General features: G+C 44.4%; 2 protein-coding genes across 14 annotated transcripts in view; both read left to right on the top strand.

The window, feature by feature from the left end:
• The first annotated feature begins 257 nt into the window (after window positions 1-257).
• On the top strand, window positions 258-32,806 carry Parp6 (poly(ADP-ribose) polymerase family member 6). Of its 8 annotated transcripts, none has more exons than XM_037207459.1 (24): window positions 259-368; window positions 1,450-1,698; window positions 5,101-5,295; window positions 5,870-5,947; window positions 6,810-6,904; window positions 7,275-7,335; window positions 7,566-7,656; window positions 8,279-8,345; window positions 11,335-11,484; window positions 12,734-12,944; window positions 13,481-13,534; window positions 15,245-15,340; window positions 15,896-15,988; window positions 17,209-17,334; window positions 19,156-19,221; window positions 20,114-20,181; window positions 22,188-22,236; window positions 22,489-22,601; window positions 23,496-23,568; window positions 24,235-24,304; window positions 31,346-31,425; window positions 31,806-31,869; window positions 32,041-32,125; window positions 32,451-32,806. In XM_037207459.1, the coding sequence occupies exons 3-24, from the start codon at window positions 5,293-5,295 to the stop codon at window positions 32,551-32,553; spliced, it is 1,896 nt and encodes a 631-aa protein (XP_037063354.1). In that variant the 5' UTR covers window positions 259-368; window positions 1,450-1,698; window positions 5,101-5,292; the 3' UTR covers window positions 32,554-32,806. The 8 variants fall into 8 exon arrangements, 7 of the variants coding, with proteins under 7 accessions (XP_037063354.1, XP_028748321.1, XP_037063353.1 ...); XM_028892488.2 differs by having other exon boundaries at window positions 1,447-1,698; window positions 12,734-12,884; XM_037207458.1 differs by having other exon boundaries at window positions 1,447-1,698.
• Window positions 32,807-40,628: 7,822 nt separating this feature from the next.
• Pkm (pyruvate kinase M1/2) overlaps window positions 40,629-60,948 on the top strand; it is a 24,113-nt gene continuing 3,793 nt past the window's right edge. Inside the window, exons 1-10 of one of the 6 annotated variants that reach the window (XM_028892470.2) lie at window positions 42,479-42,663; window positions 48,071-48,187; window positions 50,459-50,625; window positions 51,129-51,220; window positions 54,316-54,447; window positions 55,074-55,260; window positions 56,495-56,765; window positions 57,421-57,571; window positions 57,754-57,906; window positions 60,852-60,948. The exon at window positions 60,852-60,948 is cut by the window's right edge and continues 70 nt beyond it. In XM_028892470.2, coding sequence (XP_028748303.2) covers window positions 42,614-42,663; window positions 48,071-48,187; window positions 50,459-50,625; window positions 51,129-51,220; window positions 54,316-54,447; window positions 55,074-55,260; window positions 56,495-56,765; window positions 57,421-57,571; window positions 57,754-57,906; window positions 60,852-60,948 — 1,417 coding nt within the window. In that variant the 5' untranslated portion in view covers window positions 42,479-42,613. Of the gene's footprint in view, window positions 40,712-42,478; window positions 42,664-48,070; window positions 48,188-50,458; window positions 50,626-51,128; window positions 51,221-54,315; window positions 54,448-55,073; window positions 55,261-56,494; window positions 56,766-57,420; window positions 57,572-57,753; window positions 57,907-60,851 lie in introns of those variants that run through there. The other 5 variants (XM_037207457.1, XM_037207455.1, XM_028892472.2 and 2 more) reach the window with 5 other exon arrangements.

The following is a 60,948-nucleotide window of genomic DNA, read 5'->3' as shown; positions in this document are numbered from 1 at the left end:
GAACCCGGAGCGCCTCTTTCTCACTAGCCCTCTGGGACCCAAGGCACAGGCGCCACCCACTCGCTCCTTCACGCCCTCATCTATCCGTCACTGCGCACGCGCGCCCAGGCCGGCGTCCCGGGGCGGGGACACGCCCAGGTTCAGCTTGCACGGCGGTTGGTCGGAAGCCAGGCACGTGACCGCAGCGTCTTTCCCCCCGAGCATGCGCAGAGGGGCCCAGCGTGCCCGGGACGGCACGCCGAGGCGTGGGTGCGCGACCTCGCCCGCCCGCCTCGGTCCCCGCCCCTTGGCCTCTGCCGCTCCGCCCCCGCGGGGCGTCCCGGGCCGCTCGTCCCCTCCGCGGCGGCCGCGCGCGGCCCGGGGTCGCTGTGAGTACTCTGTAGGCTGGCGGGTGGGGAGGTTTGCGCGGGATGGGGCGGGCTGGCCGGGCGGCGGGCGGGGTCCGCCCTGCTCGAGGGACCGAGTGAGGGGCGAGATGACAGGCTTCGCTCGCCCGGGCGGCTGGCGGCGGTGAGCCGCAGACGGCTTCTTAACGGGGAAGGCCGGGGCTGGGGGCCTACGGGGGACGTCTGGAGCAGAGGCCTCAGGCGCAGCCCTCCCAGCGCAGGTGTCCTCGCGAGCATCCCAGCCCTCTGGCTCCGCGGGTGCCCGGGTTAGCGCTGGCCCCCGGGAAGCGCCCCTCCGCGCCCCTCCGCGCCCGGCTTCGCCCTTTTGTTCAGTAGCTTAGTCCTTCTGTCACTCGTGTTGGAGTTTTCCTCTCCTAGCACACAGAGCTGGGAGTCGAGCCCAGCGTGTAGACGTTGAGATCAGAGGCTTCTCTGCCTTGGTAGATGTCAAATGGTCACTCTGAAAAATGCCTGTGGACCTAGAGAAAAAGACCTTTTGTGAGTCGTCCTGAGGATGGATTATTCACCTTTGGCAGAATCTAGTAGAAATAGATCAAGCGTGTGCGCAGGCTGCCATCACCCAGAATAAACAAACACTGAGCGTAACAGCACTCTTCTCTGGTGACTCTGATAGTCTCTCTTTGGCCCAGCTCCTCTTGAAAGGTTCCAGCTCTTTTTTCTTCTCTTAGTGCATTAACCCCTGCATTAGTTACTGCCTCATCACATGAAAAATGGATATATTTAGGGCCTATCAAATGTTCGAGTTCCCTGTGCAAGTTATGTGACTTCCCTAGGTTGGAGTATTAAATATATAACATGAAAACTTTGAACTAGGTCATCTTTTGGCCCCCTCTTCTTTAGTGTCTGTGAATTCCATGACCCACCACCTGCCTCTTTCCACTCTCCAGCTTTTAAATCTGCTCTCCATCCCTAAGGGCAGAGTATTTAGAGTCGAGGGTTCAAGTCTCTTTCACTAAAACATCCTGGTTTGAAAAGTTGGTCATTTCATAACCGTCTTTTCCTTGGAAAAACTGATTTTTTTTCCCTCTCCTTTTAATAGCAGAAGCCAAGCAGCAAACGTTGAAAAGATGCTCACTTTTTCTTGACTTCTTCGGTGAAAGACCTTTGAAAAAGTTGGCACTTGTAGCCTAAGCTGCTCACCCCTGGACAGTAGTGCTTCCTTCCCTCTGTGTTCCTCCATGGTCGTCCATATCAGCACTTGACTGTTTATTTTCAAATCTCAAAAAAAAAAAAAAAAAAAAAACCTCCAGTCCCCAGAACTTCATAATTTGCTTCTCGGCTGCTCTTGAAGGTGAAGGACGTCTTGACTTTTAAAAAGCATTTTGTGGTGGTTGTTGATGTATAGAAGCAATGTTTAAGTTCTTATGTTTATCTCCTATTTAGCTTGGGTACATAGCTGAGGGATCATTCACTAATTCAGTAAATGTGTTGTAGAGGCTGAGAACAGTGAAAACAGTAAAAATCTTTGCTTATAGAGCTTTTAGTCTGGCAAGAGACAAATGTATGTTAGAGTAGTCAGAGTGTGGGGAAGGAAATAATTGGAGAGGGATAGGGAATGCTGATATATGTATTATTATTATTATTATTATTATTATTATTACTGTAACTAATTTTTTAGTGGATTTGTTTGTTTTTCCCCTAGACAGGGTTTCTGCATGTTGTTTTGGAGCCTGTCCTGAATCTTGCTCTGTAGCCCAGGCTGGCCTCGAACTCACAGAGATCTGCTTAGCTCTGCCTCCCAAGTGCTGGGATCAAAGGCGTGTGCCACTGCCGCCTGTTAGTGCAGGTATTTTTTATAGGGTATTTAAGGTGACCTTTGACCAGCGTGTGGATATCTAAAATGGGATCCTAAAAGGGAAGAACAGTAAAAACAAGGCTGTGTAGTGGGACTATGCTTGCTGTGTTTGAAGAACAGCAGGGAGACGAGGGGAATCTTCCTGTTAATGTGTAGAGTTGACTTTCTAGGGAGAGCCTTTGATTTTAAATTGCAGTTTTCCAACTGTATACCAAAAACCAAGAAGTATAAGAAACCCTTGTGTGGTGTTACTTTGTTTGTGCTTTAACAAATAAAGCTTGCCTGAAAAGATCAGAGGGCAGAGCTAGCCACTAGATAACCATCTCCGCCAGGCAGTGGTGGCATATACCTTTAATCCCAGCATTCCTCAGCATCATCAGTTACCAACTTTTTTTTTTTTTTTTTTTTTTTTTTTTTTTTTTTTTTTTGAGACATAGCACCAGACTGGCTGAGAACTCAAAGAGATCCACTTGCCTCTGGAATGCTGGGATTAAAGACATGTCTGACTCAAAGTTATCAACAATTTGCAAAATTTATTTCATCTGTTTTCCCACTTATTTTATTTGGAACTGGGGTAGTACTTAATTTCTAAAATTAAAAATAAAACTCTAGTCGACCTACAAAACATTGAGTTTTTCATACATATAATTGTATTCTGCTCATACTCATCCCCGCAGTAGATTTCAAAGCACTTACCAGATACCAGGTTATCTGGTCTCTAAGAACTTCAGTTGTAATTGACTTTTGCATATTGTTTTTTGATCAGTGAGGTAGTACTGTCAGCTCAAGGACTGCTATGTAGAGTTTGCTTTGGTGTTGTGTTTTATAGCCACACACTGGACCAATTACTGGGTTTAACTTGGTATCTGAGAAGAAATGACAGACCCTTGAAAGATGCAGTGACCTAGTTCTCAAATTTTATCATGCAGCATAATAACTTTAGGGCTTGTTAAAACATCACTGAGTTCCAGCCCTGGTTTTTCTACTTCACTAAATCTCAGGGTGAGGGTTAAGAATTGGCATTTTAAGGCCGGGCGGTGGTGGCGCACGCCTTTAATCCCAGCACTCGGGAGGCAGAGGCAGGCGATCTTTGTGAGTTCGAGCCAGCTGGCTACCAAGTGAGTTCAGAAAGCGCAAAGCTACACAGAGAAACCCTGTCTCAAAAAAAACCAAAAAAAAAAAAGAATTGGCATTTTAACAAGTTCCCAGGTAGTACTGATGCTGTAGGCACACCAGCCTACAATGATGTAGAAAAGTAAGGTTTGGAATCATAATAAGGACCAAGAACACCCCTGAGTAGTGTAGAGTGGGTTAGATTGAGGTGTATGTGGAGCTAGGAAGGACTAGAATAGTGATTCCTAGTTTTGGCTTAGTAGTAGAGAGTATTTAACTGATTTAACTTTTATGATTAATTCCTATGAAACTGTACGAGTTGGTTATGGGATAGGGCTGTGTGTGTGTGTGTGTGTGTGTGTGTGTGTGTGTGTGTGTGTGTGGTCTAAGCTGAAAGCTCCCCAGGCGATTGGAATGTATAGGTAATGTTTGTGACCTACTGATCTAGAGAGCAGTAGAAAGCTTTAAAAGCCTACTATTATAGTAGCTTTGACATCCTTTACCATTCAAGCCTTCATAATTTCATAGCTGAGTGTTTTTTCCTGATATGTTGCAAGTGAAGGCTTCAGTGGGGCTAAAAATAACCTGTTACAGGATGAAGGTCTTCTAGGATTAGAAGTGGGGGAGGAGCTTAGTGCTTTTCTGAGTGCCTGTTTGATTATTACTATAACTGTGTGGAGGTTAGGTTCCAAGACAACCCTATTAACTCAGACAGTGTTTACCAGAGCATCGTCAGTGTTACTGAGAACTCCGTACATTAGATGGTTGTCATAGAATGGCTTCTAGTAATACTGCTTTTATTTTTCAAAGATTTACTTTTGATTTTTTGAATATGTGTGTTCAATCCCCTGGAGCTAGAGTTATGGGCAGTTATGAGCTGCCTGGTGTGAGTGCTGGAAACCCAACTCAGGGCCTTTGTAAGAGTACTCTTAACCACTAAGCCATCTCTCCAGCCCCCTTGAATTAATTTATTTTTGAGACAGAGTCCTCAATGTAGCCCAAGCTGACCTCAAACATGTTATCTTCCTGACCCTAGATCCCCCTCCTTATTGCTGGGACTATGGATGTGCACTACCAAGCTTAACTAAAGCTGATGTTTTAAAAGCAATAATGAGGGATTAGGGATATGGCTTGTTGGTTAAAATGCCTGCCATGCAAGTGTGAGGACTAGAGTTTAGATCCCCAGAACTTATATAAATGTCAGGTGGGCACAGTGGCTATGTTCCAGCTTTGGGAATGTGGGGATAGGATCTCAGCAAGCCTGCTAGCTAGACTTAGATCTTGTCTCAGTCAGGCAGAAAATGAAGGAGAAAGACTCCAAGAGTCAGCCATGGGAGCCAACTTGCATATACATTTGCCTGCATACAATACACCTGCAAAGAAATAAAAAGTGATGATGGCTCATTATGAGAAAATAGGAACAAAGTCTAAAAAGAATCTGGTTCTGGTTCATAAGGCTGGTGAGGATTGGTATTGTGAAAGCTGTCCATAAATGAACTTATTGGACACAGAAGCATAAGCGATTGGTCCTGCCACTGTTACTTTTCGCCTTAATCTTGTAAACTAGAGCAGATACTTACTCCAGTCCCAACTTTCAACTTTCAGTGGATTAGACAAATGTATATTCGACTTGTAGTGCTTTCAGCTTGGATAAGAACTACCAAAGTATGTGTGTTTGCATGCATTATGCCTCTTTACATGTGACTATATATGGATAAAATATACCTGTATATATACTACCCAGCTAATAAATGGTGAACCCAATTGTTAATCTCCTTTCCACAGGACAGTGACTTATTACCACAACAGCAGAGCCTGCCATACCCAGCAGATCGACAGTACCTATGACATCATCACCTCCTTTTTCTCATCCTGTGATCTCCTAAATGCTCATCTTGTTGGCCTGGGTTCAGTTGGTGGTATGGAGGGGTACTGCCTAGCACAGACCTGAGAGTGTGTGTGAGACCCACTGACCCAATGGTGAGGACTGACTCCTCATGTCTCCTAACTAATCATCTAAGGGGCAGATAAGACAAAAAGCTGACTTCACCTTTTCCTGGTATTTCCCTTCTCTTGCCCTTTTGGAAATATCTATTTGAAGTTAAAGGAAGGAGTAGTGTGGAAACAGTGTTACTTGAACTGTGTAGGCCTGTTCTCTTCAAAAGGAAAGGGAGAGGTAAACACTTGGAGATAGAAGAGTAGGAGTGAGCTTTGGCTGTGGTGGCTTGTACCTGTAATCCCAGCACTTGGGAAGCTGAGGGAGGTGAATTGTTGCAAGGTCCGGGCTAGTCAGGGCTACATAGTGAGACCCTGCCTCAAAGACAAAACATTAAGCGAGAGAGATGAGGAAGTGATGATGGAGAGCTTAGGTATGTTTTCCTCTGTCCCACTGAGTCAGAGCTAGACTATAGATAATATTGGACCCAGTAAGAGTGAAGTGAAAGGTGTAAGAGGATTAAGTTATTAAGGCTTCAGTTATTCTATCACAAGAAATGTGATGGTCTGTTTCCCATCCTGTTACCCTACACTAGTCCATGTTGTTGTTTATCTCCAGGACATCAAAGGCCAGTTCTGGAATGATGATGATTCAGAAGGAGATAATGAATCAGAGGAGTTCCTATATGGAGTTCAGGTGAGGTTGTATTCCCTCAAACTCATGTTGGATGATTTAGACTTTATATGCTGGGTACATCAAGAAGGAAAGAAGGTCTGCTGAACAGAGATGAAGTAAGAGAAAATATTAGTGGGATCTGATCTGACGGAAATCTTTGAGAACTGATGTGTTGTCCTTGCTCATGCCTAGGACTTGTCATTGTCCCCTAGTAAACTACATCCTCTACATGAAATTATCATTTTCTTCTCATTTCGTCATTAGGATCAAATCTTAAATGGCTCCTAGAGAATGCTCATTATCATTGCTAGGTAGAAAAATGCAATTGCTACCAATTGCAATCCTAAGCCAAACTGTTCAGACTCTCAGGACACTCTTCAGATAGAACTCATCTGAATTTTCATAAAAGGCAAAATTTGGGAGGGAAAGCTAGAGCTTGAGAATATGAACTCTTTAAGAAAGCCTGCTTGGAGCTGGGCAGTGGTGGCACATGCCTTTGATCCCAGCACTCAAGAAGCAGAGGCAGGTGAATCTCTGTGAGTTCGAGGCCAGCCTGGGCTACAAAGTGAGTTCCAGGAAAGGCGCAAAGCTACACAGAGAAACCCTGTCTCGAAAAACCAAAAAGAAAGAAGGAAGGAAGAAAAAAAAAGAAAGAAAGAAAGAAAGAAAGAAAGAAAGAAAGCCTGCTTGTTGGCCTACTGAAACCTTCTTAGACTGCGGTAGAGAGACTTGTTCCATGGAATTTGTACTAGGGTTACAACCAAGAGCCTATGTGCTGGCACTTTGGTTTTTCCTGTTCCTGGTGTATCTTCATATTCTTTTTACTTTCTTACTTCCCCTTTGTTTATCTCTTTCTACCTCACTATTTTCACTGCTGCACCAGGGGAGCTGTGCTGCTGACCTGTATAGACACCCACAGCTTGATGCAGACATTGAAGCAGTGAAGGAGATCTACAGTGAGAACTCTGTATCTATCAGGTGGGACTCCACTTCAGGATGACAAGGTTCTTTAAAAGGCTAGAGTTTCCTTTTGATGGTGTGATGGACTGATAAATTTATGAGTTTAGCAATAGAAGGTTGCTCAGAGTATTTAAACATGGTTGACTATAGGGTATAGGAGTTAAAACTACTTTTCTTAGCTATTCCCTCTCATTCTAAATAACCTCTAGGCCACTAGTTCCCTTTGATGTAAGAAGGGCTATGGTCATAAGTGATCTGATACACAGCTAAGATCTTAAGTATGGAGCTCCCTTCCACCCTTCTCCTGTTTCCAGGGTTAGTTCTTCTTTACCTCTCTATTCCCTCCTCTCTTAATGAGTCTCACCTGTGGTTGCCTGTGTCCCTGTAGAGAATATGGAACTATCGATGATGTGGACATTGACCTCCATATCAACATCAGCTTCCTCGATGTAAGTAGTGCCAACAGCATGTGTAGCTTGCCTTACGGATTTTTTCATGTAGGCTTTGTGTCTTGTTCTTGAGTGCTATATTTGGAGCATATATTCTTCATCTCTGTCTTTCCTAGACCATCAACAGACACTGGTGTGTACTGTTATGTGCATGTGTGTGTCATATAGTGGAAACTTGTAGTCTGTTCCTCTCTGTGGTAAACCAAAAGCTATTTCTCTTACTCTCTTAGGAGGAAGTATCTACAGCTTGGAAGGTCCTTCGAACGGAACCTATTGTGTTGAGGCTACGGTTTTCTCTCTCCCAGTACCTTGATGGACCAGGTAAAGGCAGTGACTTTGGGCAAGTGGATAATCTATGTGTGGTCTGATCCAAAGTCCTAAGTTAACTGAAGTAGAAATAAAATTGGAAATAAGACCTTTGTGCTCACCCTTTGTTTTCCATTTCTTGTCATTAGTGTCCTCGTCCTCAGTCATCTGATAGCCTTCTTCTTGACTAGTGAAATTGTTTTCTCTGATTTGAAGATATTTATTCTTATCCAAACCTCTCAACTTGCCACTGAAAATATTTGAAATTTATCAAATAGCTTCTAGAGTCTGCTGTTGTCTCAGGTTTTCTTCCTCCACTATACAGGCATGTCCAACTTGTTGACATTCCAACACATTGTCCTCTTCAAAATCCACACTCAAGAACTGAGCAATTGGTATACCAAAAATAAATAAGTACATAAATACATAAATAAAATTTACAAAATTCTCATGTTTTAAGTAAGTTACAATTTTGTATTCAGCCACATTCATAGCTATCCTTAACTACAAGTTGGATATGCCTGAGAGTATGTAACAACTGTGTCTAGAGTCTGAGGAAGCTATCCTGCTAAACTATGACTTGAACTTTGTGGAGATGAGAGGTATGCACATATTGGAAACTCTCTTTTCTTTGCAGAACCATCAATTGAAGTTTTCCAGCCATCAAATAAAGAAGGGTTTGGGCTAGGTCTTCAGTTAAAAAAGTAAGAACTTTTTTTTGTTCATGGACATATGAGGGAAAAGGATTGAGATGTATGTATCTTAGCCAGCTTTCCATTTCTGTTACAAAATAACTGAACTATTCAACTTAGAAGATAGAACATTTTATTTTAGCTCACAATTTAGAGATTTCAGCCCACAGTAGCTTGACCCTATGCATATCTGACAGCACAGTACATCATTGTGGAAGCATGTGGTAGAAGGGGTCTGTTCAACTTACAGTGTGGTTGGCAAACACAGACAGACAAAGACAGACACACATATACATAAGGGATCAGGGTACCAATATCCCCTGCAAGGATATGTCCCCAATGACTTTCTTCCACCAAGTCCTACCTCTTAAATATTCCACCACTTCCCAATAGTGTCACAGGTTGGGGGCCAAGCCTTCAGCAGGTTAACCTTTTAGGGACAGTCACAATCCAGACTATAACAGCAAATGTGTCAAAGCCTTGAACGTCATATTTTCTTCCAAAAATGTCCTTCTCAAATATTCCTAGGAAAAGTTAAAATAAATTTGGGAATCCCCATCTACAGAGCAAGTTCCAGGACAGCCAGGGTACACAGAGAAACCCTGTCTTGAAAAACCACCACCAACAACAATATGAATTTAGGAAGCCAGATTTGTGGTGGTGGATGGGAAGCCTATTTTTTTGGGTGTCTGACATGACACTTCCTGGAAATTCAGAGAAGGCTCATTATTACCTAGCATTTAAAGAAAAGTGGAATCAAAAGCCTAGAATCAGAGCTACACTATTCTTATTTTTTCTTATGTTTTCCTCAGAAGGGTTCCGGAGGCTTAGACAAATTTAGGGTATTGAATGTATTAAGATGTTTGTGCTGAAGTTTTGAAATTTGAGTGTTTGATACACAAAGAAAGCTGAAGCACATTTTCTATGTCAGATATGTTCACTGTCAGAGTTCAATCAGGTTTAACAGTTTAGAAAGGACCTAGAGGAAGGAGTGACTCAGTCTGTGGGCAGGGGAGGGCCGTGAGTGAAAGAATGAAAGGAGGATGATAATGGGTTTGAAGTGTGGCTAAGAATTATCCACATAGACAAACTCAGAGTAGATAACACTTGCAGGGACATAGTCAAACAAAGTAGCCTGTGTGTAGGGAGATGGTAAAGCCCAAGCAATGAAAGCAAGAAATCCAGAAAAGAAAGCTTCAAATCCAGGAAGATGCTGAGCTTTTGGCTCAGGCAGTGGGGACACTAAAATGTAGTTTGTTGGTTTGTTTTGCTTTATTTTTTTATTTTTATTTTTGTTGTTGTTTTTGAGACAGGGTTTCTCTGTGTAGCTTTGTGCCTTTCGTGGAACCTGCTCTGTAGCCCAGACTGGCCTCGAACTCACAGAGATCCACCTGCCTCTGCCTCCCAAGTGCTGGGATCAAAGGCATGCGCCACCAACGCCTGGTGCTTTTTTTATATTTAACATAATTTCTTTATTGAATATTTGGGAATTTCACATCATGCACCCCAATTCTGCTCACCTCCAAGTTCCTTCATATCCTCTCCTCTCCACTGCAGCAGCCCCCCAAATGAAAATTAAAAAAAAAAAAATCATACCAAACCAAAACAATCAGAAACAAAAAAGAAACCAAAAAACAAAACAAAAAAACTTCTTCCCTCCTCCATCTTTCCTGCTTCTCCAACACCTCGTTATCCTGGTGGCATTGGGAGCCTCAGTACCTCACACAGTCTACCCTTTTGTCCAGTCTGCTTTATGTGCAAATGTTCATTGCAATGAGTCATTGGTCTGGTTCAAGGCCTCTGGTTTCTGGTACATGCTTGTTTGTTTTTTGAAGTTATTTATTTTGTGGGCATGTTTGTGTCATGGTGCATGTGTCACAGTGTGTGTATGGAGATCAGAGGAGAATTTGTGGGAGTTGGTTCTCTTTTTCCACCATGTGGGTCCCTGGAATCAAACTCACTCAAGTCTTTATTTACTAAGCCATTTTGTTGGCTTCTATTGAAAGGCTTTTTTTTTTTTAAGATTTATTTATTTTTATTTTATATGTCTTAGTGTCTATATGTATATAAATGTGGTAGTGCCCATGGAGGCCAGAAGATGTTGCTGGATCCCCTGGAATTGGCATTAAGAGTAGTTGTAAACTTCCATGAGGATTCTAGAAATTGAACCCTGATCCTTGGGAAGAGCAGCCGTCACTCAAAACCATGGAGCCGTCTCTAGCCCTCATAAAAGGTTTTTAGCAAAGAAAGGACATGGTCTGATTTACTTTTAGAAAACTACTCTGGTAGCATGCCAAATACTAGAATTTTTTTTTTATTGCCAGGCAGTGGTGGTACACACCATTAATCCCAGCACTCAGGGACAGAAGCAGGTGGATCTCTGAGTTAAGGCCAGCTTTGTCTACAGAATGAGTTCCAGGACAGCCAGAGCTACACAGAGAAACCCTGTCTCGAAAAAAACAAACATTGAGTTACTCATATTACATGGGAATGTTTTCCCTACATATATGTAGACAAAAGATTTATATGTTATAAACTTAGTAATATTTGACTGATTTGGATATATTGAATGTTCTAAGAATCCAGAAATATTGGAAAATTACTCTTGGGTTTCTAGCCCGAATATCTGGGTAATCTTATACTACCAAAAAGAACGTAAGAGGAACAAGTTTGTAGGATAAGAATTTTAAATATGCTGTTTAAAGGCAAATTTGGAATATGCAAGGTGTTCGATGTACAGTATATCAATTTGTACAGGAGAGGTTAGGGTTGGAGAAATGTTCTGGCCCATTGGTGAGGTAATGAGAGTGAATGTTTATTCCTAGGATGAAGACGGTGCTTTAGGACAGATGGTATTTCCATATGCCAGTGTCATATCAAGGGAGGGTTTAGGCATACATTATTCTATCGTAACTAGCTTTATAGTGTATGAGTCTGTAGATTAGTTTGCCTTTCTTTGTCCTTTTCTGCCTGATCTTGCCTCTTGATCTTGATCTCCTAGGATCCTGGGTATGTTTACATCCCAACAATGGAAACATCTGAGTAATGATTTCCTGAAGACCCAGCAGGAGAAGAGGCACAGTTGGTTCAAAGCAAGTGGTACCATCAAGAAGTTCCGAGCTGGCCTCAGCATCTTCTCACCCATTCCCAAGTAAATATTTCCCTAAGAGTTGATCACTTCCAAATAGCTGTCTTTTCACCTTCTTAAATGCCTAAGTTGATTTCTTCTGTCTTTAATACGAGTCTGCTAAATTCTGTACCTTTTACTACTAATAATAGCACATGGTCCTGGTCTCCTTTGTATCCTTACCTTTCTACTCTGATTCTATTTATTCATTCATTTATTTGTTTGTTTGTTTGTCTGTCTGTCTGTCTATCTATCTATCTATTTATTTAGTGTGTATGCAGTGTTCTGCCTTCAGGCCAGAAGAGGGCACCAGCAACCATGTGGTTGCTCGGAATTGAACTCAGGACCTCTGGAAGAGCAGCCAGATGCTCTTAACTACCAAGTCATCTCTCCAGTCCCTTGAGTCAATATCTGTAACTAATTCCTTATGTAAAACACAATACCTAGCTTTTGAAGGCATGTGTATTATTTTCCGTCGTTTTAGAAAATTATTTTTATGTTTATAGGTGTTTTGCTTGCAGTATGTGTGTGCCTGGTGCCCTCAGAGGCCAGAGGAGGGTGTTGAATCCCTGGAACTGGAGTTACAGATGGCTGTAAGCTGCCATGTGGGTCCTGGGAATCAAACCCAGGTCCTCTGCAAGAACTCCTTGACTTTTACACCCCTATATCTTTCCATCTTTCTTCAGCTCTCATCCTTATTTCTTGTCCTAAAGAAGCAGAGTAATGGACACTAACTTCTTGCTCTTATGTAGGATGTACTGATACCTAGGCTCTATAAATAAATATTGCTCCATTCTTTGACACTGGTTCTACATTTCTACACTTTGGTGTCTTCTGATTCTCCAAAGATGGACCCAAAGCTATATTTGTAGTGTCCTACAGACCACCTTTGATGGTTAAATAGTTGACATTAGGCAAGCTTTAGGATCAACTACTTGCCTAGCAGAGTGTTAAATGCTTAGTCCTTTTCTCTCACAACATAGAATAATCATATTATCTTTAAGGAGTGTACTTAGTTATACTTGGTCTTAATGACATGGTGACCTAGGCTCTGCCTCTGCCTTTTCTGTGCCACAACCTGAAGAACATACAGATAATGATAGCAGAAGTCAAATTTGTGATTCATTATTCTCGTTTGACATTATTTAAGATAACAATAGACTATCCCCTTGAATTTATGATCATCGCTGGCCTACGATGTTCTTTTCTCTAATTCTCTTCTAGAACTCAATGAATTCCCAGTTTTATTACTTTTTCTGTTCTTTCTCTGCAGATCTCCCAGTTTTCCTATCATACAAGACTCCATGCTAAAAGGCAAACTGGGTGTACCAGAGCTTCGAGTTGGGCGCCTTATGAATCGTTCCATTTCTTGTACCATGAAGAACCCCAAAGTAGAGGTGTTTGGCTATCCCCCCAGCCCCCAGGCAGGTCTCCTGTGCCCCCAGCACGTGGGCCTCCCTCCCCCAGCACGGACTTCTCCTTTGGTACATGGGCTGGGGATGGTGTGATGTGGGCATCAGGAGGGTGGGGGTGGAAATGTAGGGGAATATCTTTTCAAAGGGGTGAGGGGTAGAGCTGTCCAGCCAAGTCCAGACATAATATCATGAATGTATAGAATGGAATAGTTTTTAATTATTAAAAGCTTGTATCTAAATATATATAATTAAATAATGATTTAATTATTAAGTGCTTGTATCATGTCTGACTGGCCTGTCTGATAGTAGTTTATAAAGCAGAGTCTGGAGAAGTCATGTATAATATAGTTAGGTTATGGTTACAACTTGGTAATCAGCTGCTGTGCAACCTATTCTAACTTTGAAGGGGGTTAAAGACAGGTGAACCTTTCCAGAACCTTTAACAAAAACTTCTAAAGGTCTCTCCAGTTTTGTGATTACTTAGGCTGATCTGAGCTAAGGTTTAGCTATTTTAGGAGAATCATGGATGAGGGTGTGAATGAGGGTGTGTGTGTTGGGCCCCACTCTATAGGAGACTCATAGGATCTGTCTTGAACTCTTACTAGGTCAGTGGTCACTGCAAAAACATCCCCACTCTGGAGTATGGATTCCTTGTGCAGGTAATCAAGTCCAGAGCTTTTTTCCAAAGCTCTTCCCTGTTGCTTGCCCATCTAACTGCCTAACCCACAGCTCTTGAGTTAGTTACATCCTGAGTTGATTTGTTCGCAGAACTATATTGAGTGGACAAAAGGAAAGAAGGCATAGATTCCATCCTTAAGGTCAGAGCATTATCAAGAACACTTAATGCAGTGATTCTCAACCTTCCTAATACTGTGACCCCTTAATACATTTCCTCATGTTGTGGTGTCCCCAACCATAAAATTATTATTCTTGCTACTTCATAGCTATAATTTTGCTACGGTTATAAATCATAAGGTAAAATATTTGATATGTATGATATCTGATATGCTATCCCTGTGAAAGTGTTGTTCAACCCCCAGGTTTAGAACCACTGACTTACAGGCTTATTAACCAGCCCATAAACATGTGAACAGCCTGATTTATACACAGGAACAAGTTAAGTCAGTGTTAAGTAAATAAAAATTTAAAACCAAATAGTTTAAGATATTGTTGCAAGAGCTCTGGATTTGTGCCATCTTTCTTCCATAGAGTGTGCGCGCTTGCATGTGCGTGCGTGTGTATGTGTGTGTGTGTGTGTGTGTGTGTGTGTGCGCGCGTGCATGTGTGTGTTTGACTAAGAGATGGGTTAATTGTCCTAGGTGGTAGACATGACTTAAGTCCTGCCTTCTAGCTCTAATCTTGGATTGAATACTCACATGCCACAAATAGAAAGTCTATAACGACTATAGCTACTGTAACTGATTAGTTAGTACCTATTTATAAAATACTTTCATGAGAACCTGTGAAATGGCTTAGCTGGTAAAAGCACTTGCTGTGTAATCTGACAACTTGAGTTCACTCCTAGAATGCCTGTGAAGCTCAAGGAGAGAACTGATTCCATAAAGTTGTCCCCCATGTTTCTTCCTCTCATCAAATACATAATGATGAAGACTAAAACCAAAATTTTAGTTTTCAAATTTAATTAATTGAGGAAAGAAAGAGAGTATGTATATGTGTGTGTGTGTGTGTGTTTGTGTGTGTGTGTATGTGCGTGTACGCGCGCGCGCACACATGCATGGCATAGCACTTGTGTGAATGTCAAAAGACAGCTTGTGGGAGTTGGTTTTATCTTTCTATGTATGTGTCTCAGGAACTCAGGTTGACAGGCTTGATACCACCTCCCAAAATTTAAATACTTTCATGGACAGATCTCATTTCTTGCAGTATGCCTATGAGCTGCATAATGTCCTGCTTTTCTTTTTTTAAGATTTATTTATTTATTATGTATACAGTGTTCTGCCTGCATGTGTACCTTCACACCAGATCTCATTACAGATGGTTGTAAGCCACCATGTGGTTGCTGGGAATTGAACTCTGAACCTCTGGAAGAGCAGTCAGTGCTCTTAACCTCTAAGCCATCTCTCCAGCCCATGTCCTGCTTTATAAAAAAGAAAACAAGGCTAAATATATCTGACTAGCCTAGTTATATTTGATAGTAAATAATAGATGTGAAATGTTAACTCAAAACTTCTATGCCAAAGATCCTGCTGGTCTATTTGTATAGTATCATACAGGGTTAGTAGTGTAGTGAGGCCATCAGTTTAAGTTCAAAATCTAACCTAGAAAAGATTCAGTTGTTTCCATTATCTCCAAAACAACATGAAAAACTTCTATTCTTCCAAAAGATATGGAATCTGTTCTCTCTCCAGATCATGAAGTATGCAGAGCAGAGGATTCCAACATTGAATGAGTACTGCGTGGTGTGTGATGAGCAGCATGTCTTCCAGAATGGGTCTATGCTTAAGGTATAGGCCCCTGCTCTTACCCTCTTACTTGACCAAGGCCTTTTGCTTCCTATCTCTTCTTTTTTCCTATGCCTTTAGGAAAGGATACATTCTGTTCACAATCCTATAGACTCTAGAAAGAACTGTTTTCTCAGAAAACAAATTTCAGTAATCCTCTCTGGAGAGATAAGGGTATAAAAATAATTTTGAAGACACCATTCCCACCTAACATTTATAAACAGGGATCTGGTATTGACCAGGGTGTATTTGGCTGTTCTCAAATCTAGGTGGGTAGGCAGAACACTTAGCTATAAATTATAATCTGTGTGTATATATTTAAGAGCAAGGAACACCGATCTGGAAACTCAGAAGAGAGAACATCCAACTACCTTAATGACCAGAGAGAATTTTATAGGTAGAAAAGATCACTCAAACTTACTAGTAAGGCATTTACATTTTTGATTGATAGTCCCCCTCAACACACACACATATCTTCTCAGCACACAACTCATCTCTCCTTATACCTTCTCCATACATAACCCATGCCTCTCCTGTCTGTTTAATATGTCTCTTTAGCCAGCTGTCTGTACTCGTGAACTATGCGTCTTCTCCTTCTACACACTGGGAGTCATGTCGGGAGCTGCAGAGGAGGTGGCTACTGGAGCAGAGGTATGAGAGAGGAAAAGGACACTGGGGAATTGGGATAAGAAAAGCGAAAGAGGCCAGGTGTGGTGTCAGTGCCTTTAACCTCAGGATTTGGGAAGCAGAGACAGGAGGATCTCTTGAGTTCGAGGTCAGCTTGGTCTACACAGTGAGTTCTAGTACAACTAGAACTACAAAGTAAGACCCTATCTCAAAACAAAGCAAACAAAAGCAAAGGAAGTCAGCTATTTCATTCCTTAGAATTTAACCTCCAAATATGCTTTCATACTTAATGGTGCTCACTAAAGTATAAAGTTTATAATAAAGCTAAAATGGATAATGAACTCTGTAGGAGGTCCATCCAAATTATGGCATATCCTTACATTGAAAATACTGACAAGCGCCAGGCGGCAGCGACACACGTCTTTGATCCCAGCACTCGGCAGGCAGAGCCAGGCAGATCTCCGTGAGTTCAAGGTCAGCCTGGTCTACAGAGTGAGATCCAGGACAGGCACCAAAACTACACAGAGAAATTCTACCTTGAAAAACCATTTAAAAACAAAAACTGTAATATATAGTTATGTCCAAAATCAAATACTAAGCCAGGCTTGTGGTGGCATGTTCCTTTATCTTCCTAGTTGCTTGGAGGGCTGAAGCAGGAGGATTACTTGAGTTAAAGAGTTGCAAATGCTTAGCCTAGATGAGGTCCTCAGTTCATTTTCCTCCCCCTTTGCCCAAGAAGGAAAGAACAGATAACTATTTGTATATCAAAATATCTGGAAGGATATTCATCAAATTTTGTAGTTACTTGGGAGCAAATGAATTTGTTTGGTAGATTGGAGATGGTATCTCTTTTCTTTAATTATTTTGCTAGTATTTGAATTTTAAAGATTTATTTTTATTTTTATATGTATAAGTGTTTTTCCTGCATGTATGTATGTGTGCCATGTGGGTGTCTGATGTTCATAGAGGTCAGAAAGGGTTTCAGATCCTCTAGAATTGAAACTACAGACTGTTGTGAGCTGTCATTTGGGTGCTAGGAACTGAACCCTGTTCTTCTGCAAGAGCATCAAATATTCTTACCCACTGAGCCATCTCTCTAGCGCTATTACTGAATTTTTATAATTTTGTATTTTCAACTTAGCATTGAAAACATTTGCTATAAAAGGGGTGGGGGAACATTCTGGAGACCACTTGACTGCCAGAACTGGGCAATCATTTAGTTCTTCCCTCTCTTTTCTCCTAAGGTGGTAGATCTGCTGGTGGCCATGTGTAGAGCAGCTTTGGAGTCCCCTAGAAAGAGCATCATCTTCGAGCCTTATCCCTCTGTGGTGGACCCCACTGATCCTAAGACTCTGGCCTTTAACCCTAAGGTATAGTTGTTTGGGAGGAAAGGGCTAAAGGACAGAAATGTTAATGGTGGGAGGTGGGGTTGCCATTCCAATACACACACACACACACACACACACACACACACACACACACACACACACACACACAACAGACTGAGTAAAGGACAGAAGAAATGGAACACTTGTTTCTTGGTTACTCTTGAACACTGGGGTTAATCTGATGAAATAGCTGAGCTTGTCAAAAGAAAGGAAGAAAAATTAGTACCTGTTACAACATGATGGAAAGAATATAGATTTGGGCTAGATGAGGTTGCTCATACCTATAATCCCAGCACTCGGAAGACTGAGGCAGGAGAATGGCTTAGGGTTTAAGGCCAGCCTGGACTACATAGTAAATTTCAAGCTAGCTTACTCTAAGAATGGGATTAAGACTGGTAGGAAAACAAAGCAAAACAGCAATGACAGGATATAGGCTTAATGGGACAGCCAGACTGGATTCCACCAGAGGGTCTTTGGCTTCATGGTTGAATGATGCTAGGGAAAGTACTTAATCTTTCTCAGTTTCAACTGCCCTGCCTGTAAAAGGGGGTAGTGGTTATTTTGTGGACTGTAACAAAATGAGAGATAATATATAAAATACCCGTGGGGATTCTCTGGAGAAACAGCTAATAGGCTGTGGATAACTATAAATATATTCCATCATTTCCATATATATTATAAAGGGAGGATTTTATTATGAAGAATGGTCCCACCTAATTAGGGAGGCTGAGAAGTTCCCATATCTACAGTCAGCAAGCTGGAAATTCTAGAAAGTCTGTGATGATGTTCTGGTTCTAGTTCAGAAGCCTGAGAACCATGTAGACTCAAGACCCACAAGGGCCAGTTGTGTAATTCACTCAAATCTAAAGCCAGGAAAAGTCTGATACCCCAACTTGTGAAGAATACCTTTTTATTCAATGGCCAGGATTGGGAAAGATTAGATTTCTTACTCTATTTGGGTCTTTATTTGGCTAGATGAGATCCTTATTGAGAAGGGCAATTGGCTTTGCCTAGTCTACTCATTCAGCTGTTAATCTGAACCCCAAAACACCTTCACAGACAAACCCAGAAACCATGTTTGACCAAATATGTAGGTACCCTATAACCTATTCAAATTGACTTTTAGCAGCAGCAGCGGGGTGGGTGGGTGGTGGGTGTGGGTGTTCAAGACAGGGTTTCTCTGTGTAGCCTTGACTGTCCTGGAACTTGCTCTGTAAGTTCTGGCTGACCAGGCTGGCCTTGACTACAGAGATCCGCCTGCCTCTGCCTCCCAAGTGTTGGGATTAAAGGCATGCGCCACCAGCTTTCAAATTGACTTCTAAAATTAACCATCACTGCATATCACCATGCCTCATTGTTATCTGTCAGTACTATATATTGGGCACAGTGCTAGATTTATACATTTATTTAATTCTGAGAACATCTCTGAGGATGGCCACAGAAATATTTTTAGTTACAAACGGGTTGGAGTATAAGTCAATGTAGAGCACTTACCAGCATGTGTGAGGCCATAGACTCAACCCCTAGCATCACCAAAATCCTGACATGAAAAAAAATCAAATAAACAGAATATCCCCTGTCATTTGTAAACAGGGCATGTAATACTTGAAGGTGTTCTGTGACTTAATTTCAACTGGTAAAAAGACTAGTATACAACTGTAACATTTCCTGATAAAGTTTGTTTTTTTCCGTGGCATACTTGAGTCTAGACTTAAACTGACCTTTTTTTGGGGGGAATCATCATATCTTTGTATCTACTATTTTTCTTCTTCTAATTCTTTTCTTCCCATTGATTATCAACAGAAAAAGAATTATGAGCGGCTTCAGAAAGCTCTGGATAGTGTGATGTCCATCCGGGAAATGACCCAGGTATTTTGCCCTCTCTTCACTTAGCTCAGTGCCCTTTCCTGTTTGTAATGCACAGGACTAGGGTAAAGATTTAGAGAAGCTACTCAAATTCTTATGTTTTCTTTGTTTCCTTTGTAACCTTCCCAGTTCTTGTTCTCTGTTTTGTTAACTTTCTTACCCTAAGTCTCCTAGTGTCTCTCTCAACCTTTATCTTTGCTGCATATTTTTTCACAAGTTGTTCATGTTTTAACTGTTTTTCATAGTTCTTGGGGAATTAGAGAAACTAGGGAAAGACCTCTGCCCAAGGTTGGGAGGGTGAAGAGGGGGCTTGGATGAGGAGCTAGATCCAGGGGCTGCATCTTCTGTCCTTCTAGGGGTGGGGCAGCCACCCGGAGCAGTGATCATCCTCTGACTCAAGGCTGTCCCTCACCAGATTTCCCCACCCCTCGTCTGCAGTCTCTGCATGAATAGACATTCATTTGTACTCACATTTACAGGTGGGCCTCTTCTCAGCAAATGCTATATATCACAGTGCAGATTAACACAGAAGGTACACCTAGAAGGGATGTTTACTATTAGAAAGACTGTTTTATGTGAAGATTTGCCACAGGATTCTTTAGCCTAATCTTTGGGGGACATTGATTTTATTTATTTTTTGATTTATAAGCAGCATTTTTAGAGCTGTAGGAGTTGCCTAAAATGAGGGAGACCCACCTGCATGTTGTTTTGTAAGCATCTTCAGTCATTTTCATATTTATAAGTCTTGCCAACCTGACTGAGCCTCTTTAAGGGTGGGAACCCCCTTGTCTTTGTTCTTCCAATTGCTTATCTTGCCTTGGGTCCCCGTAGTCTGTTGAGAGTGGGAGGGGTCCTTCTTCTCCTGGGAGATAATCTTATGGCCATTGTCTTGCAGGGCTCATATTTGGAAATCAAGAAACAGATGGACAAGCTGGATCCCTTGGCCCATCCTCTTCTGCAGTGGTATGGATAGAATGGCTCAGGCTTTATAGGGGGTGGAGAAGGAAAGAGTTGTAGGCATGGATCTATACTTTCTCCTAGAGGCATTCAGCATTCTTTACAAGGTTCTGTATTATGACTACTTTCTCTTGGTGGTTTTCCGACAAGTCTCAACTTGACAGTAACTACAAAGCACTCACAAATTCTGACGGGATTTCTCAAGTTCTCTTTAAGTATTCCATATTTCCCCACGTTTGTTTCCTTACTTAATTCTTTTAATTATAAGATTTGTAAAAAGTGTGTGTATTTGTCGTGTACAACATGCATTATATAATGGTTCACTAGAGTTTTTTCAGTGCTAGGATATTGTCCATGATGGCTCAGCAGTTTTCAGAAATTTATTGTTATTAACTATAGTTGCCATTAGGAAGTTTTGAGTTTTTCTTATACAGTTCATTTCAACTTAGTTTTCTGTGTGTCCAAAGAAATTCATCTCTACCTCCTATCTCCTTCCCTGATGAAGAGCAGCTGGAGCCAGATTTTTGCAGGAAACCTACTGCTAGCAAAAATATTGGACTGTTCCATTCCTCTCCCTCCTTCCTGCTGCTTTCTCCTGTTTTTCCGACAACTTCTCTTTCTAGTTTGCCTCCGTCCAAGTCAGCCCCTGACACTAACAGCCAGTGCAGTAGATTATTACCACATAGCATGAGTAACTACCAGACATAGACTTCTAAAGTAGCATCATAAGTTATCGGGAGATTGCTTAGTTGGTGAAATATTTACCATATAAGCATGAGGACCTGAATTTGATCCCTGGCACTCACAAAAAAAAAAAAACAACTCAGGGATGATGGCATATACTTGTAATCGCAGCCCTGGGAAGCAAAGATAGGCAGGTTCCTGGGGCTCACTGACCAGCCAGTGAGCCCCAGATCCCAGTCAAAGACTTGTTTCAAAAAATAAGGAGGCAGAGGCAGGTGGATCTCTGTGAGTTTGAGGCCAGCCTGGTCTACAGAGTGAGTTCCAGGAAAGGCGCAAAGCTACACAGAGGAACCCTGTCTCAAAAAAACTAAAAAAAAAAAAAACCCAAGGTGGACATGTCCTAAGGAACAACACCTGCGGTTGACTGTGGCCTCCATGGACCTTCCCAATGCACACTTGCTTATACATACACACAAATTTAAACAACCACAAAATAAGTACATAGATGATGTACAGAGAGTACTGTATCCACTGCAGGAGATAGTGCTCTTGCTGAACCCTCAGTGTTTTATGCCTTTGTTCTCCTACCCTTACGTTCAAGCTATATACAGCCTAGTCTGTTCTTGACTCCTCAGAAAGTTCTTCTAATTTCTTTTGGGTTTTTACCCCTAATCTATACAGTGTCTTTCTATTTTCCCATCCCTGAGATCCTTTAGGATTCCTTTGAGCTTACACAAGTCGGCTCCTGAGCCTCAGTTTTGAGACTTTAAACCCAAACACAAGTTTAACCATTTTTTATTCAGACCTCTCTCTCTAATTGGTAACTTCTGATACTTTTTATGTTTGTTTGTCTGTTTGTTTATAGTTCTTTTTTGGTTTTTCAAAACAGGGTTTCTTTGTGTAGCCCTGATTGTCTTAGAACTCAACTCTGTAGACCAGGCAGGTCTCAGAACTCAGAGATCCACCTGGCTCTGCCTCTTGAGTGCTGGGATCAAAGGCGTGCACCACCACTGCCGCCACCCCAGCTTCTGATATTTTTTTTGTTCCATGCTTTTCTCTCCCTAGGTGTAGCAGCCTTCCCTCGGACTCTTTTTTATCTGTTATTTAATTCCTTGATAAGTAACTGGTCTGGTTGGTAGCTTCCCTCTAAAATCTATATAATTATATGTGTAATTTCTGTGGAAGCATTATCACTTAAAAGAAATATCAACTATGACCTGGAAATTGGAATCTTATTTGCAGTACCTAGATCAGAGGAAAGTTGCCTTTTCAGGACAGCCTCACCACATACTTTTTCTGTCCCTTCCCCTTTTTCTGTTTCTTCCCAGGATAATTTCTAGCAACAGGTCACACATTGTCAAACTACCTCTCAGCAGGGTAAGTAATTATTCTCCCTCTGTAAGCTTCAGACTTAACAGTGAGAGGCAAGGAGGGGCTCTGTGCCTACTACCTGTATTGGCCCCTAATTAGCTTGGTTGGTACTGTCTGTCCATCAGCATAGTCTTTGAGCCTAAACAGATTTCCCTTGATTGGGGTTTGTGTAAATCTGATTTGTTTCCTGTTTCCAACCTTTCCCTCCCTGATCTCTATTTCTGTTCTGTTTTTTTATCCCACCCCCACCCTGGGCAGCAGCTGAAGTTCATGCACACCTCACACCAATTCCTCCTGCTGAGCAGCCCTCCTGCCAAGGAGGCTCGGTTCCGGACTGCCAAGAAGCTGTACGGAAGCACCTTTGCCTTCCAGTAAGGCTGGTGGAGCTGGGCGGCAGTAGGTGGGATAGGATGGTAGGGCCTTGAGATATACGAGTTTTGTTTTTTCATGACTGTCAACTAGTCAACAGCTATTTATTAATGCCACTGTGGTAGGTGCTCTATAAAGGATAAAGTGCTATGTGTGACATGGTCTTTATCTTTAAATTATTTACGATGTAGTTGAATGGAAAGAATATTTACATGCAAATAAATATGAAGGAACGGATTGGAAGAATAGATTTGAAAGTTTGGAGAAGAAATCCACAATTTATAACTAACTGTGGGAGAGAAGAAAGAGAAAAGTATTAAGGGTAATTTAGAGGGAGTCTTAGTGCTTCTTTAAAAAATAAGACATTGCCGGGCAGTGGTGGCACATGCCTTTAATCCCAGCACTCAGGAGGCAGAGGCAGGTGGATCTCTGTGAGTTCGAGGCCAGCCTGGTCTACAGAGCGAGTTCAAGGACAGGTTCCAAAGCTACACAGAGAAACCCTGTCTCGAAAAACAAACAAAGAAAACAACAAATACCATGTGACCTCTAGACTAGAAGCTATATTTGAGATCAGTGATAAGTTTATTGAATTTGAAATTAATTTATTGAATTTGAAGCATCAGGAAAATAGGCAAATGAAAATCCAGGTTTAGGATGTCGTTAGTTGAACAACAGGAGATGTAAGGTTTAACCACACACTCACGTACACACACACACACACACACACACACACACACCTTGCCTGTGACTGTATCTGTGAATATATCAGTCATTAGGTGTGTCTGCTCATCTGCATGTACTGTGTGGGTAAGGGGGAGGGGTGGTAATGGCAGTCTTGAAAGTATTCCTAGGAATCTCCTACCATGAGGGGACTTACATTCTATCCTGCCTTACAGTGGGTCCCACATTGAGAACTGGCATTCCATCCTGCGCAATGGGCTGGTCAATGCATCCTACACCAAACTGCAGGTGAGGCAGTGTCCTTTTCCCTTTCTTTCCACTCCCTGCCTCACTCAGCTTGTGGTAGTCTGCTCTAAAGTGCTTGAATATCTGTTCATGCCACAGCATCATCATGCCCAGCCTATCTTGAGAAAGATAGAGCCTCTCTACAGAGAAAGTTGGCACTGTAAATATAGAATGAATATGGCTGTTGTACATTTTAAGTTGAGCTCAATTTTTTGGTTTAGTGAATAGAAATTAACCTATTATGACAGAGAGTTTCCATTTTGTGACTATTGAAGTTGTTGTTACAAAGACTTATTTTATTGCCCTGAGAAACTACTGGGAGTGGTTTTTGTTCCTCTTCCTGCTACCTCTTCCATAGTTCCTTTGTTTGAGAATCTGGAAATGTATGAAGGATTGAGGTCCTAAGTATGAATGCTGAGGCAGGGACTCAGTGGCTCTGCTAATCCCCGTTCTCCAAGGCATTAATCTTCAGTATTTTGTAAGCAAGCAGTTTAATCTGATTCCCTTTTCAGCCAATCAGCTTTTCAAGAGTTAGGTGCCTAGAGTTATTTGAATGAGTGAGAAGGTAGATAAATGAAGGGACAAAGGACTGTATAAGTGTTGTGGATGCCTAATATACAGCCATGGGGAGCCCAGGCTCATATATTCATCCTGGTGTTTCCCTGCAAGCTGCATGGAGCAGCCTATGGCAAAGGCATCTACCTGAGCCCCATCTCCAGTATTTCCTTTGGATACTCAGGTAAGCAATATTCTTTGGCCACCTTGACTCTTTATATTGCATCCATTTGTGAACACATGATCTGTGCTGTCTCCTCTCCCATTGTGGATACTTGGTCTTTGTCAGCGCCTTCCTCAATCGTGGATACATATTCTGTCTCTTTCTATTTTCTCTCATTAGAAATTTAGATTATTTATGAGGCAAGGGTAGTTATTGTGAAAAATGGTAGTTTTATACATTGTAGGAACTAGGCCCTGGGGATGGGTTAATGAATAAATAGAAAGAAAAAAGGCTTTGTGTAGACCAGATTTGTTTTCTTTTTTTAAGACTGACTTATGTAGTTCATGTTGTCCTTGAACTCAGTATCCTAAGATGACTTTGAACTCCTCATCCTCCTAAGTACTGGAATTACAGGCATGTGCTACCATGCCTACGTAAGCCACATTTTTTATATAAGCAATTACAAATTATATGCATACATGTGAATTCATGTGTGAATATTCTTGAATGTTGGGGTCTTAGAATTTTTTCCTCCACCACTTTTTAAAATTTAAATGGTGTATAATCACACTATTACAATAGTTAACATTGAGTGAAAGAAAAAGTGCTTCATTCTAGAGACATGAATGAGGTCCAGATTGTAAGGAGATAATTCTAGCATTATTTAGCTTAGGAAAAGAATTGAAGTTGGAACTCTTTCAGTCTTCCAGGTTCCTGTTCCTCTTTGGTCTGCTTTTGTTCTTGTTCAATGGAGTCTCTGTCTAAGCAACAGCAAACCATGCAGTTGCATGCCCACTATAGGAAGGCAGTTATACTAGTTTTGTTTTTTGTTTTTTTTATAGATTATTGTTTAGTAGTTTTAGCAATTATAGCCATTATAGAAATAAAATTTAAAAAAAAAACATATCTAGAATCACAGAACTAAGACAGGCAGTAGTGACGCACGACTTTAATCCCCACACTTGGGAGGCAGAGGCAGGCAGAATTCTGTGAGTTAGGGGCCAGCCTATTTTACAGAGTGCATTGCATTCCAGGACAGCCAGCCAAGGATACACAGAGAAACCCTGTCTCAAAAAGCCAAAAAAAAAAAAAAAAGCAAAACTAATAATTTGTGTGTGTGTGTGTGTGTGTGTGTGTGTGTGTGTGTGTGTGTGTGTGTGTAATCCCAGATATTCAGAAGGCTGAGGCAAGAGGATCATGAATTTAAGGTCAACCTGGGCTACTTATTGAGATCTTGTCTCAAAATAAATTCATATGATACCTAGAAATATAGGTTGATAGTGGAGTGTTTCTTAGCATACGTGAAGCCTTAAGGACAATATGCACTACTGCAAAAAAAACAAACAAGGGGCCTGGAGAGATGGCTTAGCGGTTAAGAGCACTGACTGCTTTTCCAGAGGTCCTGAGTTCAATTCCCAGCACCCACATGGTGGTTCACAGCCATCCGTAATGAGATTTGTTCCCCTCTTCTGACACACAGGCAGAACAGTGTATACATAATAAATAAATAAGTTTAAAAAAATCTAGAACCCTTTTTAATGATAGAACAGAGGAATCAAAAAAGAAGAGATGATGATAGGTAGGAAGGAAAACCAATGTGCTAATACAGACACTCTAGGGAAGGACTGAAAAAGCCAGATGATTCAGCTGGGTATAGTGACTCATGCCTTTAATCCCAGACCTCAGGAGGCAGACAGGAGGGTCCCCATGAGTTCAAGGGCAACCTGAATTGCATAGTCATTTCCAGGCCACTCTTGATTACAAAATGAAACCCTGTTTCAAAAACTAAACAAAATGAGGGACCAAGAGGTAGCTTAGTGTTGCAGTCCTTGCCTAGCATGTCAGTGAGGCAACAAAACAAAAACAGGTGGTAGATAGATTGTGGGTAGTTTACGAAGAATGGGGACAAACGTGAACAAAAACACTAGCATAACTATAGATGTGCCAGATGTTTGGAAGCCTAGAAGAAAAGTCTGTGAATGTTCTGTCAATAATTTGAAACCTTTTAGTAAAATGCCTAGAAAAATGTAACTTGATAAAACTGACTAAGAGAAATTAAAAACATGAATGACGACCAAGTCCAAATACTATTTGGGGGTTTGTTTGTTTCTTTGGCTGGGGAACCCAGAGCTTTGAGCATGGTAGATAAACACTCTACCTCTCAGATATCTCTCTCTAGTCTTAGGAGTCTAAAACTATCAAGGAGTGGATTGTTTTAATCTTAGACAAAAATCTAGAGAATGGAAAAAGGCAAACAACTAATAAAAGTTTGGCAGAATCTGTTTGAAACTAAGCACTCCATTCATCAGAGCACATCGTAAAGAGAATGTAAAGAGAGGCTACAGACTTGGAGAAGATAGTTGTAAGATGCATAAAATCATAAGATTAATCATAAAATGTATTTAAAAGGTGCTGGAGAAATGACTCAGTGGTTAAGAGCACTGTCTGCTTTTCCAGAGAACCCAGGTCCAGTTCCCAGCACCCACACAGCAGCTCACAACCATCTGTAACTCTAATTTCAGGAGATTCAACATCCTCTTCTGGCCTCTGAGGATATGCACATGGTGCACAGTTATATACTTAATACTTTATGTATGTATTTATTAATAAAGAATTTAAAGTGTATCTTAAAATTTCTTAGCCAGGTTTGGAGGCATACAGTTATATCTTGGGGAGCTGAGAAAAAAAGGACCACAAGTTCCACAAGGCCTTCCTGGGCTAAACAGCAAGCTCAAGGATAGCATGGGCAACTTAGTGAGACCATATTTCAGTTGTTAAAAGAAGGACCAGGCTGGGCTAGTCGTGGCACACACCTTTAATCCCAGTACTGGCCAGCCTAGTCTACAAAGCAAGCTCCGGACAGCCAGAGCTGTTACACAGAGAAACCCTGACTTCAAAAACCAAAAAAAAAAAAAAAAAAAAAGTCCTGTATACACCTATGTGGTAGATCATGCACCAAGTCCTGAGTCCAATCTCAGGTGATATTAAAAAAAAAAGTATGGATCAATACAAAGCCTATTTGAAAAAGCAAGAAAATGATATAAATGGTGATTCCATTGAAGAAATGCCTGTCCCGCCCCCATGAAAGCTGGAACTCACTTGGTAGCCCAGGCTGGCCTGAACTCACAGAGATTCGCCTGCCTCTGCCTCCCGAGTGCTGGGATTAAAGACGTGCACCACCACTGCCTGGCGATTTTTATATTTTTATATTGCTCAAAGGCAGACAAAATCAAACTTAACAGGGCTGTGAGTGAAAATATGAAAGACTTCTAACTCTGGGCTGGACATGTCGGTCTCGGTAGAACACTTGCCCAGCATGTTGGACCCTAGCTTCAGTTCCCAGTGCTGCAGAATAAATGTTACCTGAGTTTCAGAGCAACAGTTCTTTTAGATGTGGCACTTAGAGTCAGAATGTCTTGAAGAACCAATATTTCATCTACACAGGGTAAGTGCCCTATGCATCCTGAAAGTGTAAATGAATCCTCGGCTGTGTTTCAGGTTCACAGTGGGAGTGGGTTGACTTAGTCTTTTTGGCTTCTTTGTCAGGATTTTCAGTTTTTATCTTTGTTTCAGCCTGAGCGTTCCTCTGGTTAAGTTCTTATTTTCCAGGTAATCAGATTCTCCCATCTTTCAGTTCCCATATTCTTTCCCTTTCTTTTCCTCATCTCTTACCAAACTTTTCCTTTTCTTCAAATTAGTAAGTACTTAAATATCTTCAGTTACCAGGGTAGAGCTAGGAATTTCATAGATTTCTTGTCTTTCCTTAGCACTTTACCAACTACATTAAACCATCTTATCACACTGCCCTTTCCAAACCGTAGGATTATAGATCCAAACTGTCATAGGATTTTCAATAAGAATTTGCTGTTGGAGTTATTGATCATCTAGTCTAATTCCATATTATTTTATGGATAAGCTGATACATAGAAAAGCCAAACACAGCCGGGCTTTAATCCCAGCACTCGGGAGGCAGAGGCAGGCGGATCTCTGTGAGTTCGAGGCCAGTCTGGTCTACAAAGCAAGTTCCAGGAAAGGTGCAAAGCTACACAGAGAAACCTTGTCTCGAAAAGCCATATAAAAAAAAAAAAAAAAGACAAGAAAAAAAGAAAAGCCAAACACTTTCTGTAGATCATACAGCTTTGAGTAGCAGAGATATGACTGAAATCCAAGTCTCCTGACTTGTAGGCCATTGTTCTCATTATTATATTGACTGACAAGGGGAGGCTTTGTTTGAATCACTGGGTCGTTGGGTCCCAGAAGATAAATAGAATCTTTGCAATACTGGGTGGGATGTATGCAAATGTCCCAGTTACTATTTTTATTCTGGCATTTGATCAACTCTTTTGCATGTTTCCTTCTCCTTAGTCTCCTCTGGTTTTCTGTTTCTTTTTCCTCAGGGTACCTTTGGGTTGGTAGCATGGGGTGTGCTTAGAGAGCATGCATTTGACCAATGGCACTGCACATAACTTACTTGGTCATGAATGTGAGAAGACATTAGGGACAGTGAATGGAGTTGGAACTTTTCTTTGTTTAGTTCTGTTTAATTCTTAGAGGTGAAGAGCACAGGCTCCTCTCCCAGAAGTCCTGAGGTCAATTCCCAGCAACCACATGGTAGCTCACAACCATCTATAGTGAGATCTAGTGCCCTCTTCTGGTGTGCAGTTGTGCATGCAGGCAGAACATTATATGCATAAATAAATAAATGAATCATTAAAAAAATTTTAATTAAAAAAAAAGAAATTAATTCTGGCCAGGCGATGGTGGCATATGCCTTTAATTCCAGCACTTGGGAAGCAGAGACAGGGAGATCTCTCTGAGTCTGAGGCCAGCCTGGTCTACAAAGAGAGCTCCAGGACAGTCAGGGCTACACAGAGAAACCCTATCTCGAAAAGCCAATAATAATAATAATAATTCTGTGAACAAAAGTGTCCAGACATTATTCTAGACATCAAGTAGTATAGTCTGAGCACAGGCGTGGAATAATCACTGGGTCAGTAAGAATGGGACAGTGCCATAGTTAACTTTAGTTACTTAAAGTGCTGCCTCTAAGGCTACCAAAGAAATCAAATTATTCTTTCTTCTCCTGGCTGCTTTCTCTGGAATTGAACCAGAATGGGAATTTCTCTTAGAAACTTGGCAATGAAATGTCTTGGCTGAGATCATGATGTTTGGATGTAGACTTGAGCCTTGTTAAGGATGATGGAGAAGGTGTCCTACAGGAAGAAGGGATTGGGAGTTCAAGCTGAGTTTTGTTCAGGCCATGAATTTACCATGAGGTTATAGTGTGTGTGTTGGGTTGACAACCAGCTTGCTCAGTGAAGAATTTCAGTCCAGTGGTTATCAACTGCCTCTTCTACACTGTGGCCATTATAAAACCGAGATAAACTGGTGAGAAAGTTCAACCAGTAAAAGTGCTTGATGCCCAAGCCTGGTGGCCTGAGTTTGGTCCCTACCCTCTTTTAAAAGTAGTCCTCTGAGCTAGGCATGGTAACAGACATTGTTTTTAATCCCAGCACTTGCAGAGGCAGGTGCTCTTATGAGTTCAAGGCCAACTTGGTCTATATAGTGAATTCTAGGTCAGCTAAGACTGGAAAATCAAAACCCAAGCAAAAGAAAACAAAAACAAATCTCAAACAAATAAAAACAAAACAATAAAACCCAAAAAGTTGTCTTCTGACCTCCATATGCACCTGCACTCACATCACATACACATAATAATAAATAAAATTTAAGTTAAAATTTTGATATAAAGACAGTGGTAAAACCAAGAATTAAAGCAGAGTGAAGTTGTAATAAAGTAGAATGGTGAGGCTGGAGCCCTGTTTATGGCTTGTAATGATAACAGCATCTTCATATTTGTCCCATTTCCTTGGTTACAAACCCCTAACTGATAAGGCTGTGATTATGGTAAGCCTGGAGACAGACTGAAATCCTGTCCTTAGGCCAAAAACGGGGGCATATAAGTATTATTTGACTCATAAGTAAAAATCTATTTCAGTCTTTACAAACAAGGCCTCTTCTATAATTGCTAAGAATGGTAAAGGGAAAAGAGAATTTTTTGATTAAAAAAGCTAGGCATGGTGGCACATATCTTTAATCCCAGCACTGGGGACACAGAGGCAGATTGATCTCTGTAAGTTTGAGGTCTACAAAGAGAGTTCCAGGACAATCAGAGCTACACAGAGAGACCCTGCCTCGAAAACCACCCCCAAAAAAAACAAAAACTAAAAACTAAAAATAAAAGGGGGGAGTGGTAGAGAATTTATGCACTAAGATACACTGAGATAATGTAGAAGTGAGAGGCAGTTGGCACTTTTTCTAAAGGTAGGACTCTTCAAGGTGCTTGCCATTGTGAATATCTGTGGAGAATCAATATGGAAGGGCTCTGCTTTCTCCTTTTATCCTGTGTGGTCAATCTCTTGTGTAACTTTAAAACTACAGCATATCGAAGTTACTCTGCTTGCTTTCTCCCAACTCATGTCTCTGGCTTGCCATTTGCCTCTGAGGCATTGGTATCCTGCTCTGCTGGGCCCTTCTTTCCTGACTCGTGTGTTACTTCCCTGCGTTAGAACCCTTCTGTGGTTTCCTGGTGTTCTTAGAGGATCAACTCCAGTGAGCTAAACAGCCCATAGACCTGCTTGAGCTAGCTCTAGCTTACATCTTTTACATCATTTTTTGTCATTCATTCTACTGTATGCAAATTAAGTCTTGTGGGTCTACCTGTCTTTATGCTTTCCATATTCTATTATACTAACTCTTCCTAATTCTGAGGTCCTGATCTTACTGCACCAGGACATCTTCAAACCTCTGGGCTAAGCTAGTTCCTCTTCTCTGGTTCACACGGTGCTCTATAAGCTCACCATCACAACCCTCACCATACTGTGTTGTAGTTACTTATTCCTTGCCTGTAGTCTCCACCAGACTAAATTCTGTGTGGGAAAATAGCTTGTGTATTCACCACTGTGTCACCAAGTGTCTCTAGTTGGTATCTGGCATATAGTAAGTACTTCTATAAATATTTAAGAAATGGATGAATTAACTGAGTTTGTTGTTCTGTGACAGGAATGGGCAAAGGACAGCACAGAATGCCTTCCAAGGATGAGCTGGTCCAGAGATATAACAGGATGAACACCATCCCCCAGGTATTGTTTGCTGGTTCTGCATGAGTTAGGACCCTTCCCTGGATCCTGCTAAAAATAATGGATGGGAGAACAGTGGAGCTGGGGCCATTGTAGGTCATTTAAAGGCATTAGGTATGTTGTAAAATGATTTTACTTCAGTCATATGTTATCTGAAAGCAAGGTCACATGAAAGCAAAGGCAGGTTAAATGAAAAGATGAACATGGAAGCTGTGGACTCATTGGGGTAATTATATGTAAGCAAATATTTGGAGGGTGGCTGGGAGCTCAGGAGACCCAGCTCCTATCCCTGTCATCCCCATCATCAATAACTAACCAGCCTCTTGAGAGCAAGCTCTAACATTTTACCTTGCTCTACTTTCCTCTGCTGCTTTCTCTTTCAGACCCGATCCATTCAGTCAAGGTTCCTGCAGAGTCGGAATCTAAACTGTATAGCACTTTGTGAAGGTATGTACTTCACCCAGTTCATAGTTCATATCCTTTGAGACTCCAGCCTGTATTTCTGATGCTCCCTTGGCACATGATTCAGCCAAAAGTTATGTTGAGGCATCATATCCTCCTTCCCTACCTGGACTGCCTTAAGCTTTCTGTCTGTGACTTCTGGCCCCTCTTCTACAGTGATTACATCTAAGGACCTTCAGAAGCATGGAAACATTTGGGTGTGCCCTGTGTCCGACCATGTCTGCACAAGGTTCTTCTTTGTGTGAGTCTAAAAGAAGCCCTTGGGATTACTTGAAGAGTAAGGGTGGTAGATGGTGTGTGACTGCTGAGGATGTCCATTTTTGTTGTCTGAGTTCTGTCCCTTGCTATCTAATTTAGCTGGCACTGGGACTTTGCCCTTAGGGAAAAGGACAGATCATTGGGGTTTGTGTAGCAGAAAAACTGCTGAGCTGATCTCTTCATCCTGAAGAGCAGCGATAAAATCTTTAACTTTGGGATGAAATGGTCGCATCTTGAAACACTTCTGCTGGTAGACATGGTTTGGTATTCTGCTTCCCTTGTGCTCACACTTCCCCTGTCTTTGGCAGATACGAGGATGGGCAGGTGGGCGATGCCAACATTAATACTCAGGACCCCAAGATACAGAAGGAAATCATGCGTGTGATCGGAACTCAGGTTTACACAAACTGAGGGGGCCCCAGCCCTCGTACCACTCTGTCCCCCAGGATCCATCTGCCTTTGTAAAAGGGCTCAGGAGCAGCAGGTGAGGCTGCCCTGAGAAATTTCAAGGGGCAAGGAAAGGATAGAAGAGGCGGCCTTCATGGTGGAGATTGACCCAGGAACCACTCCACATTTGGATGGCCCTGACTGACTCCCACCCCGATTTGCCCAGTTGACTTCACCCTGTTTGTAAATAAAACAATAAAATGGAAGGTGCTGTGGACTGGATATGATCACTGTGGTCTGCCTAGCCTTGGCCCAGCACCTAACCGCGGCCCTGGTTAGGGGCTGTGTGCTGTGGGATAGAATATCTGAAAGTTGGGCCTGTTTGTGTTTCCTGAAGTAAAAGACGTATCCATTTAGTTTCAGTTTTGTATTCTATAGACTTGTCAGTATTTGTAGTCAAAAGATTAAAGAGGGGAATTTGTCAGTTATGCAGATGAAACAAACAGGAAGAAAATACCACTGATGATGGCTGTTACTGAAGATTTAAAAGGGTCTTTGAGGCCAGAGCAGCTCTGATTTTTTTTTTTTTAACCTTCAGGACCAGCTGCTTTCTTACACAAAACCAGCCCTGTCAGTCATCCTCGCTTTGTGTCTTAGAGGCTGGGCGCTTAGTCTTTCTCCTGCCTGGCTTTTAGTTGGGGTAAGTGAGATAGGGGTAAGTTGGCAGGTGCAGGAAGCTGGCTTCTCTAACCTGAAGTCCTTTAAGAAAGGCTAGTCTAGGCTGTGGGTATAGCTCAGTGGTAAAGTGCTTGCTTAGTATGTATAAGGCCGCAAGGAGGCCAGAGGCTGTCAGGGTCTGGAGTGGGAACTCGCCAGAAGAAGTTGGAGCTCCCAGAATAGGTAGGTGTTCTGAAACCACTGCCTTTCTTTGACACTGGCTAGCCTGGAGGATTGGGTTTGTCTTACTAAGAAAACTTCTGGCCTTTCAGACTTGTTCTATATACCCAAAACTCTTACTAAATTTTTAAGACAGGGTCTCACTATGTAACCCTGACTGGCCTGAAAGTATAAACTGTATATAAACTAAGCTGGTCTTGAATTCAAAAAGCACCACCTGCCTTTGTCTGTCCTGGGATTAAAAGCATTGCCACCATGTTGGTTCCCTTAGTCAATTCTGGTTTTTTTGTTTTTTGTTTGTTTGTTTTGTTTTTCAAGAGGGTTTTCTCTGTAGCCCAGGCTGGCCTTGAACTCACAAAGATCCACCTGCCCCTGCCTCCCAAGTGCTGGGACTAAAAGCGTACGCCACCACTGCCCAGCTCCTTAGTCAATTCTAATCATAGCTGAGACATGTTGAACATTTTCAAATATTTTATGAAATATTAATGAAAAATAAAAATGTAAACACAGAAAACACCACAAAGCTCTTTTAAAAGCCTAGCTTTTCAATATGATTTCAAATTCTACTATACTTCTTGTTTCCAAAGCCTGCTATAGACTAGCTCTTGTCCTCTGTGACTGATTTCTTCATTGTCTTACAAGCCCTTATGACTAGAACATTATAAATGAGTATGGTAGTATACACCTGCAGTCCTAGCAGATCTCCCGGGTGACAGGACAGGAGATCAGTTGAGCCCAGAATGTCAAGACCAACCTGAGGAACTTAGCAAGACCCCCATCTCAAAAAGAAAATAACTAGTCTATCCCAACACTCCCAGCTCTTGTAAGACTCAGGCCTAAGACAAATTACATTCCCCAAATAAATGACTACCAGCAGACACATGCAACTGAAAATCCTGCCTCCTAGAAAGACTTTGTAACCCATAATATGGTATCAGAGACAGCTAACATAATTCATTTCTTATAAATTAGTTTCCAGGTAGTGTGCAAACCACCCTAATAATTTGCTAACATCTTTAAAAAATATTATTGTATAGGTATATATTATATATATTGTTGCAAGCTCCCTACATAATTGCAAGCTCATAATTGTCACAAAAGCCTCAGAAATAGATGCTATTATCCCCATTTTGGAGACGAGAAAATAATCTCACATTGTGAATAATTTGCTGTATTCCACAGCTAATTGTAAACGGACTTCAAAATTCCATTCTGGTTCTGTGATTATAGCCTTTGACAGCAAACCTGGGAGACATGTTTTCTTCATCTTAAATGTGTCTAGGACAGTGGTTCTCAACCTTCCTAATGCTGTGACCCTTTAGTGACCCCAACCATAAAATTATTTTTATTGCTACTTCATAAATAATTTTGCTACTGTTATGAATTGTAAATATCTGACATGCAGATGGTCTCAGGCAACCCTGTCCAAGGGTCACAGTCCGACAGGTTGAGAACTGCTGGTCTAGGGTCTCATAGCTAACTGCCTGGTGACAATGCTGGATTTTTACCAGGTCCTTCCAACTCTAGAACCAGAGCTCTTGCCTTCCTACATCCTAGAGGGTTTACTATATAGCCCTGCTGGCCTGGAACTCGCTGTGTAGACCAGGCTGGCTCCCAACTCAGAAATCTGTCTACCTCCAGAGTGCTGGGATTAAAGATGTGCCCTACCACACTGGGCACCTAGAGCTTCTCAATCAGCTGATGCCCTGCTTGGAGCTAGGTATGTGGCTGCTCACATGTTATAAAACAGTTTTGGCAATTTCAGAAATTAAGTTTTTCCTACATGTAAACATTTCAACACCTGCCATGCAAGTGCTAGCAAATGGTGGAATGAGAAGGAGTGAAAAATGAGTTTATATTGCCCCCAAAGCTCAGATAGCTGAGCTAGTCTTGTGGTATCATTTTGTTTTGTTTTTTGAAAATTAGCACAACAGGCCGCGTGGTGGTGGCACACGCCTTTAATCCCAGCACGCAGGAGGCAGAGCCAGGCAGATCTCTGTGAGTTCGAGGCCAGTCTGGTCTACAGATCGAATTCCAGAACAGCCAGAGCTACACAGAGAAAGTCTGGGGGGGGGGGGGGAATAAAACAGCACAACATTATAAATGATTATAATGATCTTTTTACATCAATGTAATTATATCATTTTGTAGTTCTCTACTAAAAAGCTGATCTCAGAAGTTCATAAAGCCTGATAATTCAAAACACGAGTTTATCATAAAAAAAAAAAAAAGCTGGACCTGTGGTTCAGCCTTTAGTACCTCTGCTTAACATGTACAAAGCTCTGGGTTTATTCCTCAGCACTGTAAGGAAGAAGAAAAAGCCTTATCTGACAGAAGAATGCCCTCATTGCAGACAAACTTGCTTAGTAGGGTCCTCTGTTTCTGGAGAGGTATGCTCTCATAGCTTGGAGGGATAATTGAAGGCCCTGCTATTTTGAAGGTGAGAGGACTGAGGTCCATGAAGACATGTTTGAGCTGCAAGACAGCATTCTTCACAGAGGCCAGGGCTCTTATTGCACACACAGTGACAGCCCACCTTCCACTTATCTGAGTGTAAGCAATCTTGCTTCACTTAGATCTAGACATGAGGGATAGGGCCAGGAGAAGGAACTGTTTTCAGTTAGTGCCAGGTGGAGAGTATATAGCTGTGATTTTGGATTCAAATACTCCTTGAACTTCACCTTCCCTCCTTTCCTGGTAGTTTTCCATACAGGCTGGGTGTGGCCATGACTCAGTTTGTGGTGAGGATGTGGCCATCAGCTGAGGAGGAGCTTGCTTCTGCCTTCAGTTCTAGCTGGGAAGGAACAGAGTCTGGTGCTGAGTCATTACTGGTTCTTACCAACTCACAGCATTATTCTGCGGAGGCACTGAGGAATATCTTGGCTTCTTACAGAGGCAGTTGTGTGGGTCACAAAATTCCACTGGAGCCCCCCAACCCCAGGAATGAGAAGAAGGTAGGCTTCAGTTCATTAGAAGAGGCATTAGCCTCTGGAGCATAGGGCTCCCCACAGACTGAGTTTAAGACCACCCACCCTCTCCCTCTCACCACCATAGGGCCAGAGCTGCTACGGTTTTATACAGCAGAGAGCCTACAGTCTTTTTAGTTCTCGTTGACCTTGGGATGAGGGAGTGAGGTAGCTGGCAGCCAGTCTTTAAGACCAGACATAGGTGAACACATCTAAGAAGAAGGTAGGACTTCTTGGGAGGAGCATTTGATCCATTGTTTCCTGATCTTTGCTCCCGCCCCCCAGAATATTAAGATTGCTAAATAATTTTTTGCTTCTCTCTCTCTTTTTTTTTTGTTTTGTTTTTCGAGACAGGGTTTCTCTGTGTAGTTTTGGTGCCTGTCCTGGATCTCTGTAGACCAGACTGGCCTTAAACTCACAGAGATCCACCTGGCTCTGCCTCCCGAGTGCTGGTATTAAAGGTGTGCGCCACCACCGCCCGGCTCACTTGTCATTTTGAAAGTCCCTTACTGGAAAGATAATTCTGTCTGATGACAGACAGCAGTCACAGTGATCATTCTGGAATTCCACATTTCTGTTTCTTCTTGAGACATATAGATTTTTATTATTTCTGCAGTGTCTGATGGCCCCTGACCTAGCAGCCCACCTGGGGATATACTTACTTTAGAATGATATGAAATTATAGAAGAGAGAGGGAAGTTCTGTAGTCTCACAGCGTCTGAGGCACTGAGTTTAGAATTGTCTCTTCTGAATGGGAGCCTTACTGATAGACCATGTGGATTCACTACTTGGATGACTTTGCTGGTGGATGCCATCTTGCCCATCATGACCCCTTGGTCTTCCAAATCTTGACACCCCCTCCCCAGTCTCATCACACAGCTGTTAAATCAGGATCTTTCCCTTCCTGTCCTCCTTGGGATGGAAAGTGGCAGACTATATGCCCAGAAGGACTTCTCGTGGTAGGCTCTACGTATTCTCCGGTTTGCACACTAGGGAGCCTGAGCTACAAACGTAGGGAGAAAGGGAGCACAAGACCTCTAGGGGACAGTTGGGTGGGTAGATTACACCACTCAGTCCCGGCAGTTCTGGGATAGAAAAAAAATTGGAGGTCATGTCGGGTGACAAGGCCACCTTGGCTGAGATAGTGCTTTACAGAGTAAGTAAGGACTCCATGCTTATCTCTGGCTGCTTTTCATTGCTGATGCAGCATTTGCAAGATGCTGGGAAAGACCAGACATAGTTGCACTCAGAAAACTTGTATTTTCAGTATTTACTGAAATTACACTCATTTACTGAATACTGAACATTTTGAAGAGGCGCTTCATACCTAAGATGACTTTCCATGTGAAGCTCAAATGTTTTCTCCTACTTGAAGCCTTCTTTCCCACAGAGACAACTCTTTTTCTCTCTATCCCTAACTCCAAAAATCCATCATTTTCTTCTTTTCAGGGTTCCTCTCTGGGAAACTTTGCTCTACCATTGTGATAGAAGAATATTTTAGGTCTGAAGAAGGCATAGTGTAAAAAGGCCTATTGGGAAGGGTGGTAAACACTTGTAATCTATGAATTCAAGATCACTGAGGGCTATAGAGTGAGACCCTATCTTAAAAACAAGTCCAACAGGTATAGTTTTAGGGGCAGGTAGGGCTGAAATGTTAAGTTCTGCTTTAAACCTGATGTTCATGCCTTGTGGGCAGCTCTGGTAGTCTGTCTTGTCCTCAGAAATAACACTACCATTTCCAGAGACCAATAGGTCAAAATGGGACAGCTTATAATCTCACCATTTCAGCAGGGCCAAAGTTTATTTTGCAGCTCCTGGGTTGGAGTATGATTTTTTTTTTTTAACTTACCCTTGCCCAAGAATGCCCATTGAATTTTAAGAACTTTTAAGCCATTAAAACAGATTCTGTGGTCTTTTGGCCAAAAATCTGTAGTACAGTGAATCTCAAAACTTCCTCTCCCATCCTGATCAAGTCAGCGAACACAAAGAAAGGCTTACTTTAGGCCTATGTCCTTCAACCTGGTTTCCTGTAGTCTTGGAGTTGCTATAGATCAAAGGAATGCAGATTCAGAGGGAGAAGGCAAGTCTGAATTCAGAAAGTTGTTCTGCTGGGAGTCACCGGAAAGCCCTCAAAGGCTAGGCAGTAACCAAAGGAAGATGCCTGGTGGACACTGTTGGACTCATCCACCTATAATTAACTGATCAAACTCCACCCTGCGAAATAGGGATTGTCCTCAAGTTACTTTTAACGGACTGTACTTGTTAAATTACAGGTATAGTCATAGGGCGAGTGATTAAAACTAGAACAGAGATAAGATACAACCTAACCTTTCTCTTCTATATCATGTGTACCTCTCAGCAAAAGCAAGACCTTTAGGAAGCCACTCTGACACATTTTGTCATCTGATGTGAACATGACAGGCTGTAGTCTGCTACTTCCCATGAACCCCATTTGTGTAACTATCACATCACTGAAACCTGAAGATGAAGGGCAATTCTTAGCTGCCACCAATTCTCCAGTTTAATGGATATTCATGTTAATCTTGGGACCATACCCAGGTTGGCCTCCAGTCCTGCCTCTGTCTCTGAAGTGCCAAGATCACAGACTTGGGCACACATAGCTTTTTAATCTAGATTTGTGGTGGTGAGTGCGTGTGTGTGCGTGTGTGTGTGTGTGTGTGTGTGTGTGTGTGTGTGTGTGAGAGAGAGAGAGAGAGAGAGAGAGAGAGAGAGAGAGAGAGAGAGAGAGAGACCAGAGAGAGAGCACCTGGGATTGCCTAGAGTTCACTGTGTAGCTCAGGCTGAGCCTGGACTCCACAGTTTTTTCTGACTTGGCCTCTTGAGTGCTGGGATTACAGGTGTGAGCCACTATGCTTGACTTCCAGTTAGATTTAGAACTTTGGGTCGCAGTCTGCACAGTAGACCTCAGCGTGAGTAGATAGCTGTACCGTGTACATATGGTTCTTAGTTTTTTTCTACCCCTCTCTGGACAGAAAGAAATTTGATTCTCTGCATAGCTGTAACTTCAGGTGTTCTCTTTCCACCTTAACAACCAAGCATTTACTTCTCCTAAACTAAGGGGACCATAAAAGGCTTACAGAGGAAACTAAAAGACATTATTTCGCTACAAATTAAATTTCTGCTGTCATCCTCTAAATTGACAGGAAGTGGAATGAAGGCCAGTGATTCAGTCACAAAGGTGTCTGGAGTTGGTCACACCCAAGAAAAAAAACAAAAAAAACCAAACCTAAGAGACAGTCTTCACATTTAGAATGTGGCAACATTGTATCTGCTTTCAAAACTTTGCTGAATGAGGACCAGTGTTAATAGATTAAGCCCGATAAGTACTCTGTTTAAGACTAGAATTGGGAAATTAGAAAATACCTTGTAGGAAAAAATTAAGGAAGGCTCCTATACTACAGATTTAAATACATGACTGAGTCGAAAACCGGTGCTGACTCCTGCATAGACATGCGCTGCGTGATGGTCAGTTCTGCACTGATGACCTTGGATTGGGTTTCTGCTCCAAGGCGCTTAGTGAAGGATTGGAGACTTTACTGAAAGTATTAAGATGGCCCCAACCTGTCCTTTCTTGTTATGAGGTTGCGCTCATGCTCCAGGAACACGCTCCCAAGTTCCCCCTACCAGGCCTCTAAGGCTGGAACTTTCTGGGAGGCAGCCCAGACCTCCGACCATCCCCTGCTCACATCACCCCAGCTTCCCGTTCCGCTCAACCTTGGAGGGTGCGCTGGGGCGTGCACCGGGAGGGAGGACAGTCCCCGGGCGGGGCTGGAGGAATGTTCGGGGACCTATAAATCTGGGCACCGCCCTGGTAGTCCAGGGCAGATGGGGCGACCTGGGCAGAGGGCCAAAAAGGGAGCCCTATACAGCAGCCCAAGTCCTAAGGCAACAGGTGGCCGAGGCGCCTGGGGATCTGGGTGGTAGTGGTGTCTGTGACTCTGAGGGCGGGCCCTGCCTCCTCGCCACTTCCCCATTGGCCATCAGGAAAAACCGAAGCGCAATTTTGGTCTGCTGTGTCCTTCCGCCACAGAAGGTAGTTCTCCCCAAAGGGCAACCTGCCTGTCCCGCCTCCACCGCGCTTCTCTGAGAAGGTGCGGACGCCCGGCGAGACGCGAGAGGCGGGGCGCCGCTGGCTGCCGCGGGGATTGGGCGAGGGGCGGGGCTGCGGAGGGATTGCGGCGGCCCGCAGCTGGGATAACCTTGAGGCCCAGGAGGCGCAGTCCCGCACAGCAGCGACGCGATCTGACCGTCTACACCTCCGACTTTGCGATCGTTGTAGGATCCGGAGTACGCCCGAGGTGAGCGGGGAGGGCCTACACCATCTGTGCCCCAGGGCCGACGCCTGCGTCTGCGGAACGCAGGCCTGCCTGCCCACGCGGGACCCAGGCTCCTGGCATCGTGCACCCCAGTCCGGGTTGGGGGAGAAGCTACACTGGAGCCCAGGTCCTGAGCTTCCAAAGTCAGAGGGGCCAGCCAGCCTCATCCCCACGCGCTAGTTCTGGTCCCTCTTCCTTCTCAATCTGGTTCCACCCTCTTATCTTGCTCCTGCCATCCTCTCCACCCTGTTCCCTCCCACTCTTCTCCGATGCTCATCCTCCTCCAGCATTCACTAGTAGTTCTTGCGCCCTTCATCTTGGCTCTGTGCCCTCCCTCTTTCGGTGCCCGCCTTGTAATCTCCCCTTGAAATAAGTCTCCTGCTGTGCTGCTCCCCACTTCTGCCCCGTCATTCATCCCCCCCCATTCAGGTCAGCGTGCTCTTCCCGCGCCCGTGCACGCTGCTCCCGGTCGCCCCTCCCCCTCCATTCCGGTCACGTCCGCGCCGCTGCATCCTTTCAGCATCCGGATCCTCGCCCCTCCCCCTCCGCACAGCTTCCCCCTCCCCCCGCATTCTGGTCACGTCCGCGGACTCCCCGCCGGCCCTCGTGGTCCGGGGCGAGTAGGTAGGATGCAGTCAGTCGCGGTCCTGGGAGATGTAGCCACGGGTTACGTAACGTCAGTCTTCCCGGTGGCGGGGCAAGAAGGGTTGGCCGCTATTCCTTCCTATTTTCTGCCGCCGCAGATTCCTCTGGTTGCCGGCGAGGCCTGCGGGGCGCCTGCAAGAGCTGGCGCGCTCCATCCCACGGTGGCGGGGTTGCACGTACCGCAGGGTGCCTGGACCAGCCGGTCGCGCTGCTCCCACGTGCTGGCGGGGGACCGTGGGGGGGGAGTGGGCGATCAACCAGGAGCGGTTTCCGAATGAAGCTGGAGCCCGACGACCACACACTCATAGCCCACAGAGCTCAGTCTAAATAGGGAAGCAAAATTTGTCAAATCAGTGCTGTGGGGAACATGGGGCTACACAGGGTGGTCTGCACACTGGGTTTGAAGAAGCAGGAAAACACCTAGTCTGAAGGTTACTTAAAAACCTAGGAGATTGATAGGAAAAAGTGAGCTTCATAATGAAGGTGCAGTCCTGCGTGCAGGCAGCGGGGGATATAAATAACAGGTTTTTGGAGGTGGTTCCGCCTCTGATCCTGTGTCCGGAGTAGACGTTTGCTCCAGGCTGCTGAAGTTACTGGTCTCAGTGTAAGTACGGGGCATACCTAATGCAGTGAGTAGCCCCGGGTGAAATGCACAGAAGGGCATGCTTATGTCCTCTTTTTGTCAGTGAATGGAGCACAATTACGTTGAAGGCCGCGAAATTGAGTCTTTGTCTTCCTGCTATTCCTATACACGTTAGTGATAAGCTTGGGGAGGCAGGAAAGCTCTGACTACCCAGTATCCCCCTGGAAACAAATTCTCTCTGGAATCCGTCGGTGTTTACAATGTAACTATGTAAGTTACATTGCAACTCTCCTGAGAAAGGAGCCCGCCATCTAAAGAGAAATGCGAGCAGCCTTTGTCTTCGTCTGTAAGGTAGAAACAAAGAAGCTACCCAAATCGATGCCTTCCGATTCTCATCCCTTATTGTTCACACTTACTTACTGCATGCTGGCTTGTAGGAAGTTAGGTTTGGAGGCTGTTGCAGTAAGTTCTGTTGCCACAATACTCAGGGTGTGGCTACTTTCTAGGGTACAGAAGGGAGGGCCTTGGGTCAGGATTCAAGGTACCATTGTTAGCAAACAATTTACCCTCTGGTGGCCTGAGGATGCTATTGGTAAGACGGTGAGGCTGTTCTGTGGGAAAGTGTAGTCTAAACCACCACCGGGTCTGTGGGCAAGATGACTCAGCCTTTCAACTTAGCGGCATTTGAGAGGATTCTCATCCTTGGGTGAGTAGGGAAACCTTGTTCTCCCAGATGTAGTAAGATCTCCGATTTAGTGAGTCAAATGCTGAACTGGTGTGCATTTCCCTAAGTTAAACAGTATATCATCCAGGCTGAGTGTGGTGGTGAATATCACTTTAATCCCAGCGCTGGAAAGGCAGGGCCAGGCTGTGAAACCCTGTCTCTGTTGTGTGTGTGTGTGTTGGGAGGGGGGTAACAAAATGCAGGTGACCAGGCCCTTTGTGCTACCCTAAGAGCATAAGTATGGAATGGCTGGTCCTACTCTGTATACCTTCATTCTTAACTGATAGGCATAGCAGCTTCTCATGGAACAACCTGTATCCAGAATGGCAATTTCTGTGAACTCATTTCTGAGTTCCTCCCTAAGTCAAATTGTATGACTTTTTTTTTTTTTTTTTTTTTAGTACACAGCTATTTTCATTTTAAACATTATATTGAAAGTTGTTATCTAATTCATAGGGAAATTTGTTTTACAAAGAATTAAGAGCTGTGTTCCAGCCAGTTGTAATGGCCCAAGCAAGACTCCTTTATTCCTAGCACTCTGGAGACAAACACAGGCAGGTGGCTATGAGGCCAGCCTGGGCTGTATATAGTTTAGGCTTGCCTAGGCTACATAGTGAAACGTCTCGGAAAACCATATCCCCAGTGAGTGACTTGGCACATTTCATAGCTGACTCCAAACAACTCACATCTCATGGGGGTTGGATATGCCATCTGTGTTGTGACATGAAGGTGTTGGTCACAGGAAAGGACATCTTATTTCTTCAAACTGTTGATTTCTTAATATTGAGTAGAAGAAATGAGGAAACAGTGTGGACAGGAAGGTAGAAAAAAAATCTCTTGGATTAAACTACATTACTTGGGGTTTTAGTGTCTTTTGCTGTAGCTTTTCAGCAGGAAGTCAAGATGAGTTGGCCAAGAACTAAGGTGGAGATTTGAAGGAGAGGAAAATGACTCACTTGACTTTCAGTTTCTGAATCATCCCAAATACCCACAGCCAAGTTAACTGGTAAACTGCAAGAATGAGTTGATGGCTGTAAAATTACTACTTTTCTGGTAAGAGTCCTTAAGGACTGAGTCATCCTTGTAAATTCCACTCTGGTACAGATAGGTGTAGACCACAGGCTGTGATGTCCATTCTTCCTGACTTGATACTTTCTTGGATCTTGCAATTTTTAGACCGGATGTGGAGTATTCAGGTAGGAGAGGTGAGCCCACGTGGGTAGGGGCCTGCAAACCCCTGCTGGCTCTTAAGGCCTAGAGTAACAGCTCAGCCCAGGACTGGGGGTGGTCTTAGAGCCACCAAGCTGTGCAGTGAGGCCACACCCCTGCCTAGTTTGTGCCTGTCTGCACGTAGGAGGGAGGGAGGGCTGAACTGCAGTACCTCCAGTGGCCTCTGAGACGCCCCCTGCTTCCCCACTGAGGTCTGAGGAGCGAGCTCTGAGTCTCTTTCCCAAAGCTAAGTCTAGAGGAAGCTGCATCCCTTCCAAACATTTTTAATTAATCCACCGGTCATATTTTGGTTTTAAACTACTGGTGTTTCCAGCCATGAGTGTAAAAGATTTTACTCTATGACATGCTCATTTTGGAGGAGTCCAAACTTTTGATTAAGAAGTAGGGAAGAACTGGGTGGGGTGGTGCACGCTTTTAGTCTCAGCACTCAGGAGGCAGAAGCAGGCAGATCTGGAGTTTGAGGACAACCCCAGAATCTGTAGAATCTGTTCTTTCTCAAAAAAAAAAAAAAAAAAAAGGCTCTGGTAACAGCGCTGTTAACATAGTAGCAGATGCCTTTAATCCCAACATTCAAGAGAGGGAGGAGAATCTGAAGTTAATAGTCATCCTCATCTGCTTAATGAATTCAAGGCCAGTTCAAGGTACATGAGACCCTGTATCAAACAAAGCCAACAACAGGATTGGGTGTCCAAAATCCAGGGTAGAGGGTGGGGACAAAGGAATGTGGGAGAGAGTTAAGAGGAGTCAGGGGTCGGAAGAATGGGGTTATTTATGGATTGAATAAAATCAGAATACTTTTATTTTTGGGAAATCTAAAAATACAGGTCAGCATTGATGCTGAGTTCTGGGTGGTAGAAATAATGGGGTTTGGGGCTCCGCTCCCCCTTGGGAAGCAAGGCAATAGTTGTAATCCTATAAAGGTCACCGTAGGCAGGCATTCACAGTAAGTAGGTCAGTGCTGGGACAGCTGGTGCTGCCTCCCCACTTTAATCCCCCCCAGACACGACTGTGGTTCAGGGCACTCCTTTAAATGCTGAGCCTGGGCCTCCGGTTGTGGAGGCCGCTTGTGCATTCTGCTTCCACCTGGTTCCCTAGGCTCCTAAGCCAGGGTCCAGAGTGGGCATCATTCCCAGAAAGAAACACTGGCTGAATAAACCTGCTAAGAGGCACCATGTGCCAGCAGAACAGAAACTTCTCCCAAATCACCTCCTTCTGGCTCAAACTTGTTCTCTGCTCAGCAAAGCTGAGATGGAGGCCAGGAGACCTTGGTACTGAGGACTGGAGATTTTCTTTTCTGTCCTAAAGTAGAATAGTCTTTCTGGGGAGAAGGGGAGGCCCCCATAATTCCACAAGAGTTTAAAGTAGGACCGTGAAGGGTAACATTAAATAAATGAGAGCTGGTTTTTGCTTGTTTCTCTCTCTTTTTTTTTTTTTAGCCACAGGAATAACTCCAAAAAGTGGGCTCATGTTCTGAATAGCCTGGTAACACCAGACCTTTCTGATAGAGAATTTGCTGGGCTTAAAAGATAGACCTCCCGCTGGGTATGGTAGCAAATGCCTTTAATTCCAGCATCCAAGGGCAGAGGCAGATGGATCTCTTGAGTTTTAGAGTAGCCAGGGTTATATAGTAAGACCATGTCTTAAAAAATAAATAAGCCAGGCAGTGGTGGTACATGCCTTTAACTGGGAGGCAGAGGCAGGCAGAGCTCAGTGTTCTCGGCCAGGCTTGTCCATAGAGCAAGTTCTAGGACATCCAAGGTTACGCAGAGAAACCCTATCTGCCAGGAATGTTTGTTGGCTGCAATGATTTGGACCTACATGAAGACCTAATAGGTAGACTGAGGCATGAAACTCTGCAGCATGGCCCGACAGGAATGCTAGCTCTAGGAGTAAGGGTTGCATTGGGCATTTTTTGTTATTTGTCTTTATGACCTTTGTGCCTGATATGAGGGAAACATGTGAAGGGCCAGGAACTGCCTGAGATGGTAAAGGGCAGAGCCGAGCCGAGCTGAGCCTGTGCATGCCTCAACCTACATACAGCCCACAACTGAAGCCCGGGCTGGTGTCTCCTTTCTCACAGAGGGGCAATGGCTCTGAGGAAGATGCTGCTGCAGGGGCTCAGGCTCAGGAGTAAGGCCCCTGCCCCTGAGCACGGTGTTTGCTGCTGTCACTGGACATGCCAGGCTTCTGCTGCTGACTGGAGGTTGGCTGTGCATGTGGGTGCCTCCAGAGGAGGATGCTGGCATGGGTGGGGCCATCTGTCCTGGCAGGCACTACTATGCAAGTAGCTAGCCAGTAGGGCAAGCCCTTCACAGAGGTCCACCATGCCCTAAGAAACCAAGGCTGGGGCTGCTTTCTTGGGCCAGAGAAGACCTCAGAAAGGGTACTGTATATATATATTATAGATAGGTAGGTGGTTGGTTTGAGTTGTGGGGCTCCATGGGGGCTGTGGGATAGGCAGAGGAGCCCTGGTTGGGGTTGGGGAGGGGCCCCCAGGTCAGAGGCTGGGAAGAGAAACAGCTCAGTGAGCTCGGCTCTAGATTGTCAGGGAACTTGAAACACTTGGAAGTTGGTTAAAGTCTATATAATTGTATCAAACCATTGATTGTTACATATTTCCATTTGTCACTTTGTATCTGATGGCAAGGTACTCCAGTCTGCAAACTTCCAGTGAATTCTAGATGGGTTAATGGGTTGTGTATTTGGAGGACAGTGAAATGTTTGAAATTTTACCTGCTAAACTGCATTTCCGGGCCCTGAAGGCAGCAGCCCTTGTCTATCAGAACATTGTTGTCTGTGTGACAAAGGTTGTACTGTCAAGTCTGGGAGCAGTCTAAACAGGGAAAGAAAATTGCTGAACTCTGGCATGGTGCTGACAGGTTTGGATCGTGAAAGTTTTCCGTGGATTATGTTAGGTACTTTTTTCTTTTGGCTTTGGGGTCAATGGATCAAGGTGCCCTTCCCAGGCCAGTGAACCTGCCCTGAGAGGCACACTTGTGACTGAGGGCATAGAGGACACACACAGTTTCACTCCATTTTAGCAGAGTAATCCTGAAGGGCGTAGGGCTGATGTGTAGAGCTTCACTGAAGATTTATTTACACTTAGATTTTCTTAAAGCATTTCACATCAATAATTTTATTAGTAAAGGCTCTGATGCTGGGTACGGCGACACACACCTTTAATCCCAGCATCAGAAAGGCAGAGCAGGCGGGTTTCTGAGTTGGGGTCAGTCTTGTCTCTACAGCACCTGCAGCGGCTCAGGGATACTTAGCGAGACACTGTCTCAGAAAGGGAGCGGGAAGGAGTGTTTTCATGAATACCACCGCCCAGGCAACAAGATGATAGTTTTAACATTTGTCATTTTATCATGAGGTGCAGGGGACCAGGTTTTTTTATATAAACTGGAGAATATGGTGGTGCACGCCTGTAATCTCAAATCAATAAGAATGATAGTAAATTACAAGTTTAAAGACACTTCAGGGGGTTCAGTCATAGTGACTCACTCCTGTACTTTTTTTTTCTCCCCAAAGCTGAGGACCGAACCCAGGGCCTTGCTCTACCACTGAGCTAAATCCCCAACCCTCCCCCCACTTTTTTTAGGATTTATTTATTATTATGTATACAGTATTCTGTTTGCATGTATATCTGCAGGCCAGAAGAGGGTGCCAGATCTCATTACTGATGGTTGTGAGCCACCATGTGGTTGCTGGGATTGGACTCAGGACCTCTAGAAGAGCAGTCAGTGCTTTTAACCACTGAGCCACCTCTCCAGCCCCCCACTCCTGTACTCTTAACACTTGGAAAGTTGAGGTAGGAGGAGATAGCTCAGTGAATGAAGGAACTTGTTTCCCATGACCCTAGTTCTGTTCCCAGGACCTCACTGGTAGGAGGAGAAAGCAGACTTGTCTTCTGATCTCAGCACAGTGCTCACCATGCACCCCCTAAAACTAAATAGCCATTTTTGGGTGTTAGGGGATAAAGTACCACAGGGGAGTCACAGTAAGGGGTCACATTTACCTCCAGAGTTTCATTAATCATGTCTTCTCCTGTGTGTGTTTAACGTAGCTGAATCTCTAAGAGCAACTTCTACCTGGTTATTAAGGTAATTCCCACAAAGACCTTCAGTTACACTCAGCTTTTACCTTGATCCTTGTACAGCTCTCCAGAGCAGACTATACTCAGCTCTGAGCGGTCTCTCCAAGTGGGGCCGAGGAGTCATCCTGAGTCAAAAAAAGAGCAATATGTCACCGGAAGCCCAGGCCCAGAAAACCAAAGGTATGACCTGATCATCAGTGGCCTCAGGCAGGAGTTTGCAAGGAGATACAATGTCTCAGATGGAGAGAAGAACCGCCTGGTGACTTTTGAGTGAAGTGGGTTCAGAGTCTGTTCCACTCATGCTGACTCCAAGTGAGATCTGAGCTTACTTTACACAGCATGGCCGCATAAGGGGGCGGATTGACCACCAGCATGGTTACCAGGTGTTTGGAAGGGTCTGTCTGCACATGACTGTGCTGGGGGCGGGTCTTTGCTCTACCACTTGGCATTTCTATAAATAGCCCCTTAGAAGAGACAGAAGGGGCTGGTGCCTTTGATCCAGCTGCCCCTCCTCCCAGGCTATCCTGTGTGTTTTTTGTCTCTCCCCTCTATATTTCTATCTGAATATTTCTCACCTCTTTCAACTCAAGAGTACCCTGAGGGAAAAAACTAGGAGAGGGTCTCCCCATAATGTACCATCCATGCTGTTCCCTCAGCAGCCACCTAAGCATGGCTGGGAGCCATGGGAGTTTGTCAGCCAGGTTTGTTTCAACCATGGGTAGACAAAGAAGCTGACTGCCTGGGGACATCCTGTGTGAGGACTTCCTAAGATCTGGGGAGGGGGAAGAGGGAGAACTGATCTTGGCAGAGAGGCCTTAATGAGACTGAGCACATTTAACAAACACTTCAAGGTGCCTGGGGTAAAACCCAAGTAGACCTCGAGGAGAGGTTGACTGTCTTGGGGAGTTAGGGATGAACAGTGTTGGCAACCAACAATAGCTCACCCCTCCTTAAAAAGTTTTCAATTCTTGCAGTGATTATAGTGGTGCACCCCTGTAAGCCTAGCACCCAGGAGGCTGGAACATGAGGACTGCCGTGAGTTCAAGACCAGCCTGAGCTACATACAATGAGAACTTGTCCCATGAAAAGTTTTCCATTTCTGTGGTTGAAGACTTATAGGCCTCCATTTTCTTTGGATCATTTGTAGGTTACAGAGGTCTCTGGCTGTTGCAGGTCTCAGGTAGCAGAGTTTTAGATGAATATTCTTCAGGCGTCCAAAAGACACAGTCCGTAGAGTGAGGGTCCTTGACTGGCAGGGGCTTGTTATAGAACTCAGGCTGAAGACTTTAGGCTCTGGACTTTTAGAGTGTGGTCTGAGAAGGACAGCCAGCTTTGTTCAAGCCTCTCAACGTTTGTCGATGCAGCCCAGAGCTTCTCCAGAGTTCTGTCTCTAACCAGCTCAGTGAGCATTTAATTGTCAGTCAGTCATAAAGTTAAAAAGCAAAGGGCAGGGCAGCTGTTAGGATTGTGACCTGGGTGGTTAATTACCTGGAACAGATGTCCACACTGCTGAGAGTGTGCTACCTATCAGACATAGATAGGGAATCCAGATGGTCAGAAATGTGGCTGGGGAAGCCAGGGCTAAGGTCAGCACTTGGGAAGATCAAGGATAGTGAACTGAGCTCAAGGTCAACCTAGGTTACGGAGTGGATTCCAGGCCTTCAGGGACCAGCTACTGTGCAGTTGCATTTCCGAGGTTACAGATGACTCCTTGGTGAAGTCGTAATGACTTTGGAGCTGTTCCAGAGCTCTTGTGTGCAGTCTTGTAGATGTTGCTGGTGGTTTTTGCTAAAGCGATTTTGCTTCCTACCCAGAAAAACAACATTTTTGTTGCCTGCCATTTAGATCTTAATTCTCATGGCTAATAGAAGCTAAAAAATAAACTTGGGCGATGAAGCCAGTGAAAACCTAGAACTCTGGAGCTGAAAAGGACTTGACGTTTACCTCCCTGGTCAGTGGGCCATTTTGGGTTTGACATACTTGGAGATTTGACACCTCCTCATGGTAGACTTCCCAAGACACTAAAACAGGCGCCGGTGTTTGTGTGCGGAAGAGATGTCCCTTACAACTTGTTTGGGGGTGTTTCTTATTACAACTTTTGAGGAAGTTTCTTCATGTGTCTGAAGTGATGTTCTTTCAGGGTGGGTGGGAAAGCTATCAAAGTAAACAGTAGCTCACACTAGAACCCTGCTTGCTCTGTTCCCGGGGACTATATGCGTTGGATGGGAAGTTGCTTTTGTTCATCAAGGTCTTTGCTGTTTGCTCACAATCACATTGAGCCCTTTGCCCAATTTGAGGGTCACCCACATAACCAGCACGTGCCAGGCCTCCGTGTAATTGTGCACAGAGCCATCATCGAGTTAATGTGTAAGCGGGAGTCAACTGCCTCTGCCAAGTGGCTCATTAAGCACTGTCCAGTCTAATTGCACTCTTCAACTCTCTGGGACCCAGGACCCCAGCAACCATGCCGAAACCACACAGCGAAGCGGGGACTGCCTTCATTCAGACCCAGCAGCTCCATGCAGCCATGGCTGACACCTTCCTGGAACACATGTGCCGCTTGGACATTGACTCCGCACCCATTACGGCCCGCAACACTGGCATCATTTGTACCATTGGTGAGTGTGGCCCTCCCCTAAATGGAGGCTTCGTAACTGATTATCTCCTGAAGAGTGTAACCGTTGCACAGCTAACCTAGGTTCTGACTGAGGCCCTGTACACCTTTATGGGGAGTGGCCATAAAGAGTTACACTTAGTTTCCTACAGTAGATGATGTTCAGGAGGTCTTTCATAGCGATTCTTTGTAGGAGTATTTCAGAGACCTCGGTCTTTTCCATATGGTCTGCATCACTCACATTCAGTAGTTAGACATCTTGAAGGCAAAGAAAACTGCCTCTACCTTCCTGATTATGCAGGGGCCCTGAAGACTTTGAGAAAATGGCAGTGTTTCCCCCTCATAGAATTTAAGAACTTTGACTAGTACAATTCTTTCTGTTGATTTCTGGAGTTAATGATTGAAAGGCAATTAAAGGATGAAGAGTTTTGATGTTGAACAGATTTCACACATTTTCCTAAGTATCATCGTTTTCTTCCTGTGACTTTAAATGTGTATTATTAATAGGTCCTGCTTCCCGATCTGTGGAGATGCTGAAGGAGATGATCAAGTCTGGGATGAATGTGGCTCGCCTCAATTTCTCTCATGGATCTCACGAGGTGGGCCTCAGCTAGACTGCTGGGACAGGAGGTGTCCTATTCATTAACGATGATAATCCTGGCAGGTGTGAGTCTGGGTTTCTCAGTGAATGGGACATTGTCCTAGCCCATCCCAGATTCCTTCTTCCCTTCCTGCCACCTTCATTGGCCTAGACAAACAAGGTCTGCTTTGTCAAGGACCAGGGCCGTCTCCACCCTGAACCTTCATACAGAAGGCAGGAAGGGTTTAGCTGGAAACCCCTCTAGGCCATCATGTGTCTTGGCTCTGCGCTTGGCACCCATGCCCCAGGGTTTCAACAGTGGCTCCTGTGGGTCTGGTGACCAAAAGGTCATACAGAAGATTGATTCTGACTTAGTTCAGTTCCGAGATGGTTAGGGAGGTCCAGAGGACGGAGTCTAATGCACAGACTACAACAGGTCATATCCCAGTCCGCATTGTCTTCCCAGCATCGGGGCCCTTCCTAAGAGTGAGGTGGGAATGCGTTTCAGCTGGGGCTGTTCATTGGATGTTCTCAGTGAACATGAACATATGCAGGAAGCAGATGGCAGCTGTTAGAAAAGCTCCTTTGTGTCAGTGCCCAAGTTGAGAACAACCCTTTCTAGCAGTTGGGCAGATGAGGCATCTAAAGAGCTACCTTTTGAATACTTTGTCAAACTTGACTGGATTTCTTACTGGCATTGATGGAGGAGAGAGACAGTCCTCTCCTGCCTCTTGGTTCAGAGTAAAAAAGTATTACCCTGTGCTCTGTTTGCCCTCTGACCTTTGGAAGTTGTTTGAACTAAAAATAGACATGGAGGAGCCGTCCAAGAATTGAACCCCTCCTTCCCAGAACATGAGACTCTTCACCATAGATTCCTGAACCCATATTCCATAAATAGCCTGATGGAGGCTAGCCCCCAAATGTCATGGGGCCTCAGGTAGTCCAGTGGGCACCCAGGCAGTATATGGCACATCCTTGCTTGGTGTGATGGTACAGAATTTGAAGCAGATTTGTGAGTTCAAAGCCATCTTGGGATACATGGCGAGTTGGAGGCTAATTTCAGGAACATAGCAAGATCCTACTGCAAACCAAAAAGCAAGGTGGTTGCTTTCCAAGCTCTGCTGCTCTCGGTAGGAGCAACCAGGAGTAAACACAAGGGTGAGCCTAACTCAGAGGCAGAATTAGATCCACTTACCGTGGTCCTTGCAAGTAGAGTCTCTGTGGACTCTGGTTTGCAGAACAGGCAAAAATAAATTTGTGGACATGACCTTTAGGCTTTCCATTGGCTCTTGAATCCAGTAAAATAATACCATGCAGCTCTAAGATGGCAGTGCCCGGTGAGATCATCCAGACCAGCTGGGAAGGGGCCAGCGCCAGCTTGAGTTTTTAAACTATAAGAAGCATTTGGAGATTATCTGTACTTTGAATCTTATTCCTAGATTGGGCTTAGGCTTTATTTATTGCCCTTGTGAGTTTATTTTTAGGTTTTAGACTGAGATAAGGATAACTCCAGAAGGTTTGGGGAGCTGATCTGAAGTCATCCTGTGATGTCATGTAAAGCAAACAGTTTGGCGAGTGTCAGGTCTCTTATTTCATGTGCTCTTTCAATGAGGAGCTGGGGTGCATTTTTGCTGGTCTTGGTGTTTTAAGTACTCCTGGAGACGCTGGAATTGCACTCCTCCCCCAGACAGGAACATCTGCCGGTGGCATCTGCTCCTTTGACAGCTCTGGTAGTCTCTTGATTGTGCCTTGTGCTGTTCACGTGGGCAGAATGTGTCACTTCTTGCTGAACAGGCAGTGCTGGACCGCCACACTGACTTTTAAATGGCCTAAATTTAGAGCCTCTGCAAGGATGGCACTGGTGGGTACCAGTCTGCACCATTTGGTAATCAGCCAGCAGAACCATAGCTGTGACGGTGGAGGACACGCTCCACCTCCCAGTAGTGTGCCGAGGGCTAGCCATACAGAGAATGTTAGTGATGGACCACCCAGGGTTCTAATTATTAAGATTATAATGAGGTTTTATATACATGAGGCCAAAATAACTATTTGTTGAGAACGCTTGTGAATGGGCTGAGGTGTGTAACTCAGCAAGAACAAATCCCTGGGTTTAATATCACTCATACTTAAAAAATTTGTTAGGCCAGGGGAAGAGATTTTAAGTCTAATAAAGTAGAAATTATACAACAGTAATTCTTCAATGGAAATTAAGGGCAAAATCTAAGACTATTATAAGGGCCTCTCTAAAACAAACCACGGCAGTCCGCTGACTTACTACAGATTCAGCTTTCAGGCACCTTTGGTCCTTGAAGATAAAGGACTGGTTCTAACCCTCCTGTCTCCTGTAGATAACAAACAGGCTTGCGAGTGTCCTTCCGGCGCACAGTGGTCAAAGGACAATGAATAAAGTGATGAATTCAATGGCCCGTTATCAATGATGTCACATGCATCTGTACTATCTACAACTTCTTCGGGTGTCTTGGCTCTGAGTCCACAATTGAGAGAGGAAAAGGCCTGTGGGAGGACTATTTATTATAGCAAAGGGCAGTTCTATCAGAGATGGGCCACTCGTCACCTGTTGCTCTTCCCTTTCTAATCAGATCCGAGAAAGTGATTGGGAAAGGAAGTGTCTGCGTGACTGAGCAATGAGCTGTTTGGCTTGGGCCATTGTTGACCTAGGTCAACAACTTTGAGTTTGAATTGAAGTTGGGATCGATTGTGAAAACAGACTGACACAGACTGCCAGGCAGACTTCAGACACAAATCCTGGGTCCTTTACCTACCCTACTTGTTGGCCTTCTTTGAGTCCTAGGCACACTAGAGCAACTGAGGGGTCACATAGGGCGGGTTCATGATCCTGCCGTTAATGGATTTTAGTGGTAGAGTTCTGGAATGTTCTAAGATTTGCTACTGGAAATGATTCTGTGGTAAATGGGGGACACAGTCATTTAGAGGGAAGAGTGGAAATTGGTAAAATGAGGGGATAGGGATGAGGATAGAATTCAGACATTTTCTTCCATAAGTGATCAATAAACTTTGGCTCCCACGTAAGGAAAGGAACTGGAGTCAGGTGTGGTGGGGGCACCTGTCAGTCAATCTTCCTTCTTTCTCCAGTACCATGCAGAGACCATCAAGAATGTGCGTGCGGCCACAGAGAGCTTTGCTTCTGACCCTATTCTCTACCGGCCTGTTGCCGTGGCTCTGGACACAAAGGGACCTGAGATCCGTACTGGGCTCATCAAAGGCGTAAGTATCTTAGGAAGCTAGGAGTGCTCTGAGAGCAGGCAGCCCCTCCCTCTGGTCATCTTCTCTAGTTTCTGTCTGTCTTGAGATAAGTATTTTAGAGTATAGGCCTACAAATGATAGGGCCTTTTGGTGTGGGTGTGGGTGTTCTGTATGGCTGTGCACCACATACATACAGTATACTGCAGGCCAAAAATACATATCCCCTGGAACTGGGTTATAGATGACTGTGAGACACCATGAGGGTGATGAGAATTGAACCTAGATCTTTACATGGACAATAAGTGCTCTTGACCACTGCATCATCTCTCCAGCCCCACACGTTGAGAGTATTTTATTCATTGCTGTTTTCATCTGCATGGCTAGGAAATACTATGTGGGGAGGGGGCATGTTTTTACTTTTTTTTTTTTTAAGCCTAAAGTCTCACTGGTGAACAGGTATTTTCTCCCCATTTCCAAAGACAGAATAAGACTTTACTCCCAGGAAGAATGTGTCTTGGTACTTTGGGCCAGGCTTTGCACATCCCTGGCAGGGGTGCTGGCCCCTGCAGCGCACACACTGCATCCCCATGGGGGGGGGGTGTGCTGGCCCTACAGTGCACACACTGCATGCTGTCTTAAATCTGCAGAGCGGTACTGCAGAGGTGGAGCTGAAGAAGGGAGCCACGCTGAAGATCACCCTGGACAACGCCTACATGGACAAGTGTGATGAGAACATCCTGTGGCTGGACTACAAGAACATCTGTAAGGTGGTGGAGGTGGGCAGCAAGGTCTACGTGGACGACGGGCTCATTTCACTGCTGGTGAAGGAGAAAGGTATGATTGGCCATGGCCAGTGCCCATCTCCAGAGCTCTGAAATTGAATGTATCATAGCTCCTTCGGTAAAGTATTTGCCTAGTGTGTGTGAAGGCTTAGGTTCAGTCCCCTGAGGATCAGAAGTTTAAGGTTATTCTTAGTCAGCATCCCTGTTCTATCTGAAAGAAACACTGCCTCAAAAAACCGAAAAAACCCACAAAGGGCCAGGTGGGTGGTGCAAGCCTTTAACATTTGGTAATATCACTTGGGAGTCGATGTGGGGGGGTCTCTCTCAATATGGCATGTATAATACACCTATGTGCCTAGAAATTTCATCTAGAATGCTAGATGAAATATACCCATTCTAAACAGTTTGTGGAAATTTATTTAAATGGTTTATGTATTTGTTGTTGCATTTGGGTTGTTTTTTTGTTTTTGTTTTTGTTTTTTCGAGACAGGGTTTCTCTGTATAGCTTTGTGCCTTTCCGCCTTTCCTGGAACTCACTTGGTAGCCCAGACTGGCCTCGAACTCACAAAGATCCACCTGCCTCTGCCTCCCGAGTGCTGGGATTAAAGCCGTGCGGGGTGGACACCACCCCCCACTTGCATTTGGTTTTAAGAGGTTTCCTGTAGCCTAGGTTGGGCTTAATTTATATAACTGAGGCTGGCCTTGAACTCCTGATTCACCACGTCTGGCTATTTATTTGGGGACCAGATCTCACTTTGTAGTCCTGAATGGCTTGGAATTCACTGTATAAACCATATACTGTGTCTTGAACTCAGAGGTCTATCTGCATCTACCTCTTGAGTGCTACGGTAAAGAAACCTGTGCTACCACAGCTGGGCAGTGGTAGCGCACGCCTTCAATCCCAGCACTTGGGAGGCAGAGCCAGGTGGATCTCTGAGTTCAAGGCCAGTCTGGTCTACAGGGAAAGATCCAAGACAGGCAGCAAAACTGCACAGAGAAAAAAGAAAAAGAAAAATGAAAAAAAAAACAAAACTCTGCTACCACACCCAAAACTCAAATTTCTTAGCAACCTGTGAGTGGGTATTTATAGGTGAGGGAACTGACTTAATGAGTCACATTGCCTTGCCTGAGGTGTTGGAGGCTTGCTTGATCGCCGCTGTAGTGTCCTCGGTGTGGAGTAGCATGTAATTCACAGAACTCAGAAGGGGCAGGGGACCCTGCTGCTGGCCTCCTGTACGATGAGATAGACCCTCATCACTGATCCTCCACACCTACCTTTTACACAGGTGCTGACTTCCTGGTGACAGAGGTGGAGAACGGTGGGTCCTTGGGCAGCAAGAAGGGGGTGAACCTCCCGGGAGCCGCTGTGGACCTCCCTGCTGTGTCGGAGAAGGACGTCCAGGACCTGAAGTTTGGAGTGGAGCAGGATGTAGACATGGTGTTTGCGTCTTTCATCCGCAAGGCAGCTGATGTGCATGAAGTTAGGAAGGTCCTAGGAGAGAAGGGCAAGAACATCAAGATTATCAGCAAGATCGAGAACCATGAAGGCGTCCGCAGGTGAGTCCTGCATCCCTTTGCATAGCCCAGCCCTCTGTGGGGCGGGGGTGTTCTGGATACTTGCCCACCAGATTATTGCCTGTCAGAGTCAGATCATCATAGGAGCCTGATATTTGGCCTGCCTTTTGGGACCCATCTGGAAACTCAGGGCCTGGTCTCCATTCTGAAGCTTGTAGCTTTGTGGTCTTTATTTAGAACACATAATGACTGATGAAGAGTGATCCGTTAGCTTCCCATAGGAAAGAAAGCACATGATGCTTTAGTTAAGTTGATATTCATAAGGATGAGGCAAAATAGAGTGACTAATTTGACTGTCTTGATAAGCCATAGGAGCTGGTGGACCTGTGGGAGGTAGAGAAGAACTATACAAGGGTGTAAGATCCAGGCAGAAGAGAAGTGGGTCCACGTGACTAAATTCGCCCTCACCACCTTTCTTCTGCTCAGTGAAGTATTCGTGGTGGTGGTGAGGAAAACCAGTGGGCAAGATTGTTAGCCTAGTCTCCAGGTCAAGGTTGCCTGGGTGCCCACAGGCTTCTGTGTGCCCGAGGGTGTGGCCCTCGTGGGACATTCCAAGCCAGGGACCTCAGGGAAGCTTCTGTCCTCCCTTGGTGTTTTCTGCTTCCTGTTTCTTCATTATCTTGCTCTTCTGCATCAGGTTTGATGAGATTCTGGAGGCCAGTGATGGGATCATGGTGGCTCGTGGAGACCTCGGCATTGAGATTCCTGCAGAGAAGGTCTTCCTGGCTCAGAAGATGATGATCGGCCGATGCAACCGAGCAGGGAAGCCTGTCATCTGCGCCACACAGGCACGTGCTGCTTCCTTCCGTGTGCTCTGCTTAGGAGACCTGGGTCTTGTCCCCGGGTCCCTGTTCTCCAGACATGTGCACCTGTACACCATGCAGGGAGTCATCGTGGCAGTTATTTATCACTGAACCTGGCCCAGAGTGTCACCTTATCTCACCAGATGTTCTTGTCTCGCCCCTCACAGATGCTGGAGAGCATGATCAAGAAACCCCGCCCCACACGTGCTGAGGGCAGTGATGTGGCCAATGCCGTCCTGGATGGAGCCGACTGCATCATGCTGTCGGGAGAAACAGCCAAAGGGGACTACCCTCTGGAGGCTGTTCGCATGCAGCACCTGGTAAGTCCTCAGCGCCTGGGGTGAAGCAAGCTCTGCAGAGAAGGCTTCTGCATCCTCTCCCGTGGTCTCTTGCCTTCCTCCATGGCACAGCAACAAGAGTGAGATGGTGTGTGGAGTGCTTGTTTTTTGTGGGTTTTTTTTTCTCTCTGTTTACATTCATTGCCTCTACCCCCCCACCACCACCCCTCTTTCTCCTGCTCTGGAGGATGCCGCTTTCATTACATAGGCCACATCTGGCAAGAGATTTAAGCCCTAGGATTCAATCAAAGGATGCCTTGGACCTTCTCCTGGACGGTTCAAAGAGCCTGGTACCTCTGCTAAAGAAACCAAGAGTTGGTTCCTAGCAGGTGTCTTGGTTTGGTTCCCAACTTGATCCCTGCTAGTCCCGTGGACAGATGCTTCTTCACTGCAGGCTGTACCCGCACTGAGCTGTTCTGAGCTGGCCTTGCATGGTGCCTGTGTCCTGGGACTGCCTCCCCCTCTGTGCCAGACCCAAAGCAGGGATATAAATAGAGCTGGGTGTGGCAGGAAGGGTGCTGAACTCCGCAGGCTCTGGACTAGGAATATGGAGGAACTGTGAAGACTTTTCTCTGGTGTATGTTCTTTAAGACATTGGTCAGATACGGTGAAGTCTGGCATTCAGAGGATGAGGCAGGAAGATAGCTAAGAGTTTGAACTGAATCACCTCCTTTTGCTGACTTCTTCTCAAGGGTGGAGACCCAGGTCCTTGGCCCTATGTTCTGCCCTGGAAGTTCTGAAGAGTCAGTTATTGGGCTGCTTACTTTTGCCTGATGAAAGAGTATTGTGAAGTAACTTTTGAGAGTTTCTGTTCCATTTTCACCCAGCAAAGGACCCCTGTCCTTTTTGTGACCCAAGTTTCCCACCAGCCCCCAAATCTAAGACAACTGAAAAAAGAAGGAACAGACCTGGATTAGCCACCTTGCCTTCCTTCCCTGCATATGTGTCTGATTATTGAGTTTGTGCAGATTCCAAGGTGAACTGAATTCTTGGCTCTGTGACCTTTTCCAAGGTTTATTATCTGTGCCCCTATATTGGAACTGACAGACCAGCCCTGTCCTAGAAGGGTTGTATATAGCTTGGACATCATCACCTGCTTGTGTGATGCAGTTACTGTTAGGACAGGGATCGAGGGGTCACATCGCTGCCCATGGCAGGAAGGTGCTTGTCCTCCCAGAAAACCGTGTGCCTTTGATCACCCCCACAGTCGCTGCCTTCCTGGTTTTACACCGCTTACCCCTTTCCTAGCTACCTGCCTAGTTGTGTGATCTGCCCACAGAGTGGTCAGGACAAGTTAAGGTTGGCATTGACCAGGTATTCTAGTATGTATAGCTGTGGGCGAGTTAGGTGACCTCAGGACCTTGCCCTAAGATGGGTTGGATGAGATATTAATTATAGCCTTGGCATTAAACATTTATTGCTGTCATTAAATGTTAGATAAGCCTCTGAGCACGTTGATGTAATCTTCATGGCCTCAATTTGTAAATGAGAATCACATGATATGGTAAAAGGTGGGTTCCAGCCCAGGTTTGCTGTCCATTTGCTGCACCATGCTGTAGAGTCGGGGTTAGTTCTGATGTCCATGTCCTTTCTTCCATGCCCTCCCTGGTCTTTCCTGTGAACAGACACCTTAGAACCTCGAGGCTGGGATTGCATGGTGCTGCTCAGAAGATGAGTCACAGAGTCTAGGTTAGACTGGCTGCCCCTTCATGGGGTGCAAGCCTCTTCCTCGGGCCATCAGTTAACACTGAACAGCGTCTCCCCTTACCTGTCTGCTGTTTTCGCTGTGTCTAACTGATGCAGTTCCTGACTTGTAATCAAGAGCTAGGCATCTCAGCTACGCCTGTCCTTTGTGCTGCATGCATTCCATTCTTAACCAAAAGAATGCTTTTCGCTTGTGAATCTGCTTATATCAAATCAATGAGATGATTTGCTGGTTCCTTCTCATCCCTCCCATACTAAGATGCTGATGGTTTTAATTCTCTGAAACTTAACATTTCCTTTCTAATGCCTGGTCTTACCTGAACAGGTAGTCTGTAATATAACACACTAGCTATCTTGCAACGGTTTTAATTATTAAGTTTTAATCAGTGTCTTGAGGGACATGCCCACATGCTTTCACAGGCATGGGTCTCTTCACATGGCTGTTCAGTGTACTGCTCTTAAGTGAGACAGAGTTTCCACTGTTATGTTTAGAACTGGTACACTGTGCAGCTTTGGTTCTTTTGACCCTTGACCCCAGCTTCCAGAGCTGCCCCAATGTTTCCACTGTAAACACTGGGCAAACCCTCCTGTGTCTGTAAATTAGGCTGGAAGCCCTGCTGTAGTCAGGCAGCCATGTGAAGAGGGAAGGGCCTGTTCCTTCCTGTCAGCAGTATCAGGAGGCAGTGTGGTCAGATGGAAGTGATGTGGCCTCCACCTTGGCATCTTTCCATTGAAAGATGATTACCATGAAACCATGTCAAGGTCCTGGGGCCTAATACCACATTTGTCCCTTCCTTAGCGTCAATCAAAAGAAAAAACAAACTTCTGACCCACATTGATGGTGCATGCCCATTATCCCAGCACTGGAAGGCTGAGCTCGGTAAAGAATGATTTTGAGGCCAGCCGTGGCAAGTTGAAGGCCAGTAAGGGCCACAGAGTAAGATCTTATCTTAAAAACTCCAATGGGGGTGGGGGAGGATAAGAAAAGAGAAAGGAGACAATCCCAAGGGGGTAAATAAAGTCTTTCCAGCATGGAAGACTTTTCAAAAGTAAGCAGTGGAAATGCGCACACGGGCTTTGACCACCCTGCCTCTGTATCTGCCCTAAGGACAGATGTAACTGCCTTCCTCTCTGATTAACTCCCTCTGTCTTTCCATGTGTTGTCTCCTGTTTTTTTCCTCCTTCATCCCTCTTCCTCATCCCTCCTACCCTAAACCTTGCAGATAGCTCGGGAGGCTGAGGCAGCCATGTTCCACCGTCTGCTGTTTGAAGAACTTGTGCGAGCCTCCAGTCAGTCCACAGACCCCATGGAGGCCATGG

The sequence above is a fragment of the Peromyscus leucopus genome, chromosome 7 (genome assembly GCF_004664715.2).
Source record: "Peromyscus leucopus breed LL Stock chromosome 7, UCI_PerLeu_2.1, whole genome shotgun sequence".
Taxonomy (NCBI): domain Eukaryota; kingdom Metazoa; phylum Chordata; class Mammalia; order Rodentia; family Cricetidae; genus Peromyscus; species Peromyscus leucopus.
This window is presented reverse-complemented; position numbering and strand designations above follow the sequence as displayed.

Coding starts and splice junctions, on each gene's coding strand:
- Parp6 (XM_037207459.1), top strand. Junction 20,182..22,187: donor GCCCATCCTCTTCTGCAGTG/GTATGGATAGAA, acceptor GTTTCTTCCCAG/GATAATTTCTAGCAACAGGT. Junction 32,126..32,450: donor TGCACAAGGTTCTTCTTTGT/GTGAGTCTAAAA, acceptor TGTCTTTGGCAG/ATACGAGGATGGGCAGGTGG.